The 68,836-nt window shown below is 39.4% G+C and overlaps 3 protein-coding genes and 1 long non-coding RNA gene across 5 annotated transcripts; 1 reads left to right on the forward strand and 3 right to left on the reverse strand.

The window, feature by feature from the left end:
• Positions 1–5,204: 5,204 nt before the first annotated feature.
• LOC131936552 (uncharacterized) lies at positions 5,205–6,899 on the forward strand. The gene has a single exon (XM_059293584.1). The coding sequence runs from the start codon at positions 5,205–5,207 to the stop codon at positions 6,897–6,899; it is 1,695 nt and encodes a 564-aa protein (XP_059149567.1).
• Positions 6,900–16,407: 9,508 nt separating this feature from the next.
• On the reverse strand, positions 16,408–22,663 carry LOC131936553 (uncharacterized). The gene is made up of 5 exons (XM_059293585.1): positions 22,284–22,663; positions 21,231–21,460; positions 20,042–20,157; positions 18,611–18,757; positions 16,408–17,446 (listed from the first exon to the last, which is right to left on the reverse strand). Exons 1-5 carry the CDS (start codon positions 22,645–22,647, stop codon positions 16,408–16,410), a joined length of 1,896 nt encoding a protein of 631 aa, XP_059149568.1. The 5' UTR covers positions 22,648–22,663.
• A 518-nt stretch (positions 22,664–23,181) lies between these two features.
• On the reverse strand, positions 23,182–39,610 carry LOC131936543 (uncharacterized). 2 transcript variants are annotated; one of them, XR_009386071.1, is made up of 4 exons: positions 39,506–39,610; positions 37,335–37,961; positions 25,078–25,186; positions 23,182–23,324 (listed from the first exon to the last, which is right to left on the reverse strand). It is a non-coding gene; the product is annotated as an uncharacterized LOC131936543 (long non-coding RNA). The 2 variants fall into 2 exon arrangements; XR_009386072.1 differs by having other exon boundaries at positions 23,182–23,327.
• Positions 39,611–52,778: 13,168 nt separating this feature from the next.
• Positions 52,779–64,268, reverse strand: LOC131936554 (uncharacterized). Its single transcript, XM_059293586.1, has 6 exons — positions 64,149–64,268; positions 57,229–57,602; positions 56,039–56,839; positions 54,616–54,694; positions 53,483–53,516; positions 52,779–53,320 (listed from the first exon to the last, which is right to left on the reverse strand). The coding sequence occupies exons 1-6, from the start codon at positions 64,266–64,268 to the stop codon at positions 52,779–52,781; spliced, it is 1,950 nt and encodes a 649-aa protein (XP_059149569.1).
• Positions 64,269–68,836: the final 4,568 nt, after the last annotated feature.

The raw sequence follows: 68,836 nt of genomic DNA on the forward strand, positions 1-68,836 counted from the left end.
TATTAGGAGAGAAAATACGTGTTTGATTCTCATATTTTTATTGAGTGTCTTATCGTATTATTTCTTTTTTTTTTAAATATTGACTAGTTTATTGACGGTGGAACTACGATGTTATTTAAAAAAAAGTTATTATTTCGTAATACAAAGTCAGAGTTGCATAAAACCGATGTACGTTGTGTACATTTGTTACATAACCTGACTGCTTCAAGTGTACTTGTTTTATTTTAAATTGAGAAATCTATTCCATGCTACAGGTGACACCAAGACGAATGAGCTATATGACACCTCAGGTTGCCATGACAACGTCGAAGAGAAGGAATCCTGTCACCAGACGTCCAGCTCCCAGAGCACCACGGACATGAGGCAGCCGGCCGAGTACGACAACGACCAGTTCAGCGACGACAACAACATGCTCTGCAAGAGCAACAACAACAAGCAGCTGCTGAGGGAGCGGTCGCGCCACAGAATGGTCGATGCCAGCACGCAAACAGATCCAGATGTGAAGGACGAGGATGATGATGAGTGGTCGCAGTTGAGGTTCGTCATCGCTCCGAACTTTGATCGACAACAGGCGGGGAACGTCAACGGTAACAGCCCTACAAGAAAAGCCGGCAAGAGGTCTCTATCTGCCCAGTCTGGGAACTCTACGGAAAGAAGTAAAAAACGACGAAAAGTCGTTACTGCTAAACGTAAATACAGAAAAAAGACAACAAACTTAGCTGCGAAAAAAAAGCACCGCAACGCCGCACAAGTCTTCGAACGTGACTTGGAGAAATCTCGATATACCAAGAAAAATGAGGAGTACGGACCGCCCCGAGAGGTAGCCCAGAGAAACACGAAAGTTCGGTCAAGGTCACCTAATCGTCAGGTCCGTCGCTCCCACAGCAGAGACACCGACAGGAACCCGGATGTGGATGTGCTGCCGCCGCATGCGCACCAAGTTATCAATAAATTCAACTTTGGAATGCGTCGCTGCATCCTTTGTCGTAAGAAGGTGGACCTCAACAGCTCTAAACCTGCGTGGCTGAACTGTTACCTGTGTGGTCGTGTGGCACACCGTCAGTGCGCCATCAAAGACTCCCCGGCCTGGGGGAAGGTCGACGCAGAAGATAACTACTTCCTGTGTAATAATTGTGTATTGGAGTGACTCTTCTCCTCTGGGTTGTAGAAGTGTAATGCCGTTATGACGGCGATAGTGTTAAGGCTACCATCACAGAAGGCTAAGGAATGTTAACTATTGTAGCTTACGTAGCTACTATGTCTTTTATCACTTGTCAAATGTGATATAAAAAAAAAACACTTTTAAAAACACAATAATTTGTAACATATATTTTAAATTGATTTAAGTCAACATCTACTACACACATACATAATTAATGTATTGTATCAACTTATACTATAAAACACACTCACACCATTAAAAAATAAACATATTTTATAAGTCACAATGATTGTGTTCGTTAATTTACTAATGCTGTTACCAGTTGATCGTTTGATTAAAATTATTTTGTTCGTGTTTTAATTGACCACGTGACAGACATCTCATTAAACCCCCGCTGCTCGTGGTAATCAAAGCAAACAACATGCTTGTAGCTGTCTGTGAGTTTGATTACGAAATAAGAGTTCATTTGGAACACATCGTTCCGCGAGTGATATCATAGGTCAAGTCTGACTGTCACAATCTGTCAGACAGTCAAACACTGACAGACATTGACTGTCACAATATGCCAGACAAACACTGACAGACATTGACTGTCACAATATGCCAGACAAACACTGACAGACATTGACTGTCACAATGTGACGGTGACTGTCATAAGCTGACCACAGTGACTGACACAATCTGACAGCAGTGACTGACATATGTCTGAACTATCCCACACTGTACACAAAGAGTAATAGTTCTAACAGTACAGAAAGAACGTTTTGAACCATAATTATATAATAAAGCTACCCTAATCCAGTCCTTGCCTTATCCTTAACCTCAGCCGTAACTCTAAGTCTGGCCTTAATCCTAATCCTACACCTCACGTCTGGTAACCCTAGATGGAGCTCTAACCCTAATCCCCTACATTTAAAAAATCCCGACATTTAAAAAAGCCCTACTTCTAATCCTATTTTAAACTGACATCTTAACCGCTACAAAACACTGTACGCCTATCGTCGATTTTACCAGTAAAATAGAATACATTTAGTTATAGAACTAGGTTACCTATCGTAACATGTTTTTCTAGATGTGTTGTGACCCTTGATACCTAACCATATCAACAAGACATGCTTCGTCGAAGTTAACAAGTAGGTCAGCAATGGCGGTTGTTTTTATTTGAAATCGCTCAGGCAGTCTAAATCTGACGTGTTCGAGGAATTAGAGTAGTATATTCTTAATATCACATATCTAACAGATGGATACCACACATAAATAATACGTTAAGACGAAGTTATTTGAAATAAAGGGGAATAACTCCTTTAACTCATTTCGAAAAATGACTGGGACCAAATCTTGTAGCATCCACTAAAAAACAAAATAAGAACATATGTCAATAAATAACAAATGCAAACTGTCATTTGAATCTCTCAATAAGTAGATAGAAACATAGGATTATTAATGTTACTAAAATAAAATGCAGATATTCAAAACCATTACACAATGAACAATGCAATTGAAATTAAAAATTAGCCAGAATGACGTCCTACTTGATCTAATCCTGAGTTCATTTTGAAGCTGGGGTCGGCAAACTGCGCCTCTTGTGTTATCAATATGCGGCTCTCCAGCTCCATATATTCTTTTAGTTAGAAAAAACTCCAAAATATTATACTGTGAAAACAAAAACATTGAGAATAGGTTGAGTGTAGAGCGTATCTGGACAGCTGACAGCCGATGGGTATTAGTCCCAGCCCCACAACTGTGCTGTGGCCAGCCCTGTTGCAATGTCCCATGCTTTCCTCTATCGAAGTGCATACAAATGTTTGTTTCTTTAAAAATTTGGAAATTGTGTAGATTATAACTTGTGGCTCTTCCGTCTCAAAAGGTTGCCGATCCCTGCTATAGGACAATCCAAATCCACTTTAGAAGCAGTTAACTTTTTTTCTGCCTTAACGGACATCAGGGGCTCAGGCGGTGTCTACCATTAGCCTGGCAGGCCTCAACACGGCAAACTCCGACTAACTGTCCTTGGGTATCGGATTGATTACCGTGTATCGGTAGCTTCTGTCCTTTGGTTCTCACCAGGCTTATCTTCCACCACACTGAACACAGGGTAAACTCGTACCCCCATAGTCCAGTACCCGGCTCAACAGTAGGAAGCTAATAACTAAAAAAAATTACCTCACTCATGTCAACTTAATGATTACTGACCGATAGGGCAATGCATTCTGAATAAAATAACATTCCCCATTCAAAGATTTCGAAAACGTTGGCACTTGGGCTGTGGCAAGCATGGAATGGTTGTCACGGGGCTGTCCATAGCACGGCTGTGGGGCTGGGCCTGGTGCCTAAGCGACTGTCAGCTGTCCTTTTACTTCCTACTGCACCTATTCTCACTGTTTTCTGATGAGTGTGTTTATCCTGTTTTAAGTTGTGTTTCTTTACATTGTAATATTTATTTTGAATTTTGAAAATAAAATAATATAATTATTAATATTTGTGCAAGGAGCTGGAGAGCCGCATTTTGACATCAAAGGAGCAATTTTATTTCTCTGGCGAAATACGTGTATGTTTTCATATGAATAAATATTTAAAGCTATTTATTTTCAATAGCAAATCAAATTTATTTACATAATCCTAATCAAAACTAAATATTGAAAAAAAAATGTGGCTCTTAAAAAACTGGGAAATTTTATAAATTGTAACTTTTGGCTCTTCCGCTCAAAAGGTTGCCGACCTCTGACATAGGGCAAAAGTAAACTTAGCAGTTAAAACAGAGTTGCATCCCCTAATTTGGTCCAGTTATAATGCCAATTTTTCTCTATTTAATTACTATATATACAATTTATGATCAAGTCTTTGAAACTGTATAAAACTACAAAATAATTTATTATTGATATTACTTTAAATGTGTATAATTAATTTATTAAAAAAAAAACTTTGGGGGGGGGGGGGGGGGGGCTGCTATAGACAAAGTAGAAAGGGAAGAATGTTTGGTTTGACATGTCCAATTGTAATCTACCTATCATGCAGGCTGCTAATAATATCTAAATATTTTTTTTTTAATCACAAATATATTTCAACATTAGATTTTCATAAATTATTTTTAAAAAGTACTTTAGGTATAACTTGCAGTTATAATGAATTCTTCCTACATTTTTGTGTTGAATATTGAACCTGGTTGGTTTATTTACCCTGACCTCATTACAAGGAAACACGTTCTTCCTAGAGTCTCGATGTTTTTGTTTATGCACGTTGTTGATGCCACCTAAGACATGAAAATACATTTATGAATTTCATAGAACTGTCTTACCTAGAAATTCAAGTTTCTGAATTGCATATGATGTTTAGAAATGTTTACAAAATCCTCAGGTGTTGAGTTCCGTATCATGTGACAGCTGGGCTATAAATAGCCTTGTTTTTGATTGCAGAAGGTTTAGATTTGCCTCCGTCTCATTCTAGATAGATTTCGGCGTTATAATTCGGGCTGTGGATTTTATTGTCAGTTTACTTTCAGGTACGTCTTTTTTTTCTCTCACAGTCGTCGTTTGATTTCGAACTGGTTAACTTAATAAAGATCACATTTCTAGCAGGTTAATTTAATGAATTTAGCACATTTCTAACAGGTTAACTTAACACAGTTATCACATTTTCATCTGTTTAACTTAATAAAGTTATCACATTTTCATCTGGTCAACTTAATAAAGTTATCACATTGTTAACTGGTTTACTTAATAAATTTCTTACATTTCTAACTTAATAACTTAATAAATTTATCACATTTCTAACTGGTAACTTAATAAAGTTATCACATTTTCAACTGGTTAATGTTTTATTAAATAATGTCTAACAAATATTTCTGGAAATAAATAATCGAATTTGTGTACATATTTCTGGTTTTAATAGAATGCGTGTGCATACTTACGATTTTAATGCCAACTTTGATAGTGAGAAACATTTAAAAAAAGATGTGTCCGACATAAGATCAAGTACACAATTATTTGTTGACGTGAACTTAATTTCGTTTCCCTCAGGTTGCTTGGGGTCACGGGTCCCTGGGATGGAACTGACCTACATACTGACCTTCTCAGCCCTGGCCAGCGTCGTGTCTGGCACCTGCACCACGACTGACTGGAGCCAGAGTTTCGCGCGGCCCGGGGTCTCACAGTGCCAGTGGAACACGTATCTCCGTGGGTTCGGCTCCTCCGGTTCTGGAACCAGCGGCAGCATCACCGGACTCCAGTCGGCCCAGTGCTGCCCTGGACCAGACGAACTCTGGACATGGTCAGACATGATGGTCGTCTTCCAGGACTGGCGGACATCGTTTGACGTCAAGGGGTGGGTCAGCTGTCCAGCTGGGTTCTTCTTGCACGGGCTGGTCAGATCCGGAAGCGGAAACGGGCAGTTGCATAACATTGAAGAAGGCCGGTGTTCGAAACCCACTGAGCACCCGAGAAGGTATGGCGAGTGTTATGAAGAGAGTGTAGCCTCTTGTTTCCTCAATGGCGGCTTGTGCGGATGTCGCGAGGGCTATTTTGTTACAGGTTTATACAGGGATAGCTGCAGTCGGCTGGAATGTCTTGAGAAGTTAAAATGCTGCAAGATGTTGCCGGAACCGGATGTTTTGAATGAGTTAGAAAGAGTCAAAACTCGTATCATGGACAAGACGCTTGCGGACATTGCGTTACTGGCACACTGGTTGGGCTACGGTTGGTGCGCTGGGTGCCGCGCGATGTACGTCGGTGAGGACTTCCGGCGCATTGGTGACGCCTGGTACGCTGATACCTCAGGCACGTGCGAGGGGTACATGAGCGGCCATCGCCTCAGTATCCACTACAGTGACTGGAGATTCAAGGTGAAAAACATGATCTATGGCGAGAGAGAAACTACCATTCTACATCCGGAGAAAATAGACACAGGTGTCGTCATCAACAACCATTCGACACCGGTGACCAAGACAATCGAACAAGAGGAGGTCGTAGTTCGAAGTGTGAAGCACACGGCTAGTTCAGAGTGGAGGCATATCCAAGAGCTCAATATTTCGGTGACATACAAAACGTTGTTCTCGATGAGATACAGGTTTCGTTATGAGACTGCTAGCAGCACCACGAACGAGACTGGCGTCACAGATTCCAACACGTTTAAAGTCACATCCTCTAAAACCCTGCAGCCGTACTCCTCCGCCAAATGGCAAATAGAAATCTCCAAAGCCCGAACAGCCGTGGCCTACACGGCTGTTATAGAAATCGAGTTCTCCCTGGAGTTGAGAGGGTTTCTCCGCTGGGGAGGGGGGTACAACGGAGACTCAACCAACTACCACTACAGACACAGGGGCAGCGGCGACAGGCCGACCTTTCACTACAGGTTTGGGAACAGCAGCAGAACCTTCCGCGAAGCGCTCACACGAGAAAGTGAAACGAACATGTCGCCATGGGAATGGGATGCCATGCTCCGCAAATATCCGCACGCCGTACGTGTCATCGACAGGTTGGTCAACGAGAATCGATACGAGTTTCAGTTGACCGGATATTTTGAGGATATATTCGGGAAAAACGCTAACCTGGAGTGGTCGGAAATGAGGAAGCGGAAACGATCGACCGCGGTTTTCGACGAGAAACCGATTTCGCCTGTAAACCACGTGATCGCCAAGGAGGGGGTCAACGACCCCGCCTCATTAAACCACTTCCCACCTGAGCTCAATATCCCGAGGGTCAGACCAACTGAACGGGACCACATCCCCGCGTCAGGTTTCTAAAAAAATTAAATTTAAAATGAGTGTCACCTCGCTCCCTGACGAAATAGTTTTTCCATAGCGGTGACTGGCAAAAGGAACGATTGAAGAAAGGACAGGGACAAAACTATTTAAATAAACATGCAATGTTTTTAAAAATACATTTTTCCAAACCGACCAACTAAACAGAGAACGAGTTTCGCATCCTTTTATTTGCATATGTATTAAATAACTAGTTGTTTGTATAGAAACATACCGTGGATTAATCACATCACACTTTATTATAACGTGGTTTATTAGAAAATGTAGTTTATAATATAATGTAACACTATCTATTTTCATTATAGTTATTTCTAGGTTTATTATAAAACAATATTTTTAATACCTTTGTTTATGGCTAACTATTTTCATGTAAATATATTTTGAAACGTTTGCTTCAATACTTTCAACTTATTAAACAAAAAATAAACTACTTTTGTCTATACTGTCTTGCAGCCTTATTTTTTTTTTTTTTGAGTGTGTTAATTTTACCAAACCATCAAACGTTCGATGCTACCGGCAGCAGCTTCAAACACTTTCTTGTGAGCTAAACGCCACTAACTGAACTCACGTCTGTTCTCATCTAGGCCTAGTTCTATCGTGAACGTTGAAAGGTCGGATAATGTCACTGAGTTAACCCAGATTTATTGGTACCCGGCGGTTATGCGACAAAATGGGTCAGTGATACAATATTTCAGGATAAATGATCTCTCACTAGGATGTATCCGAGTTAACCCAGCTTTTATGAGTACTTGGCAGTAGTCGGGGGGGGGGGGGGGTGGTGGTGTTAGAGGAGTGCTGGACATGATGCTGGTCACAATCAATAAACAGAGGATGAGCACTATTTCAACTGTCAAATGGAGGGGACTCCTAGGAGGAACAAAGTTACACGTTACAAGTTAAATGTAAAATTTACATCAAATTGATGTCAATGTCGTCTGTATTGCTTGTCGCAACAATTAAAAACAATCAATTTATCGCAATTTTTCAAAGTTTACAACTTTTTTATAATTTAAAAAAAAATTTAAAGTGGTAAAATAAGTAGCGCTGTTAAAAAATCTCCCTTCCATAGCTAAGCTTGTAAGAAAGAAACTTTTCCCCTAACAAACTGATCACAATTGGCGTGGCTGTTATTGTGGTTGTCCAGGAAGATGATGTGGCCTTATGGACAATCTGTGTAGCGTCACTAGTCCAACACAGAATAGAAAGTCTGGTACTATGGACATCATCCCCCTCCCTCCCAGAATATACAACAAGAACTTGAGTTGAATATTTTAATATAACTGATCTGAATGTTTAGAAAATAATTTTTAGTTTATTAACTTGGTGTCACCCCTCCTCTAAATTGCGCCCCCTCCCCTGGTGCTATTGGCACCCTCTGTGTTGCTTCTGTGAATGGTTATTCTTTTTTTTGGGGGGGGGGGTGCATATAAGGGGAAGAGTTTAATCGTTTAATTTCTTTTCCTGGAAGATAATTGTTTCCAGAAATCTGTTTCAAATTTAGCTCCCACCTAGAAACGTTTTGCGGCAGGTAAGGTCAGATAATCATGGATTTGTTTTCCAGGGAAGTAATAAGATCATGTATTTTTAGTAATGTTTTAATTCACAGTTTAAAAGCTTTAGCGTCGTAGATGTTCAAACATGTAAACAAAAAGTGCTTGTTGTGTTGTTGAAAAAACTGGTTATGAATTTAATTATCGAAAAGTGGAAATAGTAAACAGTTAAATTGTGACGTTGATGTGTGTAGATGGGGGGGGGGGGGGGTAAATGGCAGGATGTGGTGTCGCCGATGTTGTGACAGATGTAGGTAGATGGGGGGGGCGGTTAAATGGCAGGGTGTGGTGTCGCTGATGTTGTGACAGATGTAGGTAAATGGGGGGGGGGGGGTAAATGGCAGGGTGTGGTGTCGCTGATGTTATGACTTATATATGGGTAGATTGGGGGGGGGATAAATGGGGGGGGGGGGATAATGTCGCTGATGTTGTGACAGATGAAGGTGGATGGGGGGGGATGGCAGTTGTGATGTCGCTGATGTTGTGACATGTGGGTTGATTGGGAGGGAGGGTGGGGGGTAAATGGCCGGTTGTGGTGTCTGTGATGTTGTGACAGATGTTGGTAGATGGGGGGGGGGGGTAAATGGCAGAGTGTGGTGTGGCAGTTTCGATACACATTCTTCGTCCTTGACACCTAAGACCTTTTTTTAATTTAGCGAAGGGTTGAAGTGCTTGCAGTAGTCGCAGTGTGGTTATCGGACCTGTTTATGGCATGTGGTGATACACTTACGTGTGTTAGGCGGTGACAAACAGGCGTTAGATAGTGGCACTTATAATACAGGTGTTATATTTTACAGGATGTGACACAATTACAGGTCTTATATTTTACGCAGGGTGACACATCTACATGTGTTATATTTTACAGGAGGTGGCATAATTACAAGTGTTATATTTAACAGGTGGTGACACAAATACAGGTGTTATATTTTACAAGAGCTGACACAATTATATGTGTTATATTTTAAAAGAGGTGACACAATTACAGGTGTTATATTTTACACGAGGTGACACAATTACAGGTGTTATATTTTACAAGAGGTGACACAATTACAGGTGTTATATTTTACACGAGGTGACACAATTACAGGTGTTATATTCTACAAGTAGTAACTGGGGATGAATTTACAGGCAAGTCACGGTGACACGCGTACATGCAGGTCAAGGTGACACATTCACCTTCAGGACGTGGTGACATGACAGGTAGCAACCGGAGAATACGTTAACACAAGTGCAAGTTAGCGCTCCTGTCTAAACCCGTAATGCTGATTGGCTTAGCTCTTTGGTAAGCGTTCAATACATTCGAGCGTTACTTGCTCAATTGTTGTTGTTGGCGCTTAAATTAATAGTTTTTAGTTTTGGTTAAGTTATCGACATAGTTACCTATAAAGTAATACCTGTACTTGGTTTTTTTTTTTTTATTGTGCCTAAAAACGAGCTACTAGTTTGACCCTAACTGTGAAATGCACAAAATAACAATTCTGAATGCTCAGTAATAAAGAGAATCAAAAACACACCAAAAAAATAAATTAAAAAATAAAACAGTTTTCTTTGAATAACGATGTTGTTACCTATTTATTTCAGAAGAGTTCATTCCCCTAATTATTTCTAAGGAGTTCACTCCCTTATTATTTCCACACCCAGTATCACATTACATGAGGCCCTACAAAATACATGTTTACACATTCGAAGACTCTCATAGTAAATTCTGATCTTAATCTACATCAACATCTAACGTTTCTTGTTTCGTTCGGCAGTGATGTGTTATTGCTATTTAATCCGTTTTGGTCGTCAGTGATGTGTTATTGCTATTTAATCCGTTTTGATTTCGTGGTGAATAAATTGCTTTGCGCTGCATGGTCTCTTATATGGGTCAAGGTTGTATATTAATGTTGTTTGTTTATAGGAAACATAACATCCAGCTCGTAACAATTTTCTAGAAAATATTAATTTTAAGAAAAGAACTAAAAATAGGTCTGGATTTTTCTTATCAAATCTTTTTTAGTTATAAAACTAAAAGTGAAACAATCTCTTTCCAAATAGCAAAAAATAAATCGCAGCCTTCCAATTTTGAATGAACCCTAAAAAGCTATAAATTTAGTGTTTTGAAAGAACCAAAATAAGTAAGCCTTGTTATATACACCCTAATCAGTTATACATCCAGTATTTTGAATCAACACTAATAGTTATCGATCTATCATTTTGAATGAACCCTAAATTGATATAGATCTAGAAGTTTTATGAATCAAGTTGTAGATCTAGAAGTTTTATGAATCAAGTTGTAGATCTAGAAATTTTATTAATCAAGTTGTAGATCTAGAAGTTTTATGAATCAAGTTGTAGATCTAGAAGTTTTATGACTCAAGTTGTAGATCTAGAAGTTTCATGAATTTAATTGTAGATCTAGAAGTTTCATGAATCAAGTTGTAGATCTAGAAGTTTCATGAATTTAATTGTAGATCTAGAAGTGTCATGAATTTAATTGTAGATCTAGAAGTTTTATGAATCAAGTTATAGATCTAGAAGTTTCATGAATCTAATTGTAGATCTAGAAGTTTCATGAATCTAATTGTAGATCTAGAAGTTTCATGAATCTAATTGTAGATCTAGAAGTTTCATGAATTTAATTGTAGATCTAGAAGTTTCATGAATCAAGTTGTAGATCTAGAAGTTTCATGAATCTAATTGTAGATCTAGAAGTTTCATGAATTTAATTGTAGATCTAGAAGTTTCATGAATTTAATTGTAGATCTAGAAGTTTCATGAATTTAATTGTAGATCTAGAAGTTTCATGAATTTAATTGTAGATCTAGAAGTTTCATGAATTTAATTGTAGATCTAGAAGTTTCATGAATCTAATTGTAGATCTAGAAGTTTCATGAATTTAATTGTAGATCTAGAAGTTTCATGAATTTAATTGTAGATCTAGAAGTTTCATGAATTTAATTGTAGATCTAGAAGTTTCATGAATTTAATTGTAGATCTAGAAGTTTCATGAATTTAATTGTAGATCTAGAAGTTTCATGAATTTAATTGTAGATCTAGAAGTTTCATGAATTTAATTGTAGATCTAGAAGTTTCATGAATTTAATTGTAGATCTAGAAGTTTCATGAATTTAATTGTAGATCTAGAAGTTTTATGAATCAAGTTATAGATCTAGAAGTCCCACCCCTTTTTACTAGATGTCGTTCTGCCACGAGCACTTATTCTCATGCAATCGTCCGTTATTTTGGCGATGGGCCATCATTTAGAAGAAGAGGTTCTGGGCCATCAACTTGCACCCGATTTGACCTCCACCTACCGTCTAACCCCTGCCCCCAACAGTCAAGTATTATGTAGCTGTTTTAAACAAAATTAACTCATTACATAAAACAATAGCATATTTGATCTGAGTCTAGTTGTTGATATTAGAAAATTATTAAATCTGGTGATCGATTTTTAAAAAATTGAGTAGCTTCCCCTGCACAAATCTGACAGCTGTGACACCTCCAATTATATGTCTTATATGTGTCTTGGCGTTTATGGGTGCTTTATCATTCTTCGTTACTAATATGTTAAAACAACTTGCATGAACTACATCATTGTGGATTTAATTATTTGCAATGATCAATGAAGCACTTCTTTTTTTTTTAAAAGGGAGACGATTTGATTGTAAAAGATTTTAATTTGCTACCTCATATGCCAGGGTCACAGAAACAAGTGAATTCGACTTCACATGTGACTACGTGTATTTTTAAAATATGTCATACATTTTTTTTTTATATTTTAAATTTCCTTTTAAATTTTAAAAATATTTCTCACTTAGCGCGTTTGATTTCTTAAAAAAGCAATTTACGCAGTTGTCTCCCTTCTTCCTTTTTTACCTACCTTCCGTGTACGAAACACTACGCATGTCTCTGCTTTTGACTGTCACTTTGATATATTACTAGCTGTTTTTATTTCAATTGAACCTGTGATATTTAAATTCTGTCCAAGTTTGTCCAACTTTATCCACGTTCGTTCATCTTTGTTAAACCTAGTCCAAGTTCGTCCATGTTTGTCAAGTCTTGCCCAAGTCTTTGCCCAAGCCTGTCCATACTTCTAAACGACTATCTATATCTGTAAATATGTTTTCTGTTTTGTATAAATTTGCATTTACGTTTGTCCAAATTTAACCGAGCTTTTTGTCCCGTTGTTTTTAAGTTTGTCCAAGTTTATCTGAGTTGTGTCCAAATGTGTCTTCGTGTGTCCGAATTTTGTCATATTGTGTCAACGTTTGTCCAAGAAAAAAAAGAAAAAAGCGAATAGTTGGAGTTATTTTATTTTATTTAATATTTTAATTGAAACGGATGACAACAGTAGACTTTGGGTGTGAAGGGAGAATGTGAAATCGTGACAGATATCCATGACATGACAGGGGCTGACATTGTCATTACAATTTACAGTGAAGGTGGACTGATCATTGGGGTCTACGACAAATTCCCGAAAGACACTTGCCCGAATGCCGTTTGCCGGAAGGCCGATTTCCCGAATGGACACTTGCCCGAATGCGACAAACGCCCGAATGGACACTTGCCCGAATGCGACAAATGCCCGAATGGACACTTGCCCGAATGCGACAAATGTCCGAATGGACACTTGCCCGAATGGGACAAATGCCCGAATGCCACTTGCCCGAAGGCCGTTTGCCCGAAATATGTTAACCTTATATATTTCTAAATAATCATTCGTAATCAATTTAAATTTAAAATGTTAGTAAACAAAACACATCTAAGCAAAAAGAAATTGAAAAAAATAATATTATATATTACCTCGCAGAAATTTTAAATTAATTTGTAATTGATATTTAAAAAGTGTAGAAACATACTTTCTCTTCCATATATGAAATTAGACAAAAATACAACTTTCATTCATCTCCGGATTTTAAAATGAGTTTTGCTTTCTTTATTAAGTAATCGCTTCAACACATTGTCTTAACAAGGTGCATTAAATGGAGATCAAACATATCTGACTACGTTTAGTTTTTAAATTCACCACCTAAACCTCGCCTCATTCTTTTGTTAAATGATCACCCCACAAGTCAAGCATAACACGATAAACCAACAAACGCGCCTCTGTTCGATGTTGCGAGACGCCGCGCCGCCTACACCGTGTCATAAGCGCTATATAACCACCGCAACACGTCGGCTAAACAAGGTGTTAAAAAAATACATCAAAAGAATGTTAGAACACCGCCGCCAACATCACGTTACATTTATGAAAGAATAAAGTTTTTCTTACAGCACTTTCTCAGTATTGAAAAAAAAAAAAAAAAAAAAAAAAAGCTAAATTTAAAAATATAAACAACTTTGTTTTATGCTTAGAATTATGTTTATAATCAAAATTTCAAACTTAAACTGATTTAAGAATTTCTATTTAGTAATATTATTTATTATCTAATATTAACATTTTTCGGGCAAACGGCCTTCGGGCAAGTGGCATTCGGGCATTTGTCGCATTCGGGCAAGTGTCCATTCGGGCATTTGTCGCATTCGGGCAAGTGTCCATTCGGGCATTTGTCGCATTCGGGCAAGTGTCCATTCGGGCGTTTGTCGCATTCGGGCAAGTGTCCATTCGGGCATTTGTCGCATTCGGGCAAGTGTCCATTCGGGAAATCGGCCTTCGGGCAAACGGCATTCGGGCAAGTGTCTTTCGGGAAAACGTCCGGCTCCCTGATCATTGATATAGCTGTTGTTTTATGAGATTCGACAAGTTTTATTCAATAGATGACAATGACATGATATTTATGAGAAACTTTTAATGCCATGTTGACATTATGACAAACTAATGGTAGCTTGACAATGTTATGACAAACGTTCCATGACATGAAAATCGTGTGATAAAATTACAAATGGCAGAATGATGGCATGACAATGACATGACCATGAAATGACATGATGATGACATGACGATGACATGACATGACGATGACATGACGATGACATGATGATGGCATAACGATGACATGACGATGAAATGATGACATGACATGACATGACATGACATGACATGACGATGACATGACGATGACATGATGATGACATGACGATGACATGACGATGACATGACTTTGGCATGACCTGACATGACGATGACATGATGATGGCATAACGATGACGTTAAGATGGCATGACGATGACGTGACGATGACATGTCGATGACATATATCATTTAACTGAAAAAGTTTGAGCTAGAACATGTTTAAAAATTGTTTAATGACATCATTAGGGAGAGGGGGGGGATACGATTGTTACAGAAACGAAGAATAATGTTTTACCAGTAAATATTGTTCTTGATTGTTATAATTTAGTAACGCGATGGGTTAGGTATAGCATGTTTTTTTTTACAAAAATACTAAGGTGCATCGAAGTCTACCTCAGACAAATAAAAACACAACGGCTTTCCCCTCTCCCCCCCCCCCCACCCCAGCAAATTTTACTAGGATTTTTTTTTTATCTACCCCTCATGTGTATCCGACCTGTCTATATTATATGTCAATACATGATACGAATTGGACGTTATCGATTTTGTGGATTTATAAAACAACATTTTAAACACATTGCATAGTGATTATCAGTCGTTTTTGGAAAAAATAGCTACATACATTGCTTGATTACGGTTTTTTAAAACACGTCTAATTAGTCTAATTTAACTTAATTATCGTCGTACTCAGAAAAGGTTTTTACAAGTTTTATTGATATATAAAATTATTATATAATTCTTATTGTACACAGTTTGCGAGTAAAAAAGAAATAGAGAACCTTGCAGTTACAAAAAATGTTTGAAAAACATCATTTTTTCTAGAATTATAATTCTACAAAGAGAAGATACTAGTCGACAGCAAGTCTTTGTCAATGATTTAATTACTAATTACAAGTTTGCATTTTTTAAAAATATTGGCTGGCGTTAAGGTATTTCTACAGAAATATAACACATCTTGCCCGTTTAATGCGAGGTCTAGCCATCTAGACAGAAGGACCAGTTTATTGACAGGTCTACCCATCTAGACTGAAGGAACAGTTTATTGACAAGTCTACCTATCTAGACAAAAAGACCAATTTATTGACAAGTCTACCTATCTAGACAAAAAGACCAATTTATTGACAAGTCTACCTATCTAGACAAAAAGACCAGTTTATTGACAGGTCTAACCATCTAGACAGAAGGACCAGTGTATTGACAGGTCTACCCATCTAGACAGAAAGACCAGTTTATTTCGAGGTCTACTTATCTAAACAGAAGGACCAGTTTAAGTTGAAATGTATTCAACTAAAAGTGAGTACTACAATTCTCGTTCAGTGACCAGAGAATGTAAATAAAGGGGGTTTAGTGAGACTCATAAGTACTGTCAGTCAACAGACAATAGAATGTACACCCTGGGTCAACAGACCAGAGGCGTTGCGATGGGGGGTGGCAGGGGGTACATATGTCCCAGGGCGCCGACCCTAGGGGCGCCAAAATGGGTTGGGAAAAAAATTAAAAGCTCATTTAGGCTGCAGTTTTGAATTATAAATATAAAAAAATTGAAAGTTTGTCCCCAGGTGCCGGGAGGGGTCGCTACGCCTCTGCAACAGACAATAGAATGTATATACTGGGTACACATTTAATGCTTTTGTTTCAAATGGTTATTTATAATTAACCCCAATTGTTTTGTGATAAGTGACGATTGAAATAAAAACATCACTTGGCGCGTGCTGTACTTTAGCTGATATATCATCACATAACACGTAGGCTTATATATGAACCATATCCTAAGCACATTTGTCTAAGTTTCAAAGGTAATTCTTCTAAAATAGAATATACTCAGGCATTCTTTAATCAACACAACAGCTGGTATTCACGATGAACATCACTTTTGTAGACATCAGGATGTTAGATACGATGAAAAACATCCCAAACAGGTTAATTTTTTAAAAAATTGTTTTCAATACGAGTCATCGCCCGAGTTTTCATCCCCCCAATCCTCATCATCGTTTGATTGGTCAACTAGTCCACTTTCTTTGTTGGCTTTCATTGCAAGGGTAGTTTGTTCCTGGACATTGCAAGAATTCCCAAAACATGGCTCATCCTCTGATGGTACAGAGTTCGAATCCATGTGAGGGCTTGACTCCCCCGCCTGGGAGTCGCGTTTGTCATTTATAACTTCTAGCAGGGCGGAGAAAACTGGAGAAAATGTAGTTGTCTCCTGGACGGACGCTGAGGGGTCGGAGAACTGGACCTCCATGGCTGGGGTGGTGACCACGGGCTGAGTTCGTCTCCGGTAATTTTCGTGGTGTTGTGAACTGGAGCGTGGGCTAAACCACCGCCTCATCCCGGCCTTTTTGGTGGTTGTTGGGTGACCTGTACTCTCAACAACAACCGTGGTGTCGTCAGTTAAAGGTATTGTGCTAGACTCGGTACCGTCTTCATTAACGATAGGTGCGGTATTTTCATAGAAAGATGTTGTTGTCTCTGTGGTAGGAGGGGTCCCGTCTGTAGTGGGAGAGGGGAGGGGCTTGTAAGGTTGTTTTTTAACTTCAGTTTTGCGAAGCGGACGAAACATCGGGTTCTCGTGGTGCCGACTGCTGGATAAGTGGTCATACTTTTTCTTTGGCTTGTCTACCTCGGGCTTAACCACCGGCGTGGTTGAGGGGATTGTTCCTAAATCTTGGGTCTGTTCTTCAACGTCCAGGGTCACCGGCTCATTGATGACAGCCGGGGTTGTTCTACTAGGCTTTGGTGGGGGTGGCTTGACCGATGTCTTGGGTTTATCGACGGCTATCTTTGGACGGTCGGGAATTACCTTTGTCTTGGGTTGTTTATTGACGGCTATCTTTGGACGGTCAGGCATGTAAATTGTTCCAGAGCTTGAGTTCGACCTGAAGTGGACCGCGTCAATCTCCAGCATTGGACATCTCTCGTTCTCGACACTGAATGCCCCGCCAAAGCATTCAGGTGAGTAACAGTGACCGGCCTTTACACACCTGTATAAAAAACGTAAAAATTAAATTTCATTTTGAAAAAAAAAAATTCAATGGTGTTGTAACTTTTGAAAAATCTGAAACATGACTAAGAGAATGTCTTGGCAAATTGTCAAAACAAATCTGGTAAAAAAAAATATTCTCGAAACACATTTCTAATCATTCGTAGATTATACAGCTTAACTCGCAAGATAGGAATTTGTTTTATTTTGAATTTCGTGTGGTTAACCTTGAATCGCTTCCAAATTTTATATTTAATATATCAATACAACATCACGCAGGGGAGGGAATATTTCTGGAAAACAAACATAATCAGCAGTGATAACAGGTAGCTGCCTATTTGTTTTGATTCACTGATAAAGGCCAAGTTAGCCGAGTTACACAGTGAGATAAAGGTTTTATTTCAGTATGTGTGGTCGAGGGGAAGAGCTAACTCAAAAATTTTAAGTCCCTGGGATCGAGCCCATAGTTCGTCCCTGAGTCCACCCAGCTCTATTCCGTACCTGGATTCAGTTGGCGAAAGTATTGGCGTGACAGAGTTTCTTTCGGGGAGCGGAGCACCCTCCCCCGAATGAAAGACTGCCGCTTCCCCCCCCCCCCCACACACACACACACACCTCCGTACGAAGTGGAATTTATATAGAAAATACTTTCAAGTGCCCCCTCGGAGAAAAAAGTTTGAAAGAAACACTATACTGAAACTTCATTTGCAGAGGTCACAGTAACAAACCAACTAACCGACAGGTATAAAAAGGATATCTTTCTGCCAAGTACACGTCGCTTGTTTTCAATTATCCATCCGTTGTTTTCAATTATCCATAGGTTGGTTTCAATTATCCGAAAGTATTTTTGTGTGGAACATACGGGATTAGCCACAGAAATTCTTTCATGTGGTAATCAACAACGATTGTTTCACATGTTTTTTAACTTATTGCTTGAAGAATAGAACAGCATTCATTTAAGGCTAATTAAATATAGGGGATGGAGGGGTTGTAGAAGTAATTCCCTTTAAGGATAATATATATTGACGGAGGGTTGTTGTAGAGGTAATGTCCTTAAATGATGTTTCTGATCAAGTCGAGAAACCATGGCCAACCCTGGGTCCCCGCCCCCATCAATACCCCACCCCCCCCCCCCCCCCCCCCCAAAATGACAACAGTGACGTACTCGACCCCCTTCTGGTCCAGTTGGTTGTCCCCGATCTTGATCTTGAGACACTGCCTAAAGATCCTGTCGTTGGACCTGACACAGTCACACAAGCAGGTGTCGCCGACCTTGGTCTGGTAGAAAGGTGAAGGACACGGTTTTGTACATCTGAAAATACACACCAGATAGGAAGCCGTGAGTGCAGAAATGGCAGACATCTGCTACTGGGAGGGATGTGAGGGAGTAGGGGCGAAGTAGGCAAAAATTGAATAGTTAGGGGGTAAGGGGGGGGGGGGGGGGGTAAATTGACAAATCAATGCTAGAGGGATGAGATAAATATAAATGTATTTTATTTATAGCGCGTTGTATGACAGCACCTTAGGGAGATTGAGCCAGGTTTTTACCTGGATTTGGCACTGATAGAGCAAACACCTGTGTTAGGCCAGCTCCCCCAATATAAGGCTGGGTACTTTTAACAACTGGTTAGACTCAATAATACATTTTAGACGTGTATTAGCTAAACTCTGGTTTATGATGGGAGTCCTAACACGCGAACTTAAGACTGCCAGTCGGTCATAAGTTTTGGGTTAACAGTCGGTCATTAGATTTGGGTAACAATAGATCACAAACTTTAGGCTAAAAGTCGGTTGTAAGATTTGGGTTAACAGTCGCTCATAAGTTTTGGGCTAACAGTCGGTCATAAGTTTTGGGCTAACAATCGGTCATAAGTTTTGGGCTAACAGTTGGTAATAAGTTTTGGGCTAACAGTCGACCACCCAACAACACAATCGTTATACGGTAAAATTATCCTGTTATCTTAAAAAGTCCATTTATACACAGTCACTCTATGTATCTATCTGGTGCTGGATGCAATAGTTTCTAGTGCCCCCTGTACCCACCCCGTCACCCATGGGTGATATCACTGACGGTAGACTATCTTTACCGTCAAGACGTTTAAGAAGACATGTTGGAGGACTTTATACAAAGCTGGGTCTGACACAACTTGGGTACCCAACTAGTTTTATATGCCTTTCGTCTCCACCATAACGCCACCCCATCCCCACCCCCTCTCCACCATAGTTGTTATTTTAAATTGTGTATTAAGGTTTTCTTTTTTTTTAATGCAAAATACGAATAAATATCAAACTTTGGAAATTTTGTTGAAAATGATAATGCTAATCAGCTCCCTGTTGAGATTTAAAACTATAAAGATTCTTTCTACAGATTGATTCCCCTCCCCCCACTCCCCAGTACTATAGAGTACTACCGATAGAGTACTTATAGAGTATTACTGATAGAGTACTGATAGAGTACTGATAGAGTACTGATAGAGTACTGATAGAGTACTGATGGAGTATTACCTAAAATCTCTTCTGATCTAGCCACTTACATTTTCTTTTTCTCAGTACATCCACACTTACATTTTCTTTTTCTTAGTACATCCACACTTACATTTTCTTTTTCTCAGTACACCCACACTGTGTGTGGTTGACAAATGTCCTCCACTGGACGTCCAAGTCTTTGAGGTCAATGGCGATTTTTCCTAAATGTTTCCTGCTGTCAAACACCTACATAATTAGAAAATTAGTAATTAGGTCAATTAGCAAAGCTTTTGATACATGCTTTCTTAATACAGTCACCAAGACAATGACTTTTAAAAACTGGAAATTAAGAAAAATAAATAAATAAACCTTGCCAGATTTACTAATTTTTTTTTAAAATGGAAGTTGCCAGATTCACTTGCTAGATTTATGTTTAGCTTAAAATATCTGAATTGCCAAATTAGACTACGTAATAAATTAAATTGTAACAACAAAAAGATTTTGTTATAATCATTAGGAGATTTAATTTAATTTCAATCATAAGAATCTCTAATTATCCTTCTATCCCTTTTTTTAGCGCATGTCATGTGATTGGCCTGTGTGTGAGTTTGATGTGCATGATTGACGCTATGAGCGCTACCTGGGACAGGTAGGCGATGCAATCATTGAGCTGTGGGAAACACAGGTGAGACAATCTGGTGAAACATCGATAGGTGAGTGGGGGGGGGGGGGGGCGATATAATTCTAAACTCGTTTTTTTTTACCTGAACACCTGTTGGAGAGGTGTCCAAGAATGGGAGGAGAATTTAGACATAGCTGTGATTGTTTTTTTTGTTGGATGGTATCAAATGTTGGATGGGATTAAATGTTGGATCAAATGTTGGACGGGAATGTTGGACAGAATTAAATGTTGGACGGGATGAAATGTTGGATGAAATGTTGGATGAAATGTTGGATGAAATGTTGGATGAAATTTTGGATGAAATGTTCGTCAATATCGCTCCACCTTTAGCATTTAAAATGGCACAAAATAATCACGTGTTTTAAAATCGTTCAAACGTGTATGTTCTTATTGATATATATATATATATATATATATATATATATATATATATATATATATATATATATATATTTATTTATATACGTATATATATATATATATATATATATATATATATATATATATATATATATATATATATATATATATATATATATATATATATATATATATATAAATATATATATATATATATATATATATATATATATATATATATATATATATATTTATATATATATATATCACAACTTACCAGAAATGGTAGTTTTACAACTTCTGTATGGATAGGTCCACATTCATATAGTGGAGCACCAGCACAACAGCCAGTGAAGTTCGTACATCGATGCAGGACAATACACGAGGGTAAAAACTGAAGCGGGTGCTCGTAGTCTACGACCCTGTGCACCACGGGGCGGGGAACTTTGCAGATGAGCTGTTCGTTGGTCGAGGACGTGAAGAAGTGGTGTTTGGCAGCCTCTAACACTGTGTTGAGATAGAGGTTGTTTGGACATGGTTTGTTGACACACACACATACACACACACATATATATATATATATATATATATATATATATATATAGGTAGGTATGTATATGCAATATGACGGTCAAAGCCCGGCGTCGGCTAAAGCAAGCATTGGAATCTCTATGTGTAGAGTTGGGGTGGTGTATATTATGTGGGTGACAGGACTCTAAAAATGTAATACAATGTTTATTATGTTCGGGGTTGGGTTAAAGATTGACATAATCTGTCCTGGAATTTTAGACTGCTGTTAGTGCAACATTTCCTATTTTTGAAAATTAACTAGGAAGACATTTTATTTCTTTTGACAATTTAGTTTTTTCTTGGTCTGTGTGCCCTTCTGCTCCGATCACATTACATGCAGTATGTTATAAAAAACATAAGCCGAGTAATACATTAATCACAATGAAACCGCAGCAAGAATCATTAAATGCCATCACATCAATGTTATACAACGAACATTGGCCAGGGTATTCCGGCCAGTGCGGGCATAGGCCAACCAATGTACAAAATACGTTATTAATTTAAAGCTCTTTGTATTTTTTGGCCAAGAAAGCTAGTCAATGAGCAAATTGGCTGGCTAATTAGTGTTTTGGCCGCAATTAGGACTTTAACCGTAGCACACACACACACACATACACACACATAAATATAATAGACTTATGCGTGTAGGTAAATCTGTATTATTTTTTATAATATTTAAACGTGTGTGCATGTTTGTATGTGGGTGAGTACATGTAAATTAACCAAGGTTTGGTTTGAGCCTAATTTGTAAGCAACTCACGCTCATTCCCTGAGGGCATCTCCTCCTCCTTGTGGCTGGTCTCATGACTGTCCACCTGCGGACTGTCAGGGCTGTCCATGTAAGGACTGTCCTGCGGGTAATCCATGTCAAAAGTGTGATCAACTGCCCGGACAGTCTCGTGATCCCCGCTCCCCTCGCCGCTGTACCCCAGGTACTGCTCGTCCCCCCGGGCATACAGGTGCTCGTCCTGACGGGGCGAGTGTTCATCAGGGGAGATAGTCCACAGGTTGTGACCCGGAAGTTGTTTGTGCAACCACGTGCTCAGCTGGCTGTCAGACATGTCGGTAACTGTGAACATCCGGGCGAGGTGGAGGCGGGTCATGTTGTGTTGCAAGCTTTCCATTAAGTTAGACAGCGATACTGACTTAAGCTTGATTTCCTGGGAGATACAAGTTTCAATCTTTATTAGATCTGTCAGCGCTAGAACCCATGCAGTAAATTTCTTGCCCGTTTAACATGTTGATCTATTTGATTTCAATATAAAAATTGACGCAAAAAAAAATGTCGACTCCCCCAGAAGTTAACATTATGTAATGCGTAACTGTCATTTTTTTTTACATTTTTTAAACTCATACTATTGGTCAAATTGTATTACGTTAATTTTACATAAGCGTTTTTTTCTATTATTATCAATGTCCTACCCCCCCCCCCCCCACCCCAACCCGCTAAACGTTACCTGTATATCCATACCTTGATTCCCAACATGTACGTTTAACAACTAGTTAAATTGTGTCCAAACCTTAGAATCCCCTTACCTACCTTACTCTCCCACCTGTCAACATTACTTGTGTCCAAATCTGGACTGCCCACCCACAACCCACCCTCCCCCACCCCATCCCACCCTCCCCCACACCCACTAGTCCACATTACCTGCGTGTCCAAACCTGGACTCCCCGGCACCTGCCTGTTGTCAGATGTCTTGAGCTGGCTGTTGACGTGTGCCGCCACCACAGCAGACAGCAACGTTAGCTGCAGATAGTACAGCACGCCTCGCAGTCTCCGCAACCACATCACACTTTGCTGCTAGCGTACAGGACAAAAGATAATTACATCACACTTTGCTACTAGCGTATAGAGACAAAAGATAACCACATCACACTTTGCTGCTAGCGTACAGGACAAAAGATAATTACATCACACTTTGCTACTAGCGTATAGAGACAAAAGATAACCACATCACACTTTGCTGCTAGCGTACAGGACAAAAGATAATTACATCACACTTTGCTGCTAGCGTACAGGACAAAAGATAACCACATCACACTTTGCTACTAGCGTATAGAGACAAAAGATAACCACATCACACTTTGCTGCTAGCGTACAGGACAAAAGATAACCACATCACACTTTGCTACTAGCGTATAGAGACAAAAGATAACCACATCACACTTTGCTGCTAGCGTACAGGACAAAAGATAATGTCACACTTTGCTACTAGCGTATAGAGACAAAAGATAACCACATCACACTTTGCTGCTAGCGTACAGGGACAAAAGATAATGTCACACTTTGCTACTAGCGTATAGAGACAAAAGATAACCACATCACACTTTGCTGCTAGCGTACAGGACAAAAGATAATTACATCACACTTTGCTGCTAGCGTACAGGACAAAAGATAATGTCACACTTTGCTACTAGCGTATAGAGACAAAAGATAACCACATCACACTTTGCTGCTAGCGTACAGGGACAAAAGATAATGTCACACTTTGCTACTAGCGTATAGAGACAAAAGATAACCACATCACACTTTGCTGCTAGCGTACAGGACAAAAGATAATGTCACATTATGCTGCTAGCGTACAGGCACAAAAGGTAATCACATCACACTTTGCTGCTAGCGTACAGGGACAAAAGATAATGTCACATTTTGCTACTAGCATATGGGGACAAAAGATAATGTCACACTTTGCTACTAGCGTACAGGGTCAAAAGATAATCACATCACACTTTGCTACTAGCATATGGGGACAAAAGATAATGTCACACTTTGCTACTAGCGTACAGGGTCAAAAGATAATCACATCACACTTTGCTACTAGCGTACAGGGTCAAAAGATAATCACATCACACTTTGCTACTAGCGTACAGGGTCAAAAGATAATCACATCACACTTTGCTACTAGCGTACAGGACAAAAGATAATGTCACACTTTGCTACTAGCGTACAGGGTCAAAAGATAATCACATCACACTTTGCTACTAGCGTACAGGACAAAAGATATAACAAGATGCTACTAGCGTACAGGACAAAAGATATAACAAGATGCTACTAGCTTCAAGGGACGTGTAATAATCATATCATATTTTGCTACTAGAGTCCTCCAGACCGAAGACTTTACCTAGGGAACGAACCACAACTAGGGCACTAAGACTAGCGTAATCGTGTTTCATTTTAACTCATCAAGATGTTAGAGTGTAGTGGGTATTGTGCTAAGTCTAGATAGTGTATGAACAAAAATGTTCCAAAGTGCCTACGTCAGGAAATATTCTATAAGTATTACGTCATGGAATATTTCAGAGCTACCTACGTCAAGGAATATTCTAGAAGTACCTAAGTCAGGGCCTATTCAATAGTGCCCACGTCATGTAATATTCTAGAAGTACCTACGTCAAGGAATATTCTAGAAATACTTACATCAGGGATTATTCTAGAGGGACCTTCTTTAGGGAATATTCCAGAGTGGCTACGTCAGGGTATATTCCAGAGGTACCTAAATTAGCGAATATTCTCGAGGTATAGATGTAAAAAAAGGAAGTTCCCTACCAACCTTTGAACGTCGTGTGCAGGATGAAACGTTGGCGAGAGGTGTGCGTCCAGGGTAGTTTTGCTCCTCTTGTGTAGGGGCTGTGGGGGTGGAGGGTTGACGTTCTGTAGGGCTGGTCAAAGGTTAGAGTTCAAACTAGGTTACATTTTGAAGGTATATATATATATATATATTTGATGAATTTTAACATAACACATAACAAAAGAAACGACGGTCTAACATCAAATATTTGTATCTAAAAATAAATTCCAATTAAGGAGCCGCTAACATTACCATGGAACTTTAAAATTGTGTGGAAAGAAAAAAAAATGTTATTTTTAAAATCTCCCATTTACTTCCCCTCTTTTCTGATTAACCAACAACCCATCCCCCACACTAATATGTCTGCTTGTTCGTCTGCTCCAACTCTGTAACTACCCGGACGGCAGTTCAATTACGCCTTAACCCTCTCCACGCCGGGCTAATGCAACAGAAATCCACCGAACCGTATCGGCATCTTCAATGCTTTTGTTTCCCAACATAGCGCGGACGTGCATGAAAGACGGTGAAATTGTTCTGTACTTCATTATCTCATTCAACTTTCAACTCAATCTTGATACTCTCTCAAAAACTTCAAATTTAATCATACTCCGCCTACACGTCGATGATGAAAGGGTTAACGTGATTTGGATGAAGTCAAGCCATTTTAGTGTCGTGGAATCAGGCGCCAATAAAAGTAATTTAGTTAGTGAAAGCTTTGCAAAAAACGTGGGTATATAATTAAAATGTAATTGCACGAGGAGTTTACTAGCTAGTGAAGTGGTACATGGGTTATTTTTAGAATTTAATTTAAAAAACTAGGATCGGTTAATGTGAAATATTTTGTATGAAATTTTTTATACCCATTGAAGTCGTGTTTGAATTGCTGTGTGCTTGGCACACTAAGTTTTCTTTATTCTGGTTGTCTGTGTATTTCTTTTGTCTTGTTGTCTGTGTGATTATATCATCTTTGGTCTAATTATATTTCGGACTATATTTTTGTGTCTAATTTTATTTCGGAGCATATTTTTGTGTCTAATTATATTTCGTACTATATTTTTGTGTCTAATTATGTTTCGGACTATATTTTTGTGTCTAATTATATTTCAGACTACATTTTTTGGTCTGATTGTCTGTGTGACTATATTATTTTTTTAGCGCAATTTCCATTCTGGAGAATTGCGTTTATTAACTCGTCATTTCTGGGAATGGATGGATGAATGAATGTATGAATGTATGGATGTATGGATGAATGTGTGTCCGGGCTTTAAGTCGTATCTCCTCCTCAACGAAGCAATATCGATGACTAGTTCCAAAAGCAATTATGTTAAGCAAGTTACGAGGATGAACATAGGCCATAAAAATTACGGGTTTCTTTCATGGATTTCCCGGAAAAGCCAAAAAACCTCGAAAAAATGCAGTTTTTGGCCCATATCTCGGCAACCAGACCACTAAGCGACTTGAAACATGTACCAATCGATTCCTGCCATAATTTAGAACAATATTGCCGAAGAAAGTTTTCAAAAATATCCTTTCGTTCGGTCACAAAAAAATTTTTGAATTAATTAAAATTTGGACCGAATTAGTAGGCATTTTTTCCAACCACACCACACGCGTCATCACGTTCAATAGCTGCGCCATCACGTTCAATGGCTGCGCCATCACGTTCAGTAGGCGCGCAATGGTTTTTAGTCATGTAACTCTATTGTAAATAAAACATGTAAAATACTGAAAAAAATTAATAAAAAACGTTTTAATAACTAACCAATGGTTTTACTAACCCTGCTCTTGATTTACGCTACGACAGAGCTATTTTTAGATAACATAAGGAAATTGCGCTAAAATTGTCACTAGACTTTTTAATCACCTTGTTTATCTTTTTCATCCTGTCATTTGTCTTAATATGTGACTAGAAGTCTGTTTGACTGTAAGTATGTATGGCTATCAGTGCTATGTGAAAAGAGTTTCTTTCAGGCATCTCTTTGGGGGTGGAGAAGGGGGTGGGGGGGGCTGAGTCCCCCAAAGAAAGTCTACCCCCTACCCCCCCCCCCGCGAACAAAATATAATTAATATTGAAAATATATAAATCCCCCCCCCCCCCTGTAAAATTTAGTCCGTCCTACCCCGGATAAGAAGTCTGAAAGCAATACTGTATGTGAAATAGTCTACTGGGTGACCGGATGGAGGGGGGCGGTGCAGTCGCCTTTCTAAGATTTGACCTAACAGACTGTCACATGATCTTGTCTGGACGTTACAGTGTCAGAGTTTATAATGGGGGTTGTCATTGGCTTATATAATACAAATAGGTGTTGTTGGATTATTAACGCATGGAGCGTCGAAGGCTTGTCTATACAAATGAGTGTAACTTGCATATTAAGACAGGTGGGCGTCTAGAGGTTTTCTATAGTGGAGGCTGCTATGTGCTCCCCAGTGCAATGGGCGATATAGACGGGGTCTGGTGCTCTTCTAGTGAGGCGGGGGCTTGCTTATACATGTCCCAAACGCCACAGAAGACGTTTCGCATGTCAATATGTCAAGGAACATGTGTCATCATTCACCTGACATCTGACTGATTCACCTGATAACACTGGACGTACGGCATCCTTAACTGACCTCAGCTGTCATCTGTCATGCTGTCGTTCTCACGTGAATATATGCTGACCTCAGCTGTCATCCTGTCAGTCTAGCACGCATCTGCTCACGCTGACGACGTCTATTAATATTTACACGTGAGCATCTTCAACATGCGAATCCACAGCGGACAAATGGCGGAAGTCCCATAAATATTTTGTCTACACGAATTATGTTATGAAACAATCGATTTTTCAACGCTTGCTTCTCGGCACTTACGTCATCGGATTAAGTCATTAAGACATGCATGAGCCGGGTTAATTACCTGCAAGCAGCGACCTTGAACTCAACATTCCCTTACCTGTTTTTGGAAGATTTTTTAACATAAATCACGTCAAAGGGTCAAGCACTAAAGCTAAAGCAGCCATTTTTCTACAGGAACATGTCTGGTATGATATATAATGGGAATAAACGTTTGTATTTTTGTTCCGATGCTAAATTTAGAAACTACTTCAAAACAAATGATGGATGTAAATCTTTAATCTATTTTTAGTAACAACACGCGCAGGTATTAATTTAGGGGGTCCCCGTGTTGCATAGCGCAAAACTCTTTGTCAGCCACATTGACGGTTTAATAAATAGGATCTGGATATAGACCAGTAGCGTAGCGAGGGGGGGGGGGGGGGCGGGGGGGACATATGTCTCCGGGCGCCGAGCTTAGGGGGCGCCAAAATGGGTTGGAAAAACAAATTGAAAGGTTGAGGGGGTGCAAATTGAAAGTTTGAGAGGGGGGGGGGGGTGCAAATCAAAATCTCGAGGGGGGGGGGGGTGCAAATCGAAAAGTTTGTCCTCGGGCGCCGGGAAGGGTCGCTACGCCTCTGATATAGACACACTGAAGGTTTAATAAATAAGATGTGGATTTGCCACATTGAAAGTTTAATAAACAGGATGTAGATATAGCAACATTAGAGGTTCATTCAGTAGGATGTGGATTTATCCACACTAGAAGTTTAATAAGTAGGATGTGGATACAACGTGAGGAACCTTGAGAGTAAGGATAAGTTATCTCATTCTTTCATCATTGATGAAATTGAAATATATATATTTTTTTAAAATTTCACTTCGTATCGAATGCGATTTCGTTGACGAAAAACATATGGTTTAAAGGTGTTAATGATGAAGTAACGAACTAGATCTGTTGAACCTAAACGTAGAAGTCAATCAATACCAGACCTGATCCCCTAATGCCAAGGGTGTTCGCTGTTTTCTCTGGTACCATGAGCCGGCTGTAGCCCTAGTAGGCTACACGCCAACAATTCAAAAAGTTCGCCAACTCATGCCTACGGTATCAGCTTTCAACACCGAGGGTTTTTTTCAATCGTGTTTACACACTTACCTATGTCACGTGACTTCTAATTAGCTGGAAAATTGTTAATTAGAATTTTTTTTTTCAAATCCGTCAAATATCTGCTTTCATGTTTTGTCAAAATTCCTAAACGATGACGCCGTCTCCTCTTTCCGTATTTTTCGACGTTCACGACGCTAATTAAGATCACGACGCTAATTAAGATGTAACGATGATTAGGGGTCAACACAGGGATGACGGGAACGCCCATGTTGCGCCCCCTGGCGGTGAGTTAAGAGTCGGGGTTAAGAAACCAAATCTTTCCTGGGGTGGATTAGCGTTACCCGCACCGTGTGTGGGAGCCCACCCCATCCCACCCCCTCCCACAAAGGCCATTGATGGTTTTCTAAACAACGTCATCAGCCATTTACGTTGCTGCCAGCTAATTAACGACCGACCGTGGCAGGGGAGGGAAGTCTTCCAGAGATGATAAACATTGCATCGTATGATTACGTTCCCTGTTGCTACTGCTACAGCTTATATCTGGCGTGTGTGTGTTCTTGCTCGCATATTGCAAGTTTTATCCAACACTGTAATCAAACCTTTTACCTAAAAGTCGCATAAACATTAATGAAGTAAACCAAAAAGTAAACAACTACAATAGAAGAAGTCGTATATAATGTAAGTGGAGTTCGGCTTTACATTATTTAAACGTTAGACTTGTTGGCAAAGTCCGTACTGTTCCTAGTATAATACGGGTAGAAATAGAGGATTTAGTTCATTTCATCAGCGTTTGGTTGTCTTTTATAACTCACTTGATCATCAACATTTGATGGTCCTATAAAGCTTACTTGATCAACAATATCTGATGGTCCTAAGAAACATGATCATCAACATATTATTGTCCTTTGAAACTCTATTATCAAGATTCGACGGTCCTATGAAGCCAGATGATCATCAACATGTGGTTGTCCTAAGAAACTTGATCATCAACATTTGACATTCCTATGAAGCCAGAGGATCATCAACATCTGATGGTCCTATGTCGCTCATTAGATCTCCATCACTCGGTGCCTTCCTAATTTACAGTATCACGCTCAGTAAATGGTACCACCAGACGCTATATCAAGTCTGTAAATGGCTGTTATACCTCGTGTCATGTCTGTAAATGTTAGACTGACAATCTCTATTCACCATTTGTCTGAGACAGGGTGGGATGGCGAAGTAGGTGTAATTTCCCCAAGTATTTTAGTCCGCTTAGTTGGCTTAGAATTCAACTAGGTTAGTTGGCCAAATTTTAGTTTGGGTAGTTGGCCAAGAATTTAGTCAATTTAATTGGCATAATGTTCCCGTTTCTATATCTAGCGACCACGTTTAAAGCGCACCATTTGTGTCTTTTCTTTATTCCACAATCCAATCCATTTATTTTTATCGCTGACGTAAGGACGTGTGCCACATCTCTAGACACTGACTCTAACACTTGTCCTGATGGATGTTCCTGCGGCCTTGAACTTGTCTAGAATACCCCCGCCCTGTGGTATATATCCACAAGGTTAAAGCAGAATTTTTTTTAGATTTTACCTAATCCATCTTGGTCAATTAGTGGCCAGTTATAGAAAGTGTTTACTTTAGCATTTTCCCTTACACTCTAAAATTTAGAGAATTCATAAAATGCACCTTGTATTTTAAGGTACTGCTTTCATCTAGATCTATCTAGACTTCGAAAATGTGTAGTAGGCGGATTAGATGTGGGTGGAGCCTCAATCCAGGGGCGTAGCGAGGGGGGGGGGGGGCAGGGGGTGCGGACCGCACCGGGTGAGACCATTTAAGGGGATGACACCAAGGTAAAAAATAGCAAAATATATAGAGAAAAACTTGAGGGGGGGGGGGGGGCAAATCGAAAGTTTGAGGGGGCGGGATGCAAATCGAAAACTTGAAAGTTTGTCCCCGGGAAGGGTCGCTACGCCTCTGTGGGGTGACACCATTAAGTGCCGCACCGGGTGACACCCGACCTCGCTACGCCACTGCCTCTATCTAATATTACCAGGGGCCCTGCGACTTGATGCCACTAGAACCACTGCCGCAACCTGCCAGTTATTGGGGCAACATTAATGACACTATATGTTTGTCAGTGTAACTAGATATATAAGTAACCACTGTTCCAACTGTTCTCAACCGTTTCCTATTACTCCACATTCGTAGATATTATTCAGCTGATTTGGTGTATGTAGTAAGGTCATATTTTAGGTCTAGCGAATATTGTGTGCCTTTCGAATTCTTACTATAAAACGGATGAAACTTTTAAACTAACTCCTGTCCAAAAAGTTAAATGTTAAGGTAAACATAGATTTTAGATACGCATATCCAAGCAGGATAATGGGGGGGGGGGGGGGGAGGACTAGAAGTAAGGCATCAAGTACGTGCCAATATGTTAACATATCATCTGGCCCTTAGCTTACAATTAGGTTGTATGTACACATACGTGTGACATACTTAATAAACCTTCTAGTCAAGACCACAAGATTATTGGTAAAGGAAACCTAGTGTTCGAACTTTAAACTATGAAACAACACATGAACAAAACTTGAATCTCTGCTCCTTCAATGTGGGAGAGAATAAACTAAAACATCTGTCACCAATTCACATCAATCAAGTCTTATATTTAAGTCTTTTGCTAGTACGCTATGTATAGAATAGGAAGCATTCAACTGTAAATACGACTAATGCTAATTATATCACATCCCTATGGACCGTGGTATACACAAAGCTATCGGGTTCAAAAACAATTGGCCTTAAACGTTTAGTCGTACGGAAAGATTTGTGACTTGGAACAATGAAAGCTTGCCGTGTTTCAAATCCTATACGGCTCTTAATATTTGCCTGTAATGTGTCATTTTATAAAACATATAACACCACACCCACCCCATACAACCTGTATTAAACCATGTATTTACCACCCATGCAATATTTATAGTAGCGATGCATACAGCTCCTGCAAAGATCCAAAAAAAATCTTGCAAGTCTAAAGATCCAAATAATTCCAGCACGACTTCAGGAAATGAAACATTAAACAGGAAACCAGTAATATATTTGGAATTTCCAATGGAAAACAAATTGAATTTAAAAAAAGAAAAAGTTTAACTCTGCTCTTCCCTATCACCGACCCCGGTTTACACAATACAATAAAATTGTAAAAAAAAAAACCCACATTTTGCGTTATTGTTATAAACTAAAAGAAAGGTCCTTAATAAAGATAGCATAATTAGATATGGTATCTGTGCAGGATTTAGGAATATCAACAAAGTTAGTTCTAATGACTGCGCGCATTACGCTCACCATTTCACTTTTACAGCCCAGTTTATTTATATGTCGGTTTGGATACTAAATCAAATAGTCGTAATGAAAACTTTAAAACATTTATTTTGAAACATTAGAAATTGGTTAAAATTGTGTAGCGAGAAATAACCTCGAACCCACACAGACAGACTTTGTGACCTAAGAAAAAATCTAAGGCATGGGGTTTAGTTCATGATAGGATCAGAAATTCTAAATACGTGGCAGAATCCTGGGTTAGGGTTAGGCGAATAAAATAGTTTATTGTCGAAAACAAAACGGCTTTATACAAATGAGACATCGGATTCAATATTTAAAAATCATTTTCTTCAATTTTATCTCCTATAAATATTCTATCAACATAATCTGCAGTATAATCAGCGAATCTTCTTTCTGTATTGTTTATACCAATCCACTCCCTCTTCGCATAACGATTGTTTACGTTGAACACTAAAATAAAATAAACATAACCTGGATTGGTGTATTTGGAAGTCCCTCCCCCCCCCCAACACCCCCCCACACACACACACACTTAATCCGCCACTGTCAGCAACCAGTGGTTGTGTGGGTTGGACTAAATAACTCCCAAAAGCGCGCCTCTGTGTGTTTTTACTATCGCTGTTGTTCAACTCACCAGCAAAATTTAGAACTTTCGTTCCGTCATAAAAATTTGTGTTTTTACACCGCCGGTTGTAAACCTATTGCCCAAACCAAAATAAAGCCAAAGGTAAATAATGTTTTATTTACTCGCACTCTGGACTAAAAAATTGAAAAAGATAAAAGTACGCACAAAGCTAAATATCCAGAAGATCACTTACGCAACTGAAAGACGGATGATGAAAACACACCTGCAATCGAAGTTTGGAAAACAGACACGAAACAAAAAACTTGCATCAGCTTTAACACATGTAGAGCTTTGGTGACACGGTGGGTTGTGGTGTTAGCGTGCCCATTTCAATATCGAAAGTAGTCCAGTTAACCTACACAACGCTATTTAAGTGTACTATACTCAGGTCATTCATTAATACAACCATGTATACACAATATTCAACCGTTCTATGCAAACAGATATGTGCAGGCTGTTTATATATATATATATATATATATATATATATATATATATATATATATATATATATATAAAATATGTAGGTGTATCAAGAGTTTTTTGGTGTTAAAATGTAATGACTAAATTACCCAAGACCACACGGAAATGTAAAGATTCTTTAATACACAAGCCACAGGGAAAAGGAAAGATAATGTGTTGCTTTCGCCCCCCCCCCCCCCCCCCCCAACCAAATAAAAAGATCCCTTGTAGTAAGAACCCAATACAAAATAAAAACCCATATTAACAAAGACCCCAGTAAAATATATAAACTGTGTGCAGAAATTAAAACAAGCAACGGAATGTTACAGATAATGCATTTGAGATACGTAGCCTTATAGTTACAGGCATAAGAAATATGGTAAGGCTAAATCATTCTCGCATGAAAACAAAATTATTATTTCATGATAATATATCGTTGCTGCTCTTAGCTTCTAAATTAAAAGATTCGATTCCGTGAAATGTGGATGTTTTTTATCCTTATAATTATTTCGCGTCTCCCCCCCCCCCCCCCGTCTCCGTCTAAGCCCCCCCCCCCCCCTACCTCCCAGCTCAGCAGAGGTGAGACAGGCAACCACATAGCTACATGTGTCTTCCAGAACATTCCACTGCAATTCTTGCACCTCTTTTTGGAGAAGTGCTGAGCAGCTGTGAGGCGATACCCCAATCAGCCGTTAATGAACGGGTGTCTGGAGTTTTCATTGATTCCGTTTATCTGGTCGATTTCGGAAAACGAAATTATTTCTAGTAACGCCAAAAAATATATAGGTGACGTCAGAGTTTAGAGAAGAAAAAAAAATGTTTTTTCTTTAACTCTTGATGTTTCTTTTCTCTCATCTTAAATTTGCGAAATATCAAAGCTAAGGCGTTTCTTTCCTCCAATATTAGTCGATATAAATTAATTATCTTTTATAATTAGCAATAAGCAAACTTTTGATAACGTCACAAATGTTCTGGTTCAAGCCTCGCTCATTACGGAATTTCTACTTTATTCATTAGTAAGTCAAAGAGCTGACTCAGTTTTATTTAGTCTTCAGGATGATTTGGTGCTTCAGTCTTTAGTTTAGCTGAAGAAGTAGTCTCATTTGCCCGATAATTAGCTAATTAAATAATATTACTTCTCAATGGAAAACCATAAAGAATAAGTTGAATTAGGGGGCGAATTTGTTCAACGTTATAGTCTACGCGGATTTTTTGCACGAACCTTTTAATGGGGAAATTCTCATTCGACAACTTTAAAGTTAAAGTCTATTCTTTTTCTTCTTCGTTCTTCAATGTAGCACCGAAGGACCAAACATTAAGTCCAACATAGCGTCCTTTAGACAAAATGGCACTGGTTTCACAACTGATCATCCCCCCCCCACGGGTCTGTTGAAACCTTATGTCTAGTATAACGTGGAGGATGTATTCAGAGATCAGGCAATCAAGGAATATTGTGACAGATTTTCATTTTCGTAAATCTATCATCTAAGTCTTCTCGTTGGTTTGACGTATCCACTGAGAGTCGGTATCTTACCCACACTTTGTAACAAACGAGTTGTTTTTTTCCCCTAGATATGTATAGTAGACAGGTCGCAGGTGTAAACAGAGACAGAGAACAAAGAGTGAAAGAAAAGTTCCCTTTTCAAACCTGACGGTCTATAGGGCAAGTGAAGTAGAGTTCACTTGTTTCTGTGACCTCGGCATATGAACAGATAGTGTAGTCAGCACTATGTCCAGCCGCCTTTACTTTCCCAAATGTGAGTTAGGTACCCATCAGAGTTGGGTGGACTCAGGGACGGTCTACTGGCTTGAACCCGGATTTCGCACTCGAGACTTACGCGTTAGCAGTCCAGCTCTCTACCGCTAGACCACTCCGTCCCATTTAGAACAAAGAGAGACATACAGGAATATCCTGTAAATATTACTGCTCTAAGCAATTAACTATCCCATAATTTCTGGAGAGAAAAAGTGTATGATTTACAGCCCGTTATTTGAAATAAAAAAATTATCTTTCGGCCATGTAGCGCATAAGCTCCCCACTCCCGCCGAGAAGCAGCCGATAAGCAACTCTAGTAAATAACACCGCAGTGGGAGAGGTATAAAACAGAAATTCCCGTTCTATTTTTAGAATTGTAATTTATTTGTTGTAAAAGCGCTATATCTTGAGGCGTTTAACTTTTTTTTTGTTTATTTGTTTGTTTTACGTCTGCGGCAAATCGAGGGCGTTGGTTACAGTCAACAGACGCCTCGTTATTCCAGAAGGTTCATCGTGTCTGCACTAAGGTGATGATCTTTGCTGCCGTTTGGTTCAAAGTTTTGTTGATTTTAGTTTTTTTCCCTCGCTACTCGCTGATGACACTGTCAAAGTTTGGCTCCCCACCTATGATTTGTTCCGTCAGTTGTTGATTTTAGTTTTTGGTTGTTTCTTTTTTACATTTTTAAACGAAACTACTTTTAGTTTTCTTTTTTGTCTTCATTTGTTATTGTTTTTGTTCCAAGTTACACTTTTATTTTTTTAGTGACAGTTTTTTTATTGATTTCCTTTTTTTTTTGTTAGTTACTACCACTTTGACCAAAAAATGAAATTTTAAAAATGTTCATGGAACAAAAGTTTTGATTGCATATGGGGTCGGCGTGGTCGAGTCGGAAAAGCTCATTGTTGCTTAACCGAAGTCTCGAGTTCGAACCCTCGGGCAGATGAGGCTCGTTATCTCCAAAATCAAACAGCTGCTGCCTTGTAGAAAAGCCTCAATCAGTATGACACATATACTTAATTGTGTCGGCAAAGCTCATGGTTGCTAAATTCGAAAAAGCCTCGATCCCTTCCATCATTAAAAATTAAGAACGAAGATGAAGAAGATCTACCATATCTACAAAAAGCAATGTTTTCGTTTTTTTTTTACGATAAATCTCGTGACCTTTACTATGGTGTTGTGGCACCCTAGTATTGTAAATAATAATTAGGTAATAATAACATAGAAAGAAGTCTTTGAATACCAGCGCCTAACAAATAAATATTGTTTTTACTGTAAGCCCTATGTAATGGATACAGTACTAATTAATTATTTATTTTATCGATTTATAATTAATACCGTACTCATCATTTGTTTTAACTATAATATACTGTGTAACATTATACTATAAACAAATATAATTAATAATATTAACGATAAGACGAATTTTCTTAATGTTAAGGCCAATGGGGGCAGCGCATTGAACAAGGCCTCGTAGCTGCATCAACACCGCACTCCCACCACCACACACCCCTATCCCCACACACCTCCATCCCCCGCCCCACGCACACACACGTTGTATTTGTCAAGATATAAAATAAGATGTATGTAAGAGATAAACCTCCCTCAACACGTGAACTTACAAGGAAAAAAACACCACATGGTTGGTTTATCAACACTTTGCTATTTTTCAATAATTTTTCTAAACACATAACAACATCCCAATCGTGTTTCTAATGTAACAGAGTATACTTACGCTTTACAAACAAAACCTCTAGTAGCCTTAGAAGTTGCAAATTATCGACTCTAATATTTGGTGTCATTAAAATAGTAGGTGGCGTAGGTTCATTACATTAAACGACCAATGTATTATTTAAAAGCTAAAAGCTATTTTTTTATTACTTTCTCGAAATTCCAAAATGCTCTTTGATTCTTCAAGCGATCGGTTAATAAAGTTAGTCGTTCTACAATTTTTAAATGTAAACACTATACCATAGCTAAACCCGATATTTCAACAATATATGCCATACAAAATGTCGTGTAGGCCTACTCCATATAAGCAAGACATTTTAAAAAAAAAAATACATCTAATAATAATAAAATCATAATTAATGTTTTTATGTAAGCTAACTAATTAAAACCAGAAATAATTTGAGAATAAAAGCAAACCTACCTTCAAAGCCCATGTCTTTAGCGCGTCACTGTAAGAAGAACGTTGATTGGTCCGATACTGAATCCTTGGTTTGTCCGAGACATAGTCGGCGATTGGTCAGTGGCTTCTCGAGCATGTTGCCCCCTAGGCCTACTGTAAGTCCTCGAATGGAGCCTCCGAGTCAAACAAACCATCCACACAATAAAGGGAACACAATTATTACCACAGTAGAGTTACGTATTCAAAGAAGTATGCCCTTTGTAGATTCAAGCACTTTTTCATTCAAATTCTTCACAACAGTTCAACAAAGAAAAAAAACGGAAGTTTGAACACTTTTAAAAAATAAATCACAATTATTTTTTTAAATTGAATTTCAATCTTTGTAGAAATATAACTTCACACTTCGCAACAGTTTTTAAAAATTCCTACATCAGTCCACACATTTTTTCTCCTACAAACATTGAGGAAGAGGGAAAAAAAAAAACTCCAAGCACTTGAACCGAGTGGCAACGATGTTTCTATGATTCACAAGTCAAGTTGGTTTCTAGCCCCGTAGCTCTGCCAATGAACACAATGCTATAAGATCACTTGGCACTGGGGTGCGACTAGTATCTGGCTAACTCAAGTACCGCCGAACGCCATCAAAAGCTGAAAATAAACACGAAAATACGTCGGATGATTAATAAGCTAAATTTAGATATGTTCTGCTTTTATGTTATCGGGGGGGGGGGGGGGGGGAACAAGGGGAGATAACCGAATAATTATTTATTTACTTTTACAAAACATTCTATACCCACTGATAAAAACAATCACGAGTAATAAATGGCTAGAATATGTTTTTTAATTAAGCTATTTATTGTTAAACAGCATGCATTTTTACGTTCTTTATGTGTTAAGTCATTGGATTATATATATATATATATATATATATATATATATATATATATATATATATATATATATATATATATATATATATATATATATATATATATATATATATATATATATATATATATATATATATATATATATGCAAAAGATAGAGAGTAAAAAAATCAAGTTTACTTGTATCCTAAAAATTAATAAAGAAACCTATTTACTACTGTTCGATCAACAAATAGGGTTCGGCGTGGTCGAGTCGGGAAAGCTCATGGTTGCTAAACCGAAAAGTCTCGAGTTCGAACCCCCGGGCAGATGAGGTTCATTAGCTGGGAACAGCCACTCTTCTAGGAGAGACAACTCCAAAATTAAACAACTGCTGCCTTGTAGTTTGTTCTTGGACAAAGGCTATGGAAGCAAATCCAAAATGAAAAGCAGGCTGAAATCGGAGTCAATGGCCTCAATGGCGCATAACCAGTTGACACGTAACGCTTAATTGTGTTGGAGGTGGAGTCGGCAAAAAGCTCATGGTTGATACATTAGAACAGTCTCGAGTTCAAACGCACTGGCAGATAAATCTCGATCCCCTTCAACACTAATAATTAAGAACGAAGAAGAAGAAGAAGATCAACAAATACTTGGTAAAACCGTCATTATACAACATATTTACATGATTTTTTACATAGACCATCTTACCCCCCCCCCCCCTCCCCTCATCCCCCACCCTCCACCCGCGTTCGCTCTCAGAGTCTCCGAATTAAACATAAACCACAGGACACTTTACTGCTGCCGACGTCCAACTGAGACAAAATGTCATCTAAACAATTTGCAGCAAGCTTACAAACGAAAGTAAAACCTAATCGAAAACTATATTTTCCGACCCCCCCCCCCCCATTCACCTCCCCCCCTCTCCCCTACCCAACGTTCGCGAGTACGACACCCTCTAGCCGTTTTCTTATCCTGTACCCACTACGGCGCACACAATATCTAACTAACAGTTCACGGCACATAACCGCGAGAATGAAGATAGGTTTTATTAGCGTTACGCCAACCCTTACTCCGGCCGTATACCGGCTATACACCTTTTATCTTGTAAAGGAAAAGGGAGCGAATTACATTTCACAAATTCTTGGTGGCGAGGAGAGTGATTACCCTTGACGATATATGGGCAGTCACCGAATGAGCATGGACAGAAAACACTTAATCTATTTTAAGCAGGCAGGGGAATAAAACAGACATAAATCGTTTATGCGGATGTAAAATGAAAAAAAAGAACATTCCAGTTGACTTGCATGAAGGCAGGTACTCACTGTGATGCACGCTCGACATGTCGACACTTCACCGCAGTTGTTCCGTCTTGCACCTGCTCTCACGTATATGCTCACACTCACCTTCACTCAGACGCTCAGAGAAATATGCTCACGTTGATGCTCGTACCGTAATCAACGAGAGGCTGATCTAAATATAGCCATGATGCCTGAATGATCGATCATATAAAAACATAAAAATCCAAATACTAACTTACCTACATGCATATCCAAATACTAACCTATGTTCACAATACACAGCCACTAACCCACCTATACCCACAACATCCAAACACTAAATTACATCAACAACATCCAAATACTAACCTACCTTACATCCACAACATCCAAACAATAGCGTCACTTCATCCACAACATCCAAACACTAACCTATCCACATCCACAACATCCAAACACTAACTTACATCCACAACATCCAAACACTAACCTACATCTACAACATCCAAACACTAACTTACATCTACAACATCCACAAACTGTTGGCTACCAGAAACGAAAAAGTACATGATAGACCAACGAGTTTAATTATACCATCTCTCTAAACATATAAAGCCGGCACATAAAAAAAAACACTTGAGATTAGGCTTAAGATAATCCTTTAATCGTCATATATTTGGCGTATGACCAATTATATCTCTGACCAAGGACATTTTCCCTAAAGGCACTTGTATGTATTAATTTAATATTTAATAGTCGAAAGTACGGAATGTTTGCAGAAATCAGAGTTTGGAACACACCAAAAAACAGTAAAATATTTTATCCCAAAAAAAAAAAAAATAATTATAAGTGAAATCAAAACAAGAATGCAAAACTTGTCAAGGAAAATTAAATTTTGTCGAGGCTAAAATAGATTCACAAAACGTACCAACACAACTGTAATCAAATATATCGGCGTGCAGAGGTTTAAATCTTCTAAATGAAGACTACAATATTCACGGAAAGAGATATGACCATTATCCTGATTTATATAAATTGTCGTCAGACACGGTTCGGGTTAGGGAGACACAGGGGCACCACACGGACCTTAAGCACCTTACGGAGGTCCGTGTGTCAACCAGGTCAAATCTCCGTTACTGGCAAAAGTCAACCCAACATCAACATTAAAACAGGAAACAATTCATTTCGCAGATAATTCAAAATGTAAGTGGTTAAAACGTCACTCCTCTTAACGTTTTTTTTTAAATCAGCGTAGGCATGAACAATTAACTTGGATTATTTTAATCATAAATTTAAAAAAAAACTTCGTTTTAAAATTCCAAAGTTTTTGTTTAATCACGAGTTGTTTTTTGCGTCAACAGACAGCGCGTGCTGGACATCACGCCCTCCGAAATACCGACACGTAGTCATTTCGTCTCTCGGAAAATTACGTGTTATAAGCAGAGTTTCTTCCAGGCATCTCTTCGGGGGGGCTAAGCCCCCCCCCCCCCCGAAAAATTTTTACCGCCCCCCCCCCGAACGAAATGAAATTTATATAATTTATATAGAAAATATATACTTTTAACAGTGTCCGCCCCCCCGAAGAAAGTCTACCGCCCCCCCGAAAATTTCCAGTGCCGCCCCCCCCCCCCCCCCGGAGAAAAAAGTCTGGAAGAAACACAGAACTCTTAAATGAAAAAAAAAAAATCCATTTTTTCGTTTGAAACTATCTTATAGTAGTTGAATATTTCAAAATTACTTTAATACTGTAAAAATTGCGAAGATAATATGTATTTTTTTTGACAATGTTGATGGTGTTAATATTTTCAGCGGACAATTTATTTTCACCGAAGCATCAGAGCATATCCGCGAAGCATAATTCGTGACCTGCAAATGGTTTTTAAAATAACAGATCTTTAATTAAAATCAAATCTCGCAGCTGGGTGCCTTCTTGAATGAGCTAAGTACAGGTAGAAGGATAGGTATGATAAGCTCGGAGCTAAATATAGAAGTAACAGCTCTAAATGCAGGTTTATTAGCCTTGGAGCTTAATGAAGCCTGACTTCTAGGGGTGAGGAGGGGGGGGGGTAAATTGCCTGTCACTATGTTGTCCTGTGATCCAGGCCTTCCAATGTACTGGTTGCCATGGAAACAAGTAATTTGTAGACAATGTCGTGTGGAGTGTTTGGACACAAACGTTTGTATGAACTATAAAGCAGTGTCGATGTGTGAAGAAACTGCTCCAACCCCGTTTGCCGGATACCGTTTTCCGGATACCGTTTTCCGAGCACCGTTTTCCGGTCACCATTTTCCGGACACTGTTTTCAGAACACCGTTTACCGGATACCATTTTATGAACACCGATTGTCTAACACGATTTTCTGGAAACCGTGTGCCTGAAAAGATTATATCTATAAAGCTCATGTTTGGAGTTCAACTAAATACTAAATTTAAATTTAGTATTACATAGAAACCTAACATAAATAAACCTAACTCAAATTTAGTATTACATAGAAACCTAACTCAAATTTAGTATTAAATAGAAACCTAACTCAAATTTAGTATTACATAGAAACGTATCTCAAATTTAGTATTACATAGAAACATAACTCCAATTTAGTATTAGGTCTACATAGAAACCTAGCATAAATCTAACTCTTGAACTGAATATGTTATGGATTTACATGACCGTGTGAGTTGCTTTCAGCTTTCATGTAATGTTTAAGACAACACTTAATTGGGTTTCATTATCTAAAAGACGGTATACCGAGATTTATATTTCCCCATTTCTTATGTTAAAACACCAGTGGAATCCTGAACTCAAATAAGCAAGTGAAAAAAATTGGAAATTAATATGTATGCAATTACTGTTTCAATTCTAGAGAATAAATTATGCAGAAGCCCTGAGTGGATTATTATGATTTACTGGTGGATTGTTGATTACTTACATAAGATATTAATTAGCTTTACTAGAGGGTAGAGGCAAAGCGGTGGAAGGGGTGGAAGGGGAGGGGTGTTTTAACATTCCAGAAATGTTTTAATTGCCTGGAATGGCAGGGGCATACACCTCCCCCCCACCCTTCCACCAGAGGAATGTGGATCTCTAGGTAGGCACAACACGGTATGGCAGATTCCACAGCCCTCATTGCTTGTAGCTCAATTATCCCAGGCTTAAGTCCCTTAATTAGCTTAATCCGTTTACTGTTAGTACGAAGGGTGGTAAATCTAGCTGGCACTTTGCAGAGTTGTTGTTCTTAGAAATATCGTTTAGGGCACTCACATATTTATTAGTATATTTTATTTCCTCTTCAATTTACCTATAGGTTAATCACGAATAATTAAACTTATTTGTCTCATCGCTGGATAAAAAAATGGTATAAAAAAGAACTTTATATTTAAAAAAAAACAGTGCACCAAAAAACAGTTACGATAGTAAACGGGTTGATTGCTAATATGTATTGAAATGATTTCAACCGAGAATATCGCTGTTACTATCTAGAGTATGGCTTTTACTGCAGAGAATATCGCTTTTACTAGCGAGAATATCAGCTTTACTATCGAGAGTATCCCGTTTTGCTATCGTAGCTAAAGAAAATAAATGTGTTAATTTTTTTTGTCTAATTTGTATTGCATTTGACATTTGTTATTTAGTTGAAGCTCGCATGTCTAAAAATAGCTACGTGTACCGAATAAACGCTAAAATTTCCTCATCGGCTTAGAGACTATACAAATCTGCTTATAAAAACGTAATCGTCACGTGTGTAAACAACATCAGCACGTGACCACCAGCTCACCTGACTGGTCAAGTGAGCGACACCTACTTCCCTGGCCTTTTGTTTACAAATTCTATGACATTAGTCTAAACTCTAAACGACCAGTGTAATATTTAATGAAGTAAAGTGAAAATGGTATATTCATGCTCTTTTTTTATTTCTCCGAGGCGCACTGGTATGAAAAGTTTGAAAGAATCCTCTACATTACAAATAGATCAAAATGTTTTTATACAATTAAAAAAAAACAGGTAAGCGGACAGACAAGGTTTTACATTGATTGAGACCCATACAAAAGCTTGGAAACGGGAGGTTAATTTTTCCTTTGTAAATTTGTAATGTATCAAGATTAACTGTTCGAGGGGGGGGGGGGGCGTGGCCTAGCGAGTTCGAATCCGGTTTCAAGTCAGCAAAACATCCCGTGAGTCAACCCAGCTCTGATGGGTACCTAACTCAGGTTTTGGAATGTAAGGTCGGCTGGACATAGTGCTGACCACACCATCTCTTCATAACAGGTGAACTCTACTTCACATGCCCCCATGGTTAGAACAGGGAACTTTAACTGTTCGAAATTAGCCTAGGGGGACGTCACTAGGCACTTCTACCCTTGCTTTAACCCTAACCATGCCCTAACCCAGAGAGTCAAACATTGCGGCTACAGAACCATGCCCTAACCCAGATAATTGAACCATGCGGCTACAGAACCATACGCCTCTCGCGAAATAATAAGTGCGGCTCTGACATTACACGCTTTTTACATTGATAATTGTTTAACAAGTTAATTTTTAAACACAAACAGCCAGTCTCAATCGTAACCTTACCCTAAAACGTAAGTCTATTTTTTTTTAAACCATCTATCTATTAGCATCGAAAGAGTAACTAACTGTTATTAATAGTGTTTATAGTTTCTTTCAGGCATCTCTTCGAGATGGATTGAGAACAGTGTTTCTTCCAGACTTTTTTCTCCGGGGGGATGGGGTGGAGGCACTTGAAATTTTCGGGGGGTGGGCGGTAGACTTTTATCGGGGGGGGGGGGGGGCGGACACTGTTAAAAGTATATATTTACGTTATAAATTGCATTTCGTTCGGGGGGGGGGGGGGGGGGGGAAGAAACTCTGATTGAGAAGGGACAGTACCCCCCCCCCCTTTCCGAGCACATTCGCTCCCCCCCCCCCTGACGAAATAAATAAAATATATACTTTAACAAAATGTCGACCCCACTCCCAAAAGTTTCAAGTGCGCCCACCCCCTTTCCGGATAAAAAATAAAAATGTCTGAAAGAAACCCTGCTTGTTATTACAAACAAAAACACAAACCGCTAATGTAAGTCAATGCTCCTTTAGCGTGTTGACCTTTGACCCCAGCTCAAGCGTCCCTCAGGTGTACGCAATACTTTAGATGTTTGATTAATCGCACCACAACATTGGCCAGATTTACCGTTTATTTACGGCTTGTACTGGAATGTTAAATTATTCCAACAGCTGTTGACATTGTTTACATCCTGAATTTTCGTTTCGGATTTTTTAACATTTCTAGATCATTTTTTTTTACTCTTCTTAGTTTTTTTCCCACTTTTAAAGGTTTTTTTTAAAATAACTTTTATTATATAGTTTACTTTCGCACTAAAATAACTTTTATTATATAATTTACTTTCGCACTTTTAATCATCAAGTTCTACTATCTACGTTTAGTTTCGCACTTTTAATCATTCTTATCGCATTTGTTTTATTTATCGAGTAACTACAAGTGTTTCTTTGGCGTGTAGGATTATTTTTATCAGACCGGGGTCAACGGACTTGCTAGGTAGGTGGGTAGGGGTGGGGGTGAGGGAGGAAACAGGCTAGCACACAAAGAATGGAATTTGTGTTTAAATTATTGAAATGCTAGATTTTTTAATTAATATTTCGCAACATGGTTATTTTCCTGTTAATTATTTTCACTCGTGGACGAGAAGTTTCCACGGCCATTGCCCTTGTACCCTTCATGTCCCTCTAATTATTCCTCCCCCCCCCCCCCCCCCATCCCTATTCAACACGTAGCCTACCTTTCTCCCTTAGATTTCGAGCTATAATTTTATAAATACGAAATTTTATATGGTATCATGATTTAATTTATATTTAAATTACTCATTTAATAATTAACTCCCGCTAATTTAGAATAGTGAAACGAGCTCAGCATATAATTGGCGTGTGTAGACAACACTATGTCCTGCCTCACCTACCTTCCTCTAGCTAGAGTCAGGTGCCCATCAGAACCGGACGGACAGAGGAATAACTTGGAGGTTTAGCCCAGAAATGTGAACTTGAGGATGTGGTTTTAAAATAGACTAAAAACCACACCGTTAGTAACCGATATTTGTATTGTGCTTTTGGCTGCGGCGTGACAGCAAGTCTAATAAAATAGATGTTCACGTGAAAGTGGACCTAGCACCAACTCGTTCAATAAATCAGCACAACGGTCAATTATTTAAAAATATTAAAACAAAGACTTTAAAATCTGACGTTAGTATTGTTTTGCGGCTGACAAAACACCAACCAAATAATCTGTTAGAACAATTACGGTGAATTGACTTTACATTTTCAAAATACAATATTCTATTATGTTTTTAAATGTGCATTTGAAGAAAATCAACGCTGAAATGTTTTGTGGTTACCTTACTTGTGTTGAAATGAGATTTCCGCGAAGATGCGGGCAGCTTTTTTAAATCCGCGAAGCAGTGGCTTACTTTGAGTGTCCAATTGTTAAGAAAACTCAGTTTAAACAAAACCTGCATTACGTTATCAAGAAGTTTATAGAAATTCACAATGGCGTGCTCGACGATACGACGAATTTGACGAAGATCCGTATTTTGTGTTTGAAAATGTGTTTACCTGCGGTCACATAACTAAACACTCCTACATAGATAAAGCTAAACGTCGAACATACGAGCTCGGCGGTTTGAAAGGCTTTCTGTGTATACCCTCGATATTTATAGGAGGGACGTGACAAAGGTCATGACATAAATCACAGCGTGAACCAGAGTGGGGTCAAGGGGGAGTGCCCCGGTGCCTGATGGGGATTCCAGACCAGCATGGAGACCTCTGCGAGTGTAAAAACCGTCTGATAGATGACCGTGACTCACGCCTGAGTTTGACGAGGGCGGCGCGGAGAATCGAACCTGCGCGAACTAGAGGTGCCTGCTCGCTGCCTGCTCACCCACCCGACACCGGAGCACCTGTTGGGTGGGAGATTTAATGTGCTCACCCTTCACCGACACGCACACACACACGAATGCACGTGTAGTGTTCTGATTCGTTGTGGCTCTGCCAAATTTTCGAAGTTTAATGGTTTTTAATCAAATTAATTTTTCCGTTTAAAAAAATACAAAACATATTTAGTGTAATTTTAAAAGTCTATGAGACAGATACAATCCCAAAATAAATTAATAGGTGGCTGTCAATTTATCGATTACTTTTGGGAAATTAGTTGGCACGTTTACTTAGTTTTCAAAAAATACAAACGTCGAATTAAGCAAAAGTCGCGGGTAACTAGTTAATGCAAATAAGGAATGTCAACATCAATTTAAAAAAATTATGGTAGATTACGAATTTACCCCAAACATTCAATCTGAGATAAAATTGGGTGTTACCTCGCCGAAATTAGCAGAATGAACATAAAGTATAATTAAATTATATATTTACTTACTCCACATCCACCTCCCCCCTCACACAACTCACCTCCCCCCTCCCCCCCCCCCCCCTCCCCCGCTCTCACCCCTACCATCGTCTCATTTCGATGAAGAGTACAGGCACATACCTGAACTATTTCTTGGCCATAGTTTAGGTTAGTTAATGGCCACTGGGATCACTAAATTTTGGCCAAAACTTTTTTTTCTCAGCTTATTGAATTCTACGAACAATCAGAGAACCATCCATCAGATACCGCGATAAGATAACATTCGTTGATAGATTCATGGATTTGCCTGGTCAAAGTTCAAATTTAAAACTAGTTAAAAACTTGGACGGGCAGAAAGGAAATAAAATTTCAGTTAAGTGGGATACATTTATTTGTTTTTGTTTTTTAATCTGTAAAAAAAAAAAAAGAAACAAAGACATGTTACTCTGGGAGGTGGTGTTCGAGGACAATATATGAAGGATCATGTTGCCAGGTATTACAGTGTGGGAGACAGCATTGCCAGGAAAGATTTTATGATAGATAGTATTGCCACTTAGGATTCTTTGGAAGACAGAATTACCAGGAAATAGAATGTATGTGTGTGTGTGTGGGGGGGGGGGGGGTAAGATTACTAGATATCTATTATTATTTTTTACATTTGGTTATTACACTGACTGTCACCTTCTTAAATTAGTCTGTTTTTACATAACCAACGCCACATTAATTACCGTTAATATTTTACATATCCAATATATTGTTTAATTAGCTTCACATAACTTATGTTAAAATTTAACATATCTAATTTAGAAACAAGTAATTAAAAAAGTCTAGTGACAATTTTAGCGCAATTTCCTTATGTTATCTAAAAATAGATCTGTCGTAGCGTAAATCAAGAGCAGGGTTAGTAAAACCATTGGTTAGTTATTAAAACGTTTTTTATTAAAAAAAAATTCAGTATTTTACATGTTTTTTTTACAATAGAGTAACTTGACTAAAAACCATTGCGCGCCTTGCTACCGATCGTGATGTCGCAGCCATTGAACGTGATGGCGCAGCTATTGAACGTGATGACGCGTGTGGTGTGGTTGCATAAAATGCCTACTAATTCGGTCCAAATTTTAATTAATTAAAAAAAAATGTTGTGACCAAACGAAAGGATATTTTTGAAAACTTTCTTCGGCAATATTGTTCTAAATTATGGCAGGAATCGATTGGTACATGTTTCAAGTCGCTAAGTGGTCTGGTTGCTGAGATATGGGCAAAAAACTGCATTTTTTCGAGGTTTTTTGGCTTTTCTGGGAAATTCATGAAAGAAACCAGGAATTTTTATGGCCTATGTTCATTCTCGTAACTTGCTTAATATAATTGTTTTGTAACTAGTCATCGATATTGCTTCGTTGAGGAGGAGATACGACTTAAAGCTGCGGACACACATCCATACATTCATCCATCCATCCATCCATCCAGAAATGACGGGTTAATAAACGCAATTCTCCAGAATGGAAATTGCGCTAAAAAACATACAGGTCTGTATTTACAAGCTTTTTATTTAACTCACTTCCTCTGTCGTCCGTCTGTCATCGAAAAGCAGGCACTTCTAACTGACAGATACGGTTCGTAGTTGGTACGTGGGTCAAGACATGAAGACAATACATCATGACATTCAATTTGACTTAATTGATCGCCTGATTAATTTTTTATGAATTGATTACAATTTTGTCCAAATTAGTAGGCTATCTCATCAAACTATTCCGCGCTATTATATCGGTTCAATAGGCCGTCATCACGTTCAATAGGTGCGCAATGGTTTTTAATCATGCAACTCTATTGTAAATAAATAAAACATGTAAAGTACTAAAAAAAATTCATAAAAAACGTTTTAATAAAAAGCTTTTATGTAATAATGCACTAAAAAGTAGAAAATAAATTATACACTACTATTTAAATAACTATAAAGAAAAACGTGGTTCTCTTCCTAAATATTAAAGAGGTATTCAATAGATACTAAAGTGACTCACGCTTTTCTTTATAGTAATTTAAGTAGTAGTGTATAATTTATTTTCTACTTTTTATTGCATTATTACATAAAAGCTTGTTATTAAACGTTTTTTTATAAAATGTTTTTCTTATGGAGTTATGAATAAAACTCGCCTTCTTCAATTTTCAATAATCATTTTAAAATAAAGCTGGAGTAGCCTCCCCTAAACATTTCGTAAATTCTTAAATAGCATTAAGGGGAAGCAGAGGCGTATCCAGGTTTTCCTTGTAGGGGGAGCGAAAAGAGCAAAAGAAGGCGCCGAATTTTTAACACGTTCTATATACGTATATATATATATATATATATATATATATATATATATATATATATATATATATATATATATATATATATATATATATATATATATAATTACTAGCTGTATGTCATTACTTCGCTATGATGTAAAATAAATTGAAAGTAGCACTCTGAAGAAACAAGAAAAAACTCACAATGTAGGCCGACAAAACAAAAATTGTATCAATCTAAAAAAAAAATATATATATATATACACACACACACCACAGCCAAAAACAATGAATGTAACACAATCTGTTTTGTAATTCTTGTAAAAAAAATTCTTACATAATAATTCCTGGGAAATTATTTAAGACAAGTTAAAGAGGGGAAATAATCACTCTCTTAATATAAATATGTATATATCTACACATTTAATTATAAATGTCAGAACAAATAAATAATTACTTTAGAATATAATGAAATTGTTTAACACTATTCGTGTTAACAAAATGTTTTTGTCTATAATCAGAATTTAATATATCGTCATCATAAATGCTAAAGTATTACAGCATAATGAAAGTTTTTTTTAAATCAGAGTTGGTATAAAACTACGCTTTTTCGATATAGTAAAAAAACATTCGGAATAACAGCCCACATTTAACTAAATAATTGTCATTTAGATTAGATCATATATTTTTAATTAACCACCTCTTCCATGTGTTCTTAAAGATCATTTTTTACTTTCTCGTATATACGAATTATAGAGAAAGTCTTGTAATTGTGCATTCACCACTGTCCGTTCACGTTAGGTCAATTATCCAACCCAGTGTATACCTAGGTGTGACATTAATGTCGCTCTACACAATTGTGGTGGTGAGGTGTGTGTGTGGGGGGGGGGGGGAATGACCAACTCAGAGTGAACATAGCGTCAGTTTATAGATGACTGTTCTAAACATACATATATATTACACAAATATATATTACAGAAATAGATTTAAATAAATAGCAGTGGTATTATGACTATATTTTTTTTACAGAAGGGTCCATGGGGGAGGGGGGTTGTAACTGTTTCATATAATTTGTAATCGTAATCACTATCGCCCAAACTGTAAGAATACTACTACTTCATGACGTTGTTGACCTTGTCAAAATGTCCCCACCACTACGCAGTTTGCTCATAAGTAAATTTAAATAGAGGTGCCACATCAGTTGTATTTGTTTCTGTATTTTAATTTTAAAAAATAATTAATCACACGATTCAAACTGTATATATAAAGTAATTATGTGTGAAGTTTTATGTATAACATTTTCTAATTCAATTATTCGTAAGCAAATACATTATACAGTTGCCCTAAACTTAGCACCCCTCTTGCCAAGTGGTACTACCGTAGAGGTTTTTTAAACATTGCAATGCATCGTAATGGTTATTTTTTAGAATGGCAAACTGGTGCTGTAAACGTAGACACTACTAGACTAGATCTAGTACAATAATGCTTAATTGCTGCATGAAAAGAAATCTTGCGATTTACATAGATGTGCCGACCAAAAATATTTTTTTTAACAAATATCATTGTTTAAAACTTTGAGTTTAAAAAGTTTCCAAAAAGGCGCCACTTTGATGAAAATGGCCAGAGGGGGAGCGGCCGCTCCCCCTGCTCCCCCCCCCCCCTGCGTACGCTACTGAGGGGAAGGCACTTTCACGGTTATAGAAATTTTTTTATCAATCCCATTCTTACATTCTTAGAACCGCGCAGAGAGAAAAAGTGCGCACAAAAAAGCGCCAATTTTACAGTGTGTGTATAAACAGTGCGGAAAATGAGTACTTTCTAAAGAAAACATTGATATAATTTTTTTAAGAATTCGGAAATGGCGTAAAGTACTACTACCTTAAGATCTTTAACTTTAATCCATTTCGTAAGAGACACGATGTATTGGGTTTTTTCAGGAAGGTAGACGAAATTTCATAAATAAGTATAATTTCCGATAACCGAAAGTCGCTCAAAAGTTGATGCAAACATGCGCATACAATATAATACTTGAATGTGACAGACAGACAGACGACCAGACAGACAGACAGACTCAAAATATGATCTTATTTTTAAGTGAAACACAAAACCTGACTTGAACCAAAGCCGTATACTATCCAACAACAACCATTTCACTTTTCTCCAGAGTTGAAATATCTCCGTAACTCTGGGCAATATCCTCCATACTAGATGTGACGGCTTAGACTATCTGGCAGCAAGGTGGAGCGGCAAATTTCAAAGAGAGGCTCGCCATGTTGGTTCTCATCTAGATCCATCTTACATTTAGAGTGACGTTAGACCCATCTTACATTTAGAGTGACGTTAGACCCATCTTACATTTAGAGTGACGTTAGATCCATTTTACATTTAGAGTGACGTTAGATCCATTTTACATTTAGAGTGACGTTAGATTCATTAGATGAAATAAAGCGAGTAGTTCTTATACCTGATATTTAAATGCCACACAAGCTGTAGGTGCACCTAGATGTTCATCAAATCCAATACATTAATATTTCCTAGCTATCTCATACTTTCCCTATTTAAATATTATATTTTCTTTACGATTCCTAAGCAAATATTGTCATTGTGCAAGAAAAGTGCTTCACTTTTAAAAAATTCATCATTAAAATGCATAAAAAAATTATTTTAAATATAAACTCGTTTAAATGCTGGATATACCAGCACTGTGCCAGATTTCAAAGTTAATTTATCACTAATGAGTAATCAGTGTTGTAACGATGTTCGACATAACCAACGAACCAAATTAAAAGCCCAAGAGTGCATAGTTAGACCTTTAAGACCTGATAGTCAATAGGGTAGTTGGAGTAGAGTCGATCTGTTTTTGTGTCCTTGTCATGCGAATTGATTGTGTGGTCAGTTCTATAATTTACATTAACATGCAGATACATGTAAATGTATACATAATGACCTAGCTTTTACATAATGAAACGATATAATCTAGCAACTTCTAAAATTGGTAGATTCCCATACAAAATAAATGTATAAATAACATACTAACTTTTACATAATTAAAAGATATAGTCTAGCAACTTCTAAAACTGTTACTGTCTTGTACATAAACTTTTCGCCCATCCCATCTTTGCTGCTTGTTTTTTTTTTTAAATATTTGACTGCGGCTATATATATATCAAAGCGAACCCTGCATGTCCCGGAATTGAACGTGAGATACGCATGTAGCACGCTGAGCACTGAGCACTGAGTACATGTTGTGTGGTAATTTTATCACCTCACAGTCGCGGGGTCGTCAGGTACTATACACGGTGAGTTAACTATGTTGGATAAATTGTCCTTGCGTCAGGGAGATAATTTTTTTCTCTCGTTGTACACTCGGTCTTGTTAATCTTATCTACGGTCAATGACGCAGCTGTGACGTAACTGTGACGCACACGCTTTTATATGCCTCATTTAATGCGCGTGTTAAAATGTTTTCTTAATTTGTTTTGAAATGGAACAGAAAATCCTGTTTTTGAGTTTCCACGCTCGACTTGTTTTTAGTGATTTTCGCTGCGTCACAAATTATGTTGTTGATTGGCGTCGTCAGCAAGAATAAAAGTTGTTGACGTGAGCTGTCTGCGTCAGAAAAATCGTTGTTAACATGTACCGTCTGCGTCACAAAAGTCATTGTTGAGGTGTGCTTCTGCGTCACAAAAGTCATTGTTGAGGTGTGCTTCTGCGTCACAAAAGTCATTGTTGAGGTGTGCTTCTGCGTCACAAAAGTCATTGTTGAGGTGTGCTTCTGCGTCACAAAAGTCATTGTTGAGGTGTGCTTCTGCGTCACAAAAGTCATTGTTGAGGTGTGCTTCTGCGTCACAAAAGTCATTGTTGAGGTGTGCTTCTGCGTCACAAAAGTCATTGTTGAGGTGTGCTTCTGCGTCACAAAAGTCATTGTTGAGGTGTGCTTCTGCGTCACAAAAGTCATTGTTGAGGTGTGCTTCTGCGTCACAAAAGTCATTGTTGAGGTGTGCTTCTGCGTCACAAAAGTCATTGTTGAGGTGTGCTTCTGCGTCACAAAAGTCATTGTTGAGGTGTGCTTCTGCGTCACAAAAGTCATTGTTGAGGTGTGCTTCTGCGTCACAAAAGTCATTGTTGAGGTGTGCTTCTGCGTCACAAAAGTCATTGTTGAGGTGTGCTTCTGCGTCACAAAAGTCTTAGCCTATGCTTAAATTGAAGATATAATTACATATTCAGCTCTTTCCAATGCTTAAATTGAAAATACAATTACATACTCAGCTATATCTTATGCCTCAGTAGACCATCGTTACATATTACACATTCTGCCCTGGCCTATCCGTACCATCGAGCTCCATGCAGTACGGAGATATGCCGTGCTGAGCATTTCATTTGGGAACGCCATTAATTTGTCTTTTAATCAGATATTCAAATCCTGCGTCCATGCACCCTGCTGAGTTGTGAAACAGGTTTCCGTCGATGCTAACCGCAGGTAAAATAAAATTATGTCCTGAAACATATTTTTACCTCCCCATCCTCCCACCCCCACCCTGCAAGAGTTAAGGTAGAGGGGGTATGAGCATCGTACATTTTTTATCACTTGATATCACGGAGGTAAAAATTGAACTTTATTTAGACCGCTCAGCGCCGTGTCTGAAAACTCAAGTGGCTATCACCGACTGGTTTACACAGAGGTTCGCTTGTTCGTCGATTGTCTGCACAATGTTCGGGGTGAATCAAGCAACTCGAAATGTTGCCAGTGATAGAATCGCCGAAAATAATAGCAATAGTTCTCATTTCTCCAGAAATGTAGTTTTAGGTAATATGCAGTCAGGTGTAGGAGTGATATTATACACACACACACAAAATTAAATAAACACAGTATAAAAAATGCATCAATTCTGATTAATAAGTAATTAATCAGGGGATCAATTATGTATGCTATACACTTACTATTCTAACTGTATATATTAAGGAATCGATAAACTAACGAATATCTCTTTTCAGAACTGTATTAAAATTTGACTTTTTATTCTTTTTTTTTTTTTGCGTGGCAACTCTAGAAATAAAACTGTGTCGATTTGTTTTCCAAGTATCGGTTGTTGTTAATGCTGCGTGCAACGTTTTTATATAAACATGAAATAAACGAAAATAATCTTTAAGAACGCCAAAAAATATCTTAAAATAGTTAGAGCTACAGTATTGAACTCTGAACCCGACCTCTCCGTAACCTCCAACATTTAAAAATTACGCACATGAAATGGTTTTGAATTTAAACAAATGAATAAACACTCGCGTCTCAATTGTGCATCCTTATCGGTTAAGAGTGAGTTAGCAAACACATGGCCTTTCGACTGTAAGACAAGTGACCCATGTTTTCCCCAGGGGGCGCTAAAGGTCTCGATGGTGAGTCAGGTAACACAGCATCAATGTAATCGGACGGGACTGAGCCTATCGCCGTCTGGTACCCTGACTCACCTGCACGGCTCCTCTGGTCAGGTGGCCTGGCTTGTATTTGAACCCCAGACCTCGCCGTGACTCACTGCTTATCCAACGGCTGTTATTGTTCAGGGGTAACAACAAGCTGCTCACGCACAATGTAATCTCATTACCTCCCCCCCTCACCAAATTACCACCACCCATAATCAAAGACGCATGTCTTGATTATTATAATATAGTCCGCAAGAAAAGAAGGCGTTTTTATTGGAATCGTGAGAAAATATAGTTGGATACCAAAATACTTTGGTTGTGTAGGTCCCTCGGTCATATAGAGCTCTTCTGGCTTTCAGTATTAGTTGTGAAAAGCGTTTTTTTTTACATAGTAAATAAACCTACTCAATGAAATATATAGGTAGTTGATAGCGCTTGATTCACAATTGGTTATCAATAATAAAGGTATACAATTGGAGCACGAAAAAATAATTTTATTTTGTTTTAAATGTAAGAATAAATTAATGCAACATTTAGTCTAATTTTTTAAAAAATATTTCGTTATTCGTGCATACATGAATATGAAGTTAATTTTTTTTTAAATTTAATTTACTCAAAATTTAAACTAGTTTGACTACTTACTATATTTCAATAACAATATTCCTTTGACCCCTTTCAAGAACTCTAAAAAGCGAGGAAACATTCGTCAAGCAACTCGTTGTTTTTTTCTAAGGTCCAGTAGTTGACGGAGCTTGCGAATATATGAGGTCGAAATGGGAAATTTTTTCTTTTCAGCCGTTCTATCTCCACTCCCATCTCCTCCAGGTGTATGGGCTGGGTAATGACTGGGCGATAAGGGGGGACGAAATGGGGGGGTTACTCTCACCTGATTCGTGGCGATTAGCGAGGGGAGATTAGCCCTAGACGTATCAGGTCTGTTTACGGTGCGCCTGCTTAAGGATATAGATGAATGTTGCTATTTATTTCTAGTAATCTGTGAAGCGTCTAGCAATTTATATAACTTTATTTAGCATGTCCAAAAATTACAGAAGATTAAATAGAGAAAAAAAGCCAGACGAATAAATCATTAATTAAAAAATTAAAAATCGTTTTAATTTCTGGTGGTCATGAGAAATAATATGAAATAAATCATATTTGATTAATTTATTGCCTGTTGTTTATTAATTTATTTATTTATTAATAACTTAGTATAAAGCTTTGTTTACATTTGTTTTTAACATCATGAATTTAGTTAAAGCAGGTATTACAACAACTTTGTTAACTGTATAGATATTTCAGTCAGAGGCGTAGCGACACTTCCCGGCGCCCGGGGAAAAACTTTTCGATTTACGCTACTGATTTCAGTTTATGGTAGCTGTGGCTGGGATGTTTACCGATTGTGATCAATTAAGGGTTGTTCTTTTTAACTACAGTACCTTAGTTATAATTAGTTGTTAACTCGTCTTCCTACATTCGGGGTGTGGGGTGGTCAATAGTCAGGGTAGGGAGCTCTGTGGTAGGGGTGTCTGTGGTAGGGGCCCTGAAGTAGGGGGCTTTTGGGTAGGGGGCCCTAGGGTAGGGGGCTGTGATGTAGGGGGCTCTGGGGTAGGGGGCTGTGATGTAGGGGGCTCTGGGGTAGGGGGCTGTGATGTAGGGAGCTCTTGGGTAGGGGGCCCTAGGGTAGGGGGCTGTGATGTAGGGGGCTCTGGGGTAGGGGGCTGTGATGTAGGGAGCTCTTGGGTAGGGGGCCCTAGGGTAGGGGGCTGTGATGTAGGGGGCTCTGGGGTAGGGGGCTGTGATGTAGGGGGCTCTGGGGTAGGGGGCTCTGGGGTAAGGGGTTCTTGGGTAGGGGGCTTTTGGGTAGGGAGCTCTTGGGTAGGGGGCCCTAGTGTAGGGGGCTCTGGGGTAAGGGGTTCTTGGGTAGGGGGCTCTTGGGTAGGGGGCTCTGGGGTAGGGGGCTCTGGTGTAGGGGGCCCTGGGGTAGGGGGCTATGAGGTAGGGGGCTCTGGAGTAGGGGGCCCTGGGGTAGGAGGCTTTTGGGTAGGGGGCTTTTGGGTAGGGGGCTCTGGGATAGGGGGCTCTGGTGTAGGGGGCTTTTGGGTAGGGGGCTCTGGGGTAGGGGGCTTTTGGGTAGGGGGCTTTTGGGTAGGGGGCTTTTGGGTAGGGGACTCTGGGGTAGGGGGCTCTGGGGTAGGGGGCCCTGGGGTAGGGGCTCTGTGGTAGGGGGCTATGAGGTAGGGGGCTCTGTGTTAGGGGGCTCTGGGGTAGGGGGCTATGAGGTAGGGGGCTCTGGTTTAGGGGGCCCTAGGGTAGGGGGCTATGAGGTAGGGGGCTCTGGGGTAGGGGGCTCTGGGGTAGGGGGCTATGAGGTAGGGGGCTCTGGTTTAGGGGGCCCTAGGGTTGGGGGCTATGAGGTAGGGGGCTCTGGGGTAGGGGGCTCTGAGGTAGGGAGCTTTTGGGTAGGGGCTCTAGGGTAGGGGGCCCTGGGGTAGGGGGCTCTGTGGTAGGGGGCTATGAGGTAGGGGGCTCTGTGTTAGAGGGCTCTGGGGTAGGGGCTATGAGGTAGGGGGCTCTGGTTTAGGGGGCCCTAGGGTAGGGGGCTAAGAGGTAGGGGGCTCTGGGGTTGGGGGCTATGAGGTAGGGGGCTCTGGTTTAGGGGGCCCTGGGGTAGGGGCTCTGTGGTTGGGGGCTCTGTGGTAGGGGGCTCTGGGGTTGGGGGCTCTGGGGTAGGGGGCTCTTGGGTAGGGGGCTATGAGGTAGGGGGCTCTGGGGTTGGGGGCTCTGTGGTAGGGGGCTCTGGGGTAGGGGGCTATGAGGTAGGGGGCCCTGGGGTAGGGGGCTCTGGGGTATGGGGCTCTGGGGTAGGGGGCTCTGGGGTAGGGGGCTCTGGGGTAGGGGGCTCTGTGGTAGGGGGCTCTGGGGTAGGGGGCTCTGGGGTAGGGGGCTCTGTGGTAGGGGGCTCTGGGGTTGGGGGCTCTGGGGTTGGGGGCTCTGGGGTAGGGGGCTCTGGGGTTGGGGGCTCTGGGGTAGGGGCTCTGAGGTAAGGGAGGAGTCTTAGAGAGAGGGGTGAGGTCTTAGAGAGAGGGGTGAGGAATGTGTGGTGTTTGAGGGGTGAATGCTGGAGGTCCAATCAGTGAGGGAGTTGGTGTTCGAGGGAGAAATTGGTATAAGATAAGGGTGGGTGCCCTTGTAGTGTGCCATGTAAGATGGCGTGCATGTTTTGAGCGAAATAAGTAATACCAGTGTTTTTTGTGACGTTACGCACCGTTTACAGTAGTGATTTATCTTTCATCGAGGTGCAAACTGGTTTTTAAAAGCTAGGCAGTCCATCACTGAGTAACGGCACCTATTTAATGTTTACAAAAAAAAAGCACTGAGTATATAATGAGTATATAAATACTAGATATTATTGTTTCATCGACATACATAGACTATAGTGCATACAGTAATCAATATAATAATTCATTACATCATTATTTAATAAGTTTAGACACGTCGCAATGTTAAAATTTAAAAAATGAAGAAAAAAAAATTTAAATACTGAATTGTATTAGCTACCTATGTAAATCGCCATGTAAGGGATACAACTCCTTCCCCAAAGGGCGTTAAAATACATAGACATTCAATAGGGGACAAAGTGTAATTGTAGTTCGATTTGTCTAGGTAAAGAAAAAAAAAGATCTATATGTATATTTAAATATTAATAGTTACAATTATTTATTACCTAACTTTTATAAATCTTTAACCTTAATGTTACAATTTTACTATGTTTGATATAGAAAACCTTTAGTTTTATTAGATAACTAACAATTAGACTAACGAAAATTCCTAAAAACCTTAGATGTTCTTTTGCCGCAAATACGGATTGAGCTTACGTTATTTCCGTTATAAACGTTATGTTTATTAATAAAGTATTGAAAGTGTGAGTACACTAGGTCAGGGGTCGGCAGCCTGCGGCTCGCTAGCCGCATGCGGCTCTTTTGCTGTCAAGATGCGGCTCTCCAGCTCCTTGCACAAATATTAATAGTTATCTTATTTCGTTTTTAAAACTCATATCAAATATCGTAATATACAAAAAAAAAACTTTAAACAATTAAAACACTTATCAGAGAACATTGAGAATATGTGCAGTAGAAAGTATACGGACAGCTGACAGCAGCTCGGGCACCAGGCCCAGCCCTACAGCCCCGTGGCAACAAGCCCATGCTTGCCACTGCCCAAGTGCCGACTTTTTCAAATGTTTTTAAATGGGGAATGTTATTTTATTCAGAATGCATTGCCCTATCGGTCAGTAATCATTAATTTGACCTGAGTGACCTAGTTTTTTTTTTAGCTATTAGCTTACTACTGATGAGCCGGGTACTGGACTATGGGGTACGAGTTTACCCTGTGTTCAGTGTGGTGGAAGATAAGCCTGGTGAGAACCAAAGGACAGAAGCGACCGATACACTGTTATCAAACCGATACTCAAGCCAGTTAGTCGCAGTTATCCGTGTTGAGGCCTGCCTGGCCAATGGCAGACACCTGCTGAGTCGGTGATATCCGTAAAGAAAGAAAAAAAATTAACAGCTTCTAAAGTGGATTGGGATAGTCCTATAGTTATATTATTTGATTACTAAGTTTATTATTCTGGCGAAACAAGTGTGTTTTTATATGAATAAATATTATTTCATTTTTAAAGCTATTTATTTTAAATAACAAATCACATTTATTTACCTAGTCCTGATCAAATAATAAAATATTGAAATAAAAATGTTAGTGGCTCTTTAAAAACTGGGACATTTTGAAAATTGGAATTTTGGCTCTTCCGTCTCAAAAGGTTGCCGACCCCTGCACTAGGTAGAAAATTACAAGAAGATTTCACAGTTATCGTTTCCATCTGCACAAAAAAAAAACGCATTTCTTGCGTAAAGAATTAGCTCTATTTCCAGAACTCTACTTCTTTCAAACATCATCTTGGTAATAAGCGCTTTAAATTCAGATCACTTATCAAGGGGAATTTTCAAAGGGAGACAATGGCTAGAAACTTCTAGTACAAAGATAATATAACGTCTGGACTTGGTTCATTTATCTGTGTTGTAGTTATGAGTCTTTTGGGGTCACAAACCTAATACTATGGTGGTGGGTGCGAAGGGGGGGGGGGGGGGGCGCAGACGGGGGATTTCCATGTCAGAGATAGAGGGGGGGGGGAATCTAAAAATTTTTGCATGGAACACTGGCTCTTTCATGTGACGAATCGTTCGTCTCGAATCCCGGCCAACAGACGAACCATTCAATGCTCCAGTCTTTGAGAAACCCGAGCTGATTGCGAGTTGTTCGCTCTAGCTTATCATCTGGTAACGCTAAGGCTAAAAAAATGCCGTGCAACATCTTCTGTGAGTTGGATTCGTAAAATAAAAATAAACTCACAAATATAAATAGATGTAACTGCATCAACTGCTGCACCCGCCACATACAAAGCTCAAATTTACATTTGTATTTTCAAAGTTTATTTATTTTTAGTATTTTTGTTTATATTTTTTGTACGATAAAAAAATTGGTATTCTGTAAGGGGCTTGAACTCATTTTTAAAAGTTAACATAATTTTTGTTATCAAAGAAAATTATCTAATAAGAAATGTATAGTTGCATTTGTCACTCTGGTTAATGCTACCCGGGGTGCTATTGTGTTTGTGTGTGCTGGTTTTACTTTTACTTATGTCTGTCAATGGATTAGTGGTCAAATATTGTAGCTCAGTTTTCTAAAGCTGCGATTTTGTGCAGCCTTTCCAGATGACAACAGATTTCAGATGGCAACAGATTTCCGATTACCAGATTTCCGATGGCAACAGATTTCAGATGGCAACAGATTTCCGATGACAACAGATTTCCGATGACAAACAGTTTCCGATGACAACAGATTTCCGATGACAACAGATTTCCGATGACAACAGAATTCAGATGACAACAGATTTCAGATGACAATAGATCTCCAATCGCAACAAATATCCTATGAAATAACACCATAACATCTTATTAAATATTAAATTTGTCTTTAAAAATTAATTTAAAGGTTACTGTATTCTATAACACAAAGGGATTAATTAGTAGCTATCACTCGCTAACATTGGTGAGTTGTATCCATGTCTAAGTAAAAAGCCAACCGCGAACCTTATAAAGGAGAGACCTATGACGTTTATAGATAGGATCGCAAGCTACAGGACGGATTTCAAGGTAAACATTTTTAGTCCAGAGGGGATGTAGACTACTTCACAAACTAATGATGAATGTACTAATTGTGTTTTAGTCCAGAGGGGATATAGACTACTTCACAAGCTAATGATGAATATACTAATTGTGTTTTTTTAAAAACACACACCCCACATATAGCAGCAGACTACACCTCCACACACACCCACATATAGCAGCAGACTACACCTCCACACACCCCACATATAGCAGCAGACTACACCTCCACACACCCCACATATAGCAGCAGACTACACCTCCACACACACCCACATATAGCAGCAGACTACACCTCCACACACCCCACATATACCATAAGGCTACACCTCCACACACCCCACATATAGCAGCAGACTACACCTCCACACACACCCACATATAGCAGCAGACTACACCTCCACACACCCCACATATAGCAGCAGACTACACCTCCACACACCCCACATAGCAGCAGACTACACCTCCACACACCCCACATATAGCAGCAGACTACACCTCCACACACCCCACATATAGCAGCATACTACACCTCCACACACCCCCACATATAGCAGCAGACTACACCTCCACACACCCCACATATAGCAGCAGACTACACCTCCACACACCCCACATATAGCAGCAGACTACACCTCCACACACCCCACATATACCATAAGGCTACACCTCCACACACCCCACATATAGCAGCAGACTACACCTCCACACACCCCACATATAGAAGCAGACTACACCTCCACACACCCCACATATAGCAGCAGACTACACCTCCACACACCCCACATATAGAAGCAGACTACACCTCCACACACCCCACATATAGAAGCAGACTACACCTCCACACACCCCACATATAGCAGCAGACTACACCTCCACACACCCCACATATACCATAAGGCTACACCTCCACACACCCCACATATAGCAGCAGACTACACCTCCACACACCCCACATATACCATAAGGCTACACCTCCACACACCCCACATATAGCAGCAGACTACACCTCCACACACCCCACATATAGCAGCAGACTACACCTCCACACACCCCACATATAGCAGCAGACTACACCTCCACACACCCCACATATACCATAAGGCTACACCTCCACACACCCCACATATAGCAGCAGACTACACCTCCACACACCCCACATATAGAAGCAGACTACACCTCCACACACCCCACATATAGCAGCAGACTACACCTCCACACACCCCACATATAGAAGCAGACTACACCTCCACACACCCCACATATAGCAGCAGACTACACCTCCACACACCCCACATATACCATAAGGCTACACCTCCACACACCCCACATATAGCAGCAGACTACACCTCCACACACCCCACATATACCATAAGGCTACACCTCCACACACCCCACATATAGCAGCAGACTACACCTCCACACACCCCACATATAGCAGCAGACTACACCTCCACACACCCCACATATAGCAGCAGACTACACCTCCACACACCCCACATATAGCAACACTACACTCACCACCACGCACACAACAGCATGATGTTAAGCACATCAGTTTTAAGCTGAGCAGTTTTAAGTTCCAAATTTTAGTTTTTCGTTCTAAAAATAGCCCTGACATGTGTGAGTAATTAATTTTTTCCAGATATGCACGAGATTAAATTAGGATTTATTCGGTGTAAAATTTAGTACGCTTTTTTTTCACTGTGGTTTACGGTAAGGAGAAATGTACTAGGACGTTCATAAACAATATTTGGGGGCTTGTTTTTAAATAAAATTTTACTTTATCATTGTTCAGAATAAACTTGATTTTAATTTTTTTTTAAAACTGTTTACTATTTACTAGTTTATTGTTTGGAATACTGGACCAGTAGTATAATGAGCTGTAACAAAGCCGTTCATGTTGTATACGTCAACTATTGCAGCCTGCCTGTACAGCGGTTTATCACAGAAATAGTTGCTATGTCTTTGGATTCCCGGACCATAAACCCCCTGGACATAATCTTCTGGACAAATTCCCCCCCCCCCCCCCGCGAGACTGAGTTCTTTTTCTGATGTTCGTTGTTTTTTAATTATGATTTTACCGGACATCACGTCTTACGCGGTGGTGATAGGTGCACTGATAACATATAGGTGTTTTATCTGGTAACTATAATGTCTGTGTTAGTGAAACGCCAAAGCTATTGAAAAGGCGAGAAATCAACAATTATAACGACGATAGGAAAACGTATGACAGCTAACGCCCAAAGTCTCGAGTTCGAGCCCAGTGTTGCGAAGTGAGTTTGTACACAAGGGTCGACGCTGAACGTGACGAACGAGGTATAGATGGAGTATAGATGGGACAAGGCGACTCTATTCATTTCCATAATTTTATTACATTAATCCATACAGCTACATCAACAGCAGACACAGAACGAAGACTTCCTAACACAACCTCATATGACGACGACAAGAACAAGACTGACTCTCAACTATCTTCATAACAACCAAAAACATTCTCTCTTACGTCACATCTTTATTTCCTTTTTTACGCATTCATAATCTTCTATTAACACCACTACACACATACTCTCAAACCATCGAAAACTTTATTAACTCCATTCAACTACACACACTCTCAAACCATCGACAACTTTATTAGCTCCATTCAACTACACACATACTCTCAAACTCATACACCTAAGTCCATTCACAACACCCAGGGCTGATGTGACTACTTAGCTAGGGACAGCAACCCATCTAGGAGAGAAATCTTCAAAATCAAACGAATGCTGCCGCCTTGTTCAGTGTTATTGGATTGTCAAAGGCTATGGGAGCTAATCCAGGAACTAAAGCAAGCTGAAGTCGGAGTAAGCGGCCATAGTCGCAAAACATGTAAACATGTTACTTAATTGTGTTGGAGGAAATCTTCAATATTAAAATTAAAATTAAGACCGAAAAAGAAGAAACGAAAACTGGGAAACCAACCACAAATTCAAAAGGTACAATTATTTATAAAGTAGATAAAGTCAAAATAGAAAACCAAACTGAAAGAAAATTTTAAACGTTAAAGGGAAAGTCAAATAGAAAGAAAGTGAGAAAGAAAACATACTTAGAGGGAGTGAGAGAAAGCCAAGGAGAAAGTCAAAGAGGAAACCAACAAAATGAGGAAGAAAAAGAGAAGAAAGATACAAATAAAAGTAAAAGTAAAAGTACCATTGGACCAGCTGAACACAAAGTGCTGTTGTAGCCAAATCTCGTCTGCCGTGTATGAAACCTTGTTCGCAGAGTTGCCGGCCTTGGCGTCTCACGCGCCCACTCAACAATCAGATCTACAACAACTTTGATCGCTCGCGGTGAGATAAGATGAAGAGGTACTTTTGTTGGTGCTCCGTTCTTGTTTGGGCTGAAGTTAATGGAACTCGGGAGTCGCTCGATGACGTCACGGGCTCGAAATACAGGGATAAAAGCGATCTTTAAAGTGGAGAGTTCCTCCATATCTTGAGGTGTCAGTTTTCACAAGTGATCAACGCTGTCTTGAGAAGTCATACGTATACCAGTAGAGGTTTAGTCAGTTGCTTTTCCGTTCCTGTTTTGAAAAGATCACTATCAGATAAATTATACCCCATCCCCTTCAAGTCACGCCTCTCTTCCTCTCACTCCCCTTTCACTTCTTTCCGAAATTTGCGCCCAGAACTGTAAAGTGTATTTAAGATTGATGTAGTACCTAGCAATCATGAGCGACAGGGTACCTATTTTCATAAAGTACAGCAAGAAAATATGACATACTGTTTTGTTGCTGGTAATTGGATGAACCTCGGGCTTATGTGCTATGCTGTGAAGGATGAATGGGGAGGGGGGGGGGGGGGGAGTCGCTCTACTTCAAACTGTCACTGACAGGAGAACGACAGTTCAGGTTAGACCTTTCAAGTCACATGTTGTCACACTTGGTCACAAAAGACCGGACTCGAATAATCACAATTCTAGCTGCTAATATTGGGATGCGTTTTATTATTCTTTTTCTTTAAAAACGTTATTCCACATTTTCTACCGACCCCTCCCCCGCCCGCGTAGCAGATCGTAACCAAATATTAACCACCCCCACCCCCCACCCCCACCCCCCCCCCCCCCACGCACACACACACACCCACCTAGACGTGTGATGTCAAATGTGGGGGACGATCCCGTCGTGTTATTGTCCATTTAAAAATTGTATTTGTGTTTATTTACTATTTTGCTCATGGACACAAATTTCGTTCTCAAGCTAATGACACTTGAACCCCCACCCCTTTTTTACGCATCCATCCAATATAGCGGTGTAAGGGAGGGGGTTGGTCTATATAAACTTGAAAACTTCGTTGACGTGTTGTAATGGTGAACAACACTGTAAGTAGGTTGAAACTGTTATAAATAGAACATACACACTGTGGTGTGCAACTTTGTATTTCGCCACTTGATTTTATTTGCGTTTATCGACGTATCACAACACACGAACGGGCTGGAAGTTTCGAGTTAGGTCAAGTGTTTAGGGAAACGATGGTTGAGTATTTTATTAAATGGAGAGGCACCATGGTTGAATCATTGATGGTAGTTGAATGAATAGTTAGGTACCATTGTTGAATGATCGATGGCAGTTGAATGAATGGTGAGGCACCATGATTGAATGATTGTTAGTAGTTGAATGAATGTTAAAACAACATCGAAGGGTAGCCGGACATACGATGAGCAAATGTGATATTGTATCGCTTAGAAAGTAGATAAGGACGATAAGAGATAACTAAATTTATCTCAAATACGTTTGAACTCAGGTAGAATATTGATAATAAATTTTTTTTTCAGGTAGAAAATAGCTACGCCATGTTAAGAGTGTGTAGGCGGAGTGCGGTAATATTAACATTTTTAAAAAATCATATTTTAGTCTGATTTTTTTATTCGAAATACGTAATTTTGGCTTACCTGTTCCGATTCACCTGCAGTTCCATTCTACCTGTAGCAGTTACCTGCATATTCTCAGATCCATTCTACCCGTTCTACTTTACCTGTTCCATTCTACTTGTTTTATCCCAGCTTTCACCCTCTACATACCTTATTTTCTTACCCACCTAGTTACTTTAGCCTATCTGACGTTTTCCCTGCATAAGATTAAATCTATAATGTAATGATATAAGGTATATAAATGTGGCCATCATATATTATTAAATTAACGATTTATTTCCAGCTTGTATATTACCCTGTTACAACTTTCTAATTCACAATATTTGGCAAAGGCTTGTCTCCCTTCATTGCCCACCGTTCTTATCTAAGTTAGTAATATCTAGTAGTAAATATGCTTTACGTAGTCTAGCCGGGCTCTATACACCTCCACCTCTACCAAACACAACAATTTGTTTCGCCTCTGTACGTGCTAATTAATATAAATAAATGAAATTTAGCTTGATGTTCCCTAGCCGGACAGTGTCCCGTCCTACATCCCTACCACATCCCACCCCCTAGTTCGCCGCTGACCCCTACCTTCTACCAATAAGTAGCTCACCATTTGCTTCCATAACCTCCCCCCTCATCCGACCCCCTAGTTCCACCCCTGGCCTCTGCCTTCTAATTTAAGACAGCTCGCCATTAGCGTGATGTCCCCCCCCCTCACCCGACCCCCTAGTTCCGCCGCTGGCCCCTGCCTTCTGACAATAAGTAGCCCACCATTAGCGTGATGTCCCCCCACCCCCCCCCCCCTCACCCGACCCCCTAGTTCCGCCGCTGGCCCCTGCCTTATGATACTAAGTAGCTCAACATTAGCGTGATGTTCCCTACCCCCCCCACCCATCTACCCACCCCCCCCCCCCTAGTTACGCCACCGGCCCCTGCCTTCTGACAATAAGTAGCTCACCATTAGCGTGATGTTCCCTACCCTCTCCCTCTCACCCCCCTAGTTTCGCCACTGACCCGTGCCTTCTAATCTAAGACAGCTCACTATTAGCGTGATGTCCCCCACCCCCTCACCCGACCCCCTAGTTCCGCCACTGGTCCCTGCCTTCTAATCTAAGACAGCTCACCGTTTGCCCGGTGTATCATGGTGGTCGATACCGGACAAGCTTAATGGCTGCGGCTTTACAGCAACTCTAAGCACCCTGCGATACACGTTGCATATTCATGGCAGATTAAGTCCAGTTTTACCCGCCAACCCCCTAATCCTTCAACCCTTGTTTCTACTGCACATATTGGATCTGTCTTGCTCAGTTGTGAGTTGTTTTGATTTTTATCCTACCTCATCTGGTGATTAATTTAGTTTATTATTAGAATATTCCAGTCAGCTAATGGATTAATAAGACTTTTTTTTTTCTTCTTTAGACATGAGAAAAAATTGGGAGGGAGGGGTTGTCTTAAGACATGTTTAGAAAACACGTTACTAGTGCACCTGCTATCGCCTGTGTCAGCGTTCGCATGGACGAGTCGTTTGGCCAAGCTTTCATCGGCTGGAGCTTGTGGTTCCAGGTACGCCCGTGTTTTGATGGACCTGCGGAGCGGGCCCAGTAGGTGGGTGGGTCGTGATTTATGCTTCGGTTAGCTTTATCATTCGTCATCGTTGCTACCGAGAATGTAATCAACACACCATTGGCAACACGAGGAAATATATTAGCAGCCCTTGTGTAGTTTTACGTCAATGTCTTGAGTGAAATTAGCATCCGTGTCGTCTGCTAACACAACGGGACAGTTGTCGTAAAAATAGAATGAGATAATTTTAAGCGGAGAGGGAACGCAACTTCGTTTAACCTAAACAGTTCTAAAAAAATGTTTTAATATTGGGAAGCGTATGAAGCTAATTTAGTTAGGATAACGTATGTGCATGGCCCAGAAAACTCCCATATTATTGCGAGTTTTATCGTTGGGGGTCATCCATAAATGACGTCACGCTTTTTTTGACGATTTTTACCTCCCCCTCTCCCCTCCGTCACACGTCGTCACAAAAAGCCAGACCCCCCCCCCCCTAAAATGACGTCACACCTCAACCTAAAACCCCCCTCAAAATTGCAGTTGAATTTTTTAAAAACATCGATATTTTTCCAAAATCTTGTCTAAACTATTACAATTTATTAAAACAGTTATCTAAAACGCGAAATAACGTCTAAAATTCGTTTTCTAACATTGCTTTTTTATAATGCAAAAATGTGACGTCGCAACATCTGACCCCCCCCCCCCCTCCCCCTCATCACACATCGTCACAAAATTACGGACCCCCCCTCCCCCCTACGAGTGTGACGTCATTTATGGATGACCCCTTAGCCGAATTTCACTTTTGTTTACAGAGCAGCGGTTCCCAATTTTTTTTTGTCCACCCGAAATTTGAAAAGCTTATTAGCGGGTTCACTCTTTTGCTTTCATAACTAAACAACTATCCACTAATTAATTTGTTTTTGTGGTGGTATATAATGGACCAGGGGGTGCCCCCTTCCATGTGGGTCCAGCTTCTAATTGTTTAAAGATAGAAATATATAATTTTAAAAAGTGAAAATTAAACATCTAAATTAATAGTTTTCTTTTGACCTTTACGCTGTCGACGTATATGGCTTCAACCATCCAATGCCTGTATTTAGCCAGATTTTTTAGTCGCTTCAGTGTTGATTTGCTCTCTACTTTTCGACTCCAGGATGTCTTTGGCATAGCTTTTGTTTTACTTGGGCTAATCATGTCCAAAACAACTGCCATTCCATTTTTTTCTCATTTTACAAGTACGGGAGTTGAGTCTGGGTACTAAATTAGTCTCTAGAGGCATCATCAGTGTTTCTTCCAGGGCACTTGTAATCAGTGTTTCTTCCAGACTTTTTTCTCCGGGGGGGGGGGGGGGGGCACTTGAAATTTTCGGGGGGGGGGGGGGTGGGGGGCGGTAGATTTTCTTCGGGTAGGGGGCGGACACTGTTAAAAGTATATATTTCTATATAAATTATATAAATTTCATTTCGTTCGGGGGGGGGGGGGGGGTAAAAAATTTTCGGGGGGGGGGGGGGCGCTTCAGCCCCCCCCCCTCCCCGAAGAGATGCCTGGAAGAAAGTCTGCTTGTAATTTTTGGTGTGTTG

Source organism: Physella acuta, unplaced genomic scaffold (genome assembly GCF_028476545.2).
Source record: "Physella acuta isolate Inbredline_101_S28 unplaced genomic scaffold, ASM2847654v3 ptg000180l, whole genome shotgun sequence".
Lineage (NCBI taxonomy): Eukaryota > Metazoa > Mollusca > Gastropoda > Physidae > Physella > Physella acuta.

What these genes read in the sequence shown, in the direction of transcription:
- LOC131936554 (XM_059293586.1), bottom strand. Translation starts at nt 64,268, where the DNA reads ATGGAGGAACTCTCCACTTTAAAGATCGCTTTTATCCCTGTATTTCGA. An exon ending in GACCACCCCACACCCCGAAT is followed by an intron (nt 54,695 to 56,038) that starts GTAGGAAGACGA and finishes GAACAATAACAG; the next exon opens with CCGTTGGATAAGCAGTGAGT. An exon ending in TGACCAGAGGAGCCGTGCAG is followed by an intron (nt 53,517 to 54,615) that starts GTGAGTCAGGGT and finishes TGAAATGCTCAG; the next exon opens with CACGGCATATCTCCGTACTG.
- LOC131936553 (XM_059293585.1), bottom strand. Translation starts at nt 22,647, where the DNA reads ATGGAAAGCTTGCAACACAACATGACCCGCCTCCACCTCGCCCGGATG. An exon ending in GATGCCCTCAGGGAATGAGC is followed by an intron (nt 21,461 to 22,283) that starts GTGAGTTGCTTA and finishes ATCTCAACACAG; the next exon opens with TGTTAGAGGCTGCCAAACAC. An exon ending in TTGTAAAACTACCATTTCTG is followed by an intron (nt 20,158 to 21,230) that starts GTAAGTTGTGAT and finishes CTAATTATGTAG; the next exon opens with GTGTTTGACAGCAGGAAACA.
- LOC131936552 (XM_059293584.1), top strand. Translation starts at nt 5,205, where the DNA reads ATGGAACTGACCTACATACTGACCTTCTCAGCCCTGGCCAGCGTCGTG.